Consider the following 70,588-nt stretch of genomic DNA (forward strand, 5'->3'; position numbering starts at 1 on the left):
TTAATGCATACATATTATTAAAATCTGGGCTATAATTGTTGTATTGATGTATAGCAACTTGAAATGCTCCCAAAAATGGCACTACAGCATGTAAAAATATAATATAAGCTCTGGCGGACTTGGTTCTATGGTAGGTCTTAAAGGGTTAATATATACGGTGGCCCTTAGAGACAAAGCACCTACAAACTCCAAAACACATACAAAACACAACAGAAGTGCTCCAGGATGCTAGGGGCAGTGTTGAGCTTTTATTACCTAGTGGCTACACAAGCCAGGAAGTACCAACGACCGGATTTGGTGTGTGGTAGTAACAGGTAAATGAACATTTTTTTTTAATTATTTGAATATATATGAGTGCTTGTGTATAAATACACAAACAATACACATATGCTTTCAATTGTGTAATTTAAGTGATCTAGGTAGCTCTGTTTTGGAAGTTCAGTTAACGCTAGAAATGTGCTTTGGAGTTTGTACGTGCTTTTTATCTAGGGGCCACCGTATATATTTATATATAAACATATATAAATAAAACCACAGCTGTTGTTTTTTTTACATTAGTAATTCCTTTTGTCCATAATTTTATATTGTTGTTAATAATAAATTAATTAAAGCAACAAAACAACCTGAAGAGCCGGTTGGGAGCCAAAAGAGCCGGCTCTTTTTAGTGAGGCGAGCCGAAATAGCCAGTTCTCTAAAAACAGCCAGAAATCCCATCACTATTAGGGACATTTATTGTGTTTAAAGGCTATAGTTAGTGTTGTGTAGTCATTGTTTTGTTTTGTGTGTCAGTTAACTGCTGAATGTCACAGTTGATCCAAAAAAGCCACCAAAGGCCGATTCCAGTGTAAACGCTGTGCCCACAGGGAAAACAGGAGTGGTACACCACCTGTTGTCAGACCTGCAGGGTTTAGGCCTGTGGCATTCTCCTATGTCTTATAGTGGACAGAAACTATTTTTTTGGAGTGACACAAATAATTTGTGTGCCGTCTTATTTGATGCAGCACACCTGATTGTTTTGTAAATAGTTTTAAATTGTTATATAAAAAAACGCCTGAGACCTTGGCTGCATTTTTAGGTAAATAGTACCATATAACTTTGTTGTTTGCTAAACTTGTGCATAATTTTTAGAAATGTGCAATTTCTATTTGCATTTCCAGTTATGAAAATGATTCGTTAAACAAAATGAAAAAATTACTCCAATTTTATATTTTTTAGGGTGTGCTGAAAATAATGATACCAAGCAAGGCAAGATAAACAGTTTTTCAAGGTGAAATATAGAGGTAAAATCAAAAGTAGTCAAAAACTGCCAATTATACCTTGGACCCCAGAGGTTTAAGAGTTGGATGCAGAGCTTGAGAGGAAAAGGGGATACCCCTGCTGTGATCCCAGCCACTAAGAAACTGGTGAAGAAATCAGAGGAAGATCTGGAGTGAGGGAGTCGGGAAAAAATATCATAAGGGGATCACTCGGCCGGTGGAGCGTAAAATGAAAACAAATGATCAAGAGTGGGATGGTGATTCGTGGGGTGGTTGGGTGACGGCTGAATTGGAGGAGGACTGTTATTTGTCTCTCAGAAACAGTTCATAACTTCCCTTCAACTCATTCATGTCACCTAAAAGGTGAACCTGTTTCATGATTGAAGTAGAAACAGGGAAGGGAGGGGGGAGAATGAGAGAAGAAGAGGCAGCTGTGCAGCAAAGACACAGAATAACTCCACCTTTGTGTCTTTTTCATTGTAGCTGAAGTCCGGGACAAACTGTGTTCCTTTTCACCTCAATACGAAACGCGCAATATTTTCTCTGAATATGAGACCATTCCGTTTTTTACGGGACGGTTGGAAACTCTAATAACTAACCTTATAAATAAAATAAGATAAAACAAGTTCAACATCATTAACATCATAGCACCCGCCCAGCTGTATAGAAACTCCGTCATGCTAGCTAGTACGCAGTACGAGTTATTGTAACTGACTGTAAAAAGTCAGCATAACAAAAATAAACTACACCTAAACTTGGTTTATATCTGACCCAGATAGACTGCAGGTCATAACTTCTTACCTGAAGTTCAGTTCACCGCCTCGGGTCTCTGCTCCTCCTGCCTTTCCGTCATCCACCTGCCAGCGTGTTGCATCTGCTGGCCTCCACCACTTGCTAATGTTACTGAATCTGTGGAAGCTCTGCAATAGCCACCACCAAACAATTGAGTTATTTTTACACATCTCCCAGCATCTGGCCAATCCACCACCTTTCAGTGTTTATACCGTTACGGGAAAAAAACGAAAAAAAACCCCATCGGCCCATAAAAATGAAAAATCACCATCGGCCCACCGGGCAAATGCCCGGTATGCCCGATGGCCAGTCCAGCTATGTCGTAGGGGGTCATATGATTGTTGGGTTTTTCTCTGTATGTATTATTGTACAATCTACTGTGCCATATAAAGCGCCTTGAGGCAACTGCTGTTGTGATTTGGCGCTATAAAAATAAAGTTGAATTGAATTGAGTTGCATCACACTCATCATTTTTCTACTTTCTTTATTTATACTATGTGTGTGTGTGTGTGTGTGTGTGTGTATGTTTTGTTTGTGTGGGATATTGTAATAAAATAAAACTCAGTGTCACAACTTTTCTGTTTGGCAATATACTAGTCAGATATAACCTCCAATCACTGTTTGCACATTGTCCACCAGCCGTTCCTCCCTCTCGCTTTGAACAGTTCCTTATTTGTTGATAGCGTCATATATAGCTTGATAATTACGTCATGCAAGTTTTTCTTGACTCATCTACCTGTTGTTTTTTTTTTTTGTTTTTAATTTAATCATTTTACTGATAATGCACATTGAATTTACATGCTTTTGAATTTCTTAAGCAAGAGTATTTGCATGTATTTAATCTTTTTTATTCATTAACTTAACAATTTGTTTTATTCTGCCTCAAGTAGACAGTCCTTTGTGGAATTTCAATATATGTCATTTTGAGGTTGTTTTTTTTTTAATATGGAAAAAAAAATCATCCATTTGATTGACCTTTATTATAATTATGTATTTATTTTATTTTCATTTTTTAAAGATGAGACAGACATTTCTGGGGGATAGGACAGGGAGAAAGAATGAAAGAAAGAGAGGGAGAGAAAGAAAAACACCTGAATCACCTGTATGGAGATAAAAAAAACCAGAAGAGAAAACAAACAGGCTTTTGGAGCCTTGACCTGACTTTTAAAAAAATAATTGGGAAAACAAAAGCACTATGCTGCTGAAAAATGAAAAATAGATATTTGCAATATTCTGCCTAAATATGTATTTTACCTGGTTAATGTGTGTGGCGGGGCGTGGTCTGCAGCGCCGCTGCAGGGGAGGCAGACACACCTGAGCGGCACCCGCAATCGCGCCTCGCCGCCTTAATGTCTGTGCTATCTATGCTGTTGTGTTGGTGTATGTCGGGCTGTGAGCTGAAAAGCTACAGCCGACTGTATACGTACAGCAACCATGTGTGAAAAGTGGTCAATAAAGAGATACTGAAAAGCATGTTCATGGAAACATCGTCGGGTTTGCCGTGATATGTTTACAATGGGACTTTTGCTCCTGAACCTCTGCGCACAGCATCTGCAAATCGGGGCTGTACGAAGTCACTTTCATCTTTACGCAGGACTGTAAGCTGTCAGTGAGCGGCGTGAGCGGTGTTTGTTTTTAACATAGTTCACGGTGGAGCTGCTGACATAATGTGGATCCGAAGATCCAGAATTGTCTTACCTGGGGTTGAAAGTCTCGATAAATGCATGGCGTTTCAGCGGGTATATCGGCTTCCACAAGTGTGACGCTTATTTTGAGCGATCAAAAAAATAATAGAATATAATTTTATATTTATAAATATAATAATCTTCCAATTTAGAACTACAAGTTAAAAAAGAACTAACATAAATAAAATACACTTCAGCTAATTACTTAAAAAAAAATAATTTATTTTCCCAAACCACGCGGAGCCGCACTAAAAGGACTAAAGAGCCGCATGCGGCTCCGGAGCCGCAGGTTGCCGACCCCTGAGCTAGGGTCACACAAGACCAGATTCCAGATTAAGAATTGCAAGAAAGCCTGGCTCCTTGCATGCAAAATATGAAAAAAAATTGTGTGACTTCAGTTGTGTGTGCACTAGAGTATCCTGTAGTGTAGAACAGAAAGTATAAAACATTCACCATAAAACTATTCCAATGTATTACTGTTGAAAACCAGTCAAGTGATACCAATAGATTACATATATTTGTACTATAATTTGACTTTAAAAATCCCCATCACTAAAGATATTGTTTTATACCTACACTGTTCTAGCTTGATAGCATAAAGCATGATAGTGTAGTATCACATCACAGTCACAGTGACATGCTAGTGGTGTAGTAGAATGTTATGTAGAAAGTTCTGTATGAAAGCAAGATGCCCAAGGGCTTAGCATGGTTTTCTGTTGCGTTTGAGTCTGCGTGCTTACAGCAACACCTCAGAGGAGAGAACTTTTTAAATTAGTTAACTGACTTGCAACTTAACTTGTATCACTAGTGATCATTTTGGTGTCATATTTTGACTGCAGTAAGAGATCATTTAAAGGTTTACGTTCTTCTTTTCAGTGTATTAGCAACTCTTAAAAAAATTAAAATGCAAAGCCTGTTGCTGTGATGTTCCACCCTGATCTTCATCTGCTGACAGTGCTAGTGTTGGTCTCAGGAACACAGCTAGAACACAGTGTTTGTCATGGTCTGGGTGGGTACTTGCAGGTCTCCAACAGCGGCTGCTCCTCCCTGGCTGACCACCTGTGGGCAATTATTCCGGCAGCATATAAGACCTGCGCACTCAACCGTTCATCGCCTGAGTATCTGCTATCCCCATGTTAGTCAAGTGGAGTGTGATTGCTTTGTCCAGAACCCGTGTGACAACTTACCTGTTTTTCTTGTCCTCAGAGGTAGCATCCCCGCCTTCCTGGACCTGGGCCACCTGCTGCTGGTACGATGTTGCCAACTGGCCTGCCACTCACTTGCCTGCCTCCCCACGCCTCGACTGCATCCGGGCCTTCCACCCCACCTGTCCCCTCCACCTGAAACCAAGTAAGGCAACTCAGTTTAACTGTGGAGGATCGCCGATTGTCTGCTGGATCCCGTTGACTGTGCTCTCCTCTCATTACAGTGCCCCGGCCACTTCATAGCCCAGTTTCCACCTCTCCACTGCCTCAGCTGTTCAGCTGCACCCTAGAGTTGTCTAGGTCACCCTTAGTTAACTTAGTTTTTCTGCGCGCCTCTAGTGTGGTGGTGTCGTGTTGTTTTGCTGGTGTTTAACTGTGGGGGGAAATAAACCTTCTGTTCACTTACCGTCTCGCTTCCGGTTTGGTTTCTGCACTTGTGTCCATCTCTGTTACCTCGTACCGCTGGGCCGTGACAGTGTTCTAGTTTGTCAAATGTAATAAGATGAGTAACTATAGTACAAATGCCCATCCGTGCATTTTTCTGGTCTTTGCTGGGGTTTTTTTGTTGTTCTCTCTCTGGTGAGGTAGAAATGCTACCTCACCAGGCTTTCACTATGCCTACAGGTTGTCAAGGTTCTGAGGAGGAACCCTCCATGCTTTGAGGTTATGTGCTACAGAGCTGGTTGAGGTGTTTACAGACGTTTTTAATTTGTCCCTCACCCAGTCAGCTGTACCCACATGCTTCAGGTCCACCACCATAGTGCCCCTCCCAAAGAAAAACAACATAACCGATTTGAATGACTATTACCCCATCACACTCACTCCAACTGTAATGAAGTGTTTTGAGAGCATAGTCATAGTCGTTTTGAGAGCATAGTCATGTCCCATATCAAAAAGCCATCCCGGACACATTCGATCCTCGAATGCTGATTATAGACAGTTCAGCATTCAACAGGCGCCTTGAGGGGACTTTTGTTGTGATTTGGCGCTATATAAATAAAACTGAATTGAATTGAATTGAATTGAACACCGTCATCCCAAACAGACTGGCAGGAAAACTCTTCACTCTCGGACGTAAACAAACATATAGAGAGAAATGAGAGGGAGCGAGAACACAACATCACGGGCAGGCCGACTGGTGAGGACCGTCGGACCTTGACATAATGAATCACTGACTAATTGTTATCCACTGACTATTGTTGAATAACCTGACCTGTACATTTGCAATTATTGAACATTTAAATTAACTTCATACAATATAAGCAATTATCACATTTGGAATATCTGTGACAGTGCTGCATAACTACTTGCCCTTTAAAATTTTAATTACACCCTACTCTTGTGTACATAGCACCCGCTTTATTCTTTTTATGGTTAGAGTTAAGTTTATTCTTTAGTTAGTTGTTTATTTAGTTGTGTGAAGGGAACTCGCAAAGTAAGAATTTCATCGCTCAGCGTAATCATTTGTGTTTTGCAGTGTAGATGACAATTAACTTCTTGAATCTTGAATTACCACACTAATTTAAATCACATTTAAGAAGTGAGAGGTAAGTGACGGAAGTGACGGACAAGGTAAGCGACTCATGTTGTAACTGACGTCAGACGCCGGAGATTTTGGCGGAAAATTAAAGCGAATGGTAGTTTACATTTGAACAAATTCCTTTAAGCTTCAGTATTACCAAATACACTTATCAATTGTCTTATAACTAACAACATTTGTCTAAATCATCTCCAAAACCCTGGAGAACAACGGGGAGAGTTTAGAGGCTCTCCAAGATTACATTGATCAGTGCTTCCAGGATCTCGTGATGAAGAAGGCCCAGAGTGCAGCTTCCCCGGCCAAACCTGAGACGCCGTCGTCGAAAAGACTTCGCCCAGCAGATTCCCCCGGCACAACATCGCCAGCCGGCACAGATATTGTCGACATACTGGAGTCAATCGACCAACGATTGTCCAGTTTTGATGCAAGGCTGTCCTTGGTGGAGATTCTTCACCGGGAATTTAAATCCTTGCGAGAATCCCTGGAGTTCAGCCAGCAGCAGGTGGAAACGCTCGCTGCTGAAAATGCCACGCTAAGGGAGTTGGTGAAATGTCTCACAGACAATGTTACCCAGCTAAATAGAGAAAATAAAAAAATAAAAGAAACAGTTATTGATCTACAAGCTCGTGGCATGTGTGATAATCTCGTATTTTCTGGTATTCCAGAAGCCGCTGGAGAGGACGCGGAGACTACGGTAAATAGCTTCATCAAAACCCACCTGAAGCTGCCGCAGGACATGGTGAAGAACATCGCGTGAACGACCAGTTCCCCAAAGAGATCCTGGAACAACGCAGGGTCCTCTTCCCAATCCGACGCGGCTTCATCCAGAAGGGCTCCCGCGCTGTCATCGCTGTGGACCGGCTGTACGTGTACGGACAGCTTTACCGCGACCCCGACATCACTCCGTGGCTGTATTAACTTCACATCAGATAAGAATCTGCTACACTCTTTCCCTATCCACTCACACTAACTTGCATTAACATCTGTCTAACTTACCAGTATCAAATTGCATCTTAAGTGTGATATCATAGCAGAATTAACACCGTCACTCTCCGTCAATGGTTTGATTGGAATGTTTCAGGGTTTTTTTTCTGTAGCACTCTCGTGTGATGCGACGAGCCAATAATCACTCTCGATGTTAGTCCGCTGTAAAACTTTAATGCGTACTCCAGCACACGACAAAACACACTGACCGCGCCAGAAGGACAAAACTCCCCCCACCATACTATTCCGGTTGGACTCGTCCCCCACAGTTATGGCAGGTCTGCACAAACAAATATTGCTTGGTGATCATTTAACCAATGATCTACATCCTCCCCATTTAGCTGATGTTTTTTGCTCGGAGTAACCCCACACCTTAACATAACAGCAATTATGAATAATGCAAATAGCCAGCAAGCATCATATTTCAACATACTGACAACAAACTGATTACACCTAAGGCATCCTAGTGTTTTCCATTTACATGTATCTTGGGTTGGGTCTGCAGATGCGACCTGCACGTGTAGTGTATGGTGTCTGGTTTACAATGTTCTGGCCGGGCACCTGCACAGCAGGTTGGGGCTGAGGGGAGGATGTGCTTTGTGAATCTTCGTCTGAGCATGTGTGTGATTGCGGTGTGAGTGTGGAACTGTCCGTTGTAGAATGGTTATTGCCCTGGCACTCAGGGTCATAGTCATGGAGTGGTGGCGGCGGCGGTTCTGCCACTGGGAGGATGTGGCAGCAATTCCTCCTGTAGGTTCTTCCATCGACCTGAATGATGTAGGATTGTGGCTCCTTGCTCTTCCTTTCCACAATTCCCAGCTTGTCGTAGCCTTTCTCTGTCTGCACACGGACCACTTGTCCTTCTTGCAACGACTGTAGAGTGCGACTGGACTTATCATAGTGGCGCTTCAGTCTGAGTCTTTTGTCGCAAAGTCGGTCACAGATCTGTCCTGTGTCTTTTGCAATGGGTGCCAACAGCTTGCTGCACACAGGAATGCCCGCGCGTGTCTGACGAGACATGAGGCGTTCAGCAGAGGAGCCTAGTTGTGTGTCACGGGGAATGCTTCTAAGGTTTAGGAGGTCAAGAAACACGTCGGTTCCATCTCGGTGAGATTTTTCCATGAGCTGTTTTGCACTGCGCACCGCTCTCTCAGCAACACCGTTTGACAGTGGAAACTCTAGGCTGCTGGTTGAATGGGTGAAGTCCCACTGTTTTGCGAAATCAATAAACTGTTGACTAGTGTATTGTCTGCCATTGTCAGTGAGGAGCGTGTGCGGTGTGCCATGAACTGAAAAGTGTCTCTTTAGCTTGGAGATGACCGCTGCTGTGGTCAAGTCACGGAGAAGGTCAATCTCAATCCATCCTGAATAGGAATCTACAAGGACCTGGTATTGTTTTCCATGCCAGGTAAAAATGTCAGCAGCCACCGTTGACCATGGGAGGTCTGGAACAGGGTGCAGTTGTAGCGGTTCTCTCTGCTGATGTGTCTTAGTGCTGTTACACACAGTGCAAGAGAGCAGCTCTTCTGCGATGTTTTGACATTGTTTTTGACATTGCTGGCCAAAAGATGACACTCCTAGCTCTGCGCTTGGTTGCTTCGGTACCTGGATGGCCTTTGTGTACGTTGTTGATGTACTCTTTGTGCAGGGACTGGGGAATGAGTTTTGTGGCTTTTCATGATGATCCCATCCTCCATGCTGAGCTCATCTCTATATGGAAAAAACGGAGCTAGAGCGGGCTGTACTTGGCTCCCTCTGCTGGGCCATCCTCGCTGAATGACTGTGCTGAGCGCTTGTAGCACATCATCTTGTGCTGTGTGCTGTCTTAGCTCCTCCAGGCGAGCAGTGGAAATGTAGCTCACTGTCATCACTTCATAATCAGTGTGTTCAACCGGGCAGCGTGAACACCACCACGAGGAGCTCCTTCTCTATCTGAGCATATCGCGTCTCTGTGTCAGCACTTGTCAGGGTTTAGCCTGAGTTTGAGCTCTCGAGCACGTGTCAGCACTTTCTTCAGGTTGGCATCATGTTCGGCCACTCCGTATCCTCCGATGATGATGTCATCCACGATGACAGAGCACGGGTAACCGGCAAACAGCTGTTCTATGGAGCGCTGGAACACCTCACTGGCTGAGTTGATGCCAAAGGGCATCCACAGAAACCTGTATCGCCCAAATGGATTGCTGAATGTGGTCAGCATTGAGGATTTCTCGTCGAGCCGTATTTGCCAGAAGGAGTTTTTTGCATCTAGCACTGAGAACACTGTCGCTCCTGACATCTGTGCTGCCATTTCCTCAACGCTGCGCATTGGGTGATGGGGTCTTTTCAGTGCTGTGTTGAGGTCTTTTGGATTTATGCACAGTCTGATCTCATGCTTGTCTTACTTGTGTGCTGCCACCATTGAGGACACCCAGTCAGTAGGCTCGGTGACTGGTGTTACAACGCCGATGCGTTGCATGCGTTCAAGTTCAGCTTTGACTCTTTCTTGCATTGCTGGACGGACCACAGGCTGTACATCAGGGTCTAGCATCATTGAGTATGTGACTGGAAGTTCCCCCAGTTCATCACTGAACAGGTCATGGTATTGTGTGAATATGTGGGAGCTGAAATCTGTGCTGCTTTCTGTGATGATCTGGTGGACCTCAGGGCTCATTTTCACAATGCCCATTTCCATGCATGCTCGAAATCCTATCAGTGGTTGCACTTCTCTATCCACCAAAAAGAAAGGCAACGTGTGACACTGCTTCTTTAAGCAACAAGGGAGTGTAACAGTTCCAGTGGTCTGAATTCTCGTGCCTCCATAGGCAACAAGGCTCACAGGATTCTCTTGTTTGACAGTCTGTCTTCCACCATTCACTGTTTTGAAAGTCTTGAGTGACATGATATTGCATTTCGCTCCCGTATCTACTTTCATCTCAGTGGGCTCGCCATTTATGTGTATTGTGACAAATCCCTCATCTTTTTTAGTAGCTTTAGCGTGGATGCAGTCAATCTGTCTGTCAAGCTCTACACCATCCATGTAAAACGTTTCATCTTGAAGTGGTGGCTCACTCACTGTTAATTCGTTCACAAGCCGCCTTGCAGTCTGTCTGTTAGGGTGGGCTCTGTGATGGCTGCGTGGTTTAGACTTGCAGCAACTTTTGTAGTGATTCAGTTTTTTACAGTTGTGACACTGTTGTCCAAATGCTGGACACTTGTCTCGCTTGGCCGCATGGCTGCCTCCACAATTGGAGCAATTGGTGACAGTCTGTGGGAATGAAAGGGGCTTAGGCTTGTACTTGCTGTTCAGAATGGGCTTTACTGCGTCGACACTGGTAGCTTGTGTTGCTAGTGTCTTGCTGTTTTTTTCAGTCATTTCGTGTATTCGACACACCGAGAAAGCTTTAGCAAGTGTCAGCTCGCTGTCTCTTAGCAGAGCCTTTCTCAACGTGTCGCTAATGACACCACAGACGATACGATCATTGAGCAGCTCGTCAGTGAGGTCCCCAAAGTGACAACATTTAGCCTTGATCTTTAAATCACTGATGAATGATTCAAGTGTCTCATCTGGCTTCTGATTTCTGGTGTGGAATCTATATCTTTCCATCATCCTGTTGTGTTGAGGATTGCAGATTTCTCGAAAATTTTCCTTCAAACATTCTGGATCCTCTCTGGACTCAGCAGCAGTGAGTATCTCTCCATCTGCACCAGCTGCGCGAACGGCAGGAGCATAAACGAATGAGCGTTCTTGTTCAATGGTGTCTGGTCCAGCAATATTTAGGAGAATGTAAGCACTTGTCTTTGCCGGCTTGTCAGAGTGAGCAGCGGCGATGAAAATATCATACTCCCGTTCAAAAACACGCCATTTCTCGGCAATGTTCTCATCAAAAACCAGAGGGTCAGGTCTGCGAAATCTGTCCGCAGGGGGCGACTTCTTTTTTTTTCTTTTTAGCGGCTAATCCAACACAGCGCACAATAAGCAGTGCGGTACCCCGAGAGGGATATAAACATATGCGCTGGCGTGACGTCCGTACCGTCTTCTGACACCATGTAGCACTCTCGTGTGATGCGACGAGCCAATAATCACTCTCGATGTTAGTCCGCTGTAAAACTTTAATGCGTACTCCAGCACACGACAAAACACACTGACCGCACCGGAAGAACAAAACTCCCCCCACCATACTATTCCGGTTGGACTCGTCCCCCACAGTTATGGCAGGTTTGCACAAACAAATATTGCTTTCCCCCTCTTGTTTTTATGCTGCTCACCCTTGTCCTTGGTTTCTTTCTTTCTTTCTTTTTCTTTCTTTCACTGCTTCGATCACCTGCTTCCACACTCATCCACAAACAACATCCTTTATTTCGACACATACGCACAGCACGATCACGCACAATCATGCGCTCAACGGCAGCACATTTACATCAGTCAGACAGCGCACACAGACCTGTAGGATACACACACTTAAGCCAAGCGTACTCATATTAGTAAATATGCACACACATAGTCAGACTCAGGGAGCATCTCGCCACACATTTTTTCTCTCTCTCCCTCTCTTTATTTACAAACAAGTGACATATTCTCTCCACCTGTCTAAGCGACACACACAGCGTACACCCCTAGTTATACACAGACATCTATGGGTGCACTGAGGTTTGTTACATGGAATATAAATGGAGCTGGCTCCAGAGAAAAGAGGTTAAAAATATTTAACCAGCTCAAAAAACTACAGGCAGATGTTGTCCTTTTACAAGAGACCCACAGACCTCTTAGAGGTTCGAATGAACTTAAAACACCTGAGTTTCCTAATGTGTTCTCAGCTTGTTATAATTCTAGACAAAGGGGAGTAGCAATTTTAATACATAAAAATATTAATTTCACAGTACTCGATACAGTTATAGATCCAGAGGACAGATTCTTAATCATTAAACTATCTATACGTGATAAAAAGCTATGTATTGTAAGTGTATATGGTCCAAATGTTGATGATCATGTGCTATGTGCAGAGGTGTTTTTTTCTGTTCTCAAACTGATCTCCCTGTCGGAGCTCAGTCTGGGGGGAGTTATTTTTTTCTCCTTATCTTTCCTCATGTGGTGCATTTTCCATTGTTATACCTCTCTGACTTGTCTTCCCCATGTGATGTTTTGTGTAATGTATGTATGGTCGGAGGGTAAGATTGTGCCGCCATTGCGTGCAATAGGTCGGCAGCCTTATGAAATTTCCCCTTGTGGGACTAATAAAGGTATATCAAATCAAAGATCCCTCATTCTTTCACATTTTTTTCAGTGCACTCTCTGAACACTTAGATGGCACACTTGTTCTTGGAGGCGACCTCAACCTTGGACTAAATGAAGTAATGGATAGGCTCAATACAGCAGGAACTCAGCGCAATTGGCAGTCCACAAATATAATCAAACAGTATATGAGCGACTTTGGTCTTTGCGATGCATGGCGCTCCCTTCACCCCACCAGTAAGGGATATACTTTTTTCTCACATATTCATCACTCCTACTCTCATCTGGATTATTTTTTGGTCAGCAGCTCACTGCTGAGTGGCATTTCAGACACTGAGATTCACCCTATAGCCATCAGCGATCATCCTCCTGTATCTTTAACACTAATGCACAAGAATAATACTACGCCAAGTAAAAACTGGAGATTTAATACATCACTGCTTAAAGATGAAGACTTTATTAAATATTTTAAAAAAGAGTGGACTTCATATTTAGACTATAATGACAATCCCGGAACTTCAGCATCTGTTCTATGGGAAGCAGGGAAAGCTGTGATGAGAGGTAAAATAATTTCTTTCTCATCACATAAAAAGAAAGAAGAAAACAAAAATATTCAGGAATTAGAAAAAAACATCAAATCACTAGAAGAAGCCTACGGGTCCCACCAAGATCAGGAAACATTAAACAAAATACGCAAAACAAAACTAGAATTTTTTTGTAGTCCCACCAAGATCAGGAAACATTAAACAAAATACGCAAAACAAAACTAGAATTAAATGAGATAATTGATAAAAAAAAAACAAAATTCTTAGTACAAAGACTACGCTTATAAAATTATGAACATGGTAATAAATCCGGTCAATTTCTAGCAAACCACCTAAAAATAAATAAAGAAAAAACAACTATATGTGCTGTTCAAGATTCATCTGGGAACACAGTATATGACCCGAAACAAATAAACAACATTTTCAGGGATTTTTATAAAAGATTGTATGCACCACAAATAAACCCGTCTAAAAAGGAAATTGATCAGTTTTTAGACAACATAACTCTTCCAAAATTATTAGACACTCAAGCAATGGCACTGGATTCACCACTGACATCAGGTGAACTCCAGGAAGCCCTGATAAGTATGCCCAATAATAAGGCTCCAGGTCCAGACGGCTTTCCTGCAGAATTCTACAAAGAATTCTGGACGATTCTAGCACCAGTTTTCTACAGAACGTTGTTGGAAATCAAAGAAAACGGCAGACTTCCATCAAATATGAATTCTGCAAACATTAATCTCCTGCTAAAACCAGGCAAAGAACACGTATATCCCTCAAGCTATCGTCCAATATCCCTTATAAATGTAGACCTTAAAATAATCTGCAAAGCTCTCTCAAAGAGACTAGAGAAAATAACCCCCCTCTTAATTCTTCCCGACCAAACTGGTTTCATAAAAAGTAGGCACTCATCAACAAATACACGTAGATTACTTAATTTGATAGACTACTCATACAGTAAAAACCTTGAAACTACAATATTTTCTTTAGATGCAGAAAAACCATTTGACAGAGTTAACTGGAAATTTCTATTTGCAACTTTACACAAATTTGGTTTTGGATCCTCTTTCATTAACTGGTTAAAAATATTATATAATTCTTTAACAGCTTGTGTCAAAACAAATGACTAGACATCCTCCAGCTTCTGTCTCCTGCCACTATAAAAATGATGGTCTTACCAAAAATAAATTATTTATTCTCAATGATCCCAACTAAACCGCCACAAGATTGATTCAGATCTCTAGATTCATGTATGTCCAAATTCCTTTGGAAAAATAAACCCCCACGTATAAGCTTAAAAACACTATAAAAGACCAAGGATAAAGGAGGATTAGAACTCCCTAACTTTCAGCACTACTTCTTAGCCAACAGGCTTCAGTTTATCTCAGGATGGCTAAAACATACCCTCTTAGATGAACCTTGGCTAGATGTAGAACAAGCACTTTGCAATAATCTAGAGATTTCAGATCTACCATTTATCAGCTCAAACATCCAACGACATGAATGCTTCAAAAACGTCAGCATCAGCTCTTCTCTGACAGCACGGTGGGAGTTTCTAAAATTGACGGAGTCTTCATTAATCCCATGCAAACGTACACCTATCTGGAACAACCCTGACATATTACAAAACAATAATATGATAAACTTTTCAAATTGGAGTGGTAAAGGAATCAAATATTTAGAACATATATTAGAAGGAACAGAATTTATTTCATTTGACGGACTAGTTACACAATATGGGATCAACAAGAAAACATTTTTAGAATATCAACAAATTAAATCCATAGTAAAAAAGAAATTTAAACCGGGTCATGTTGAACTACAAACACCCCCAAGTGTGGCTCAATTTCTTACTCTTAAAACCCCCAAATTACTTTCCAAAATATACAGAATGCTTTCTAAAACAGATGAATCAATATCACTTCCTATTGCAAAATGGGAAGCGGATTTATCAGTTAACTTAGACCAAAACGTCTGGTCTCAGATTTGCTGAAAAACTTTCATCTAATTAGAAATCCCAGTCTTCAATTAATTCAATACAAAATACTACATAGAGTGCACTATACAGGTCATCGGATATTCAAGATGGGCTTTACGTCTACCAACAACTGCTCACACTTCCAAACCAATTCACCAGACAATTATATCCACGCTCTTTGGTTCTGTCCACCAGTTCAGAAGTTTTGGCGCGAGATATGTGAAGACCTATCAAAGTGTCTGAAATGTAACATTCCAACTTTCCCTTTAGTGTGTTTGTTGGGCAGCTTAGATAATGTCACTACAGAAAAGAATATAGCCCATATGGTTTTCACTGCCCTATGCATAGCCAAGAAAACAGTCCTCATGAACTGGAAAAATAAAAATAATCTTAATTCTAACCAATATAGAAATTATCTATTAGATTACATTAGTCTTGATACAGCCTCTGCCACCACATCAGATCAATTGCTCTGGGCACCTTTGATCAACTCCATCACCTAGTGGGGGTGGGGGGGTCATAGTTGGGTCCCACCTTCGCTGTTGTGATTGGTGTGGGGGTAGGGACAGGCTTAGGGCATTGGGGGGTTCCCCAGGAGCATCTTCCTTGGAGGGCTCAACCCGGGGTAGCGGTCATGGCCTATTAAGGGCTCTGTTGGCTCTTAGGTGACGGTTTCCTCATGGCTGCGTGCAGCGGGGCTAGGGGAGGGTCTGTGCTGACGGACGTGGGTTACTGACCTGGTAGCCTGGCTGCCCCTGGGTGGGTCCGGGACGGGCGTGAGGTTCTGGGGGCGCTCCGTCTCTGGGCTGGGGCCCTGGCTGGGCCTCGGGGGCTTGGGTCCTGGTTGGTGTGTTGCCAGGGTTGTGGGCGGGTGGGTGTATGGGGGCCCAGTCCTGGCGCAGGGTGCCGCTGGTGCATCGAGCCACCTGGGGGGCTCTTCAACTGGTGGGGGAGGTTGTTACATCTTGCAGGAGCTCTCCTCTCTTCAGGAACTCACTCTGCAGGAGGGGGAGATACAGGAGAGGTGGAGGAAGATCTCAGCCTGGGCGTCTATTGTCTTGTGTAGTCTGGAAGATGAGTGGATGACGGGGTGGGTGCAGTTCTCTCTGTGGTGGGGTCGGGTGGGCTGTCCCGGGCTCTGTGGGGCCGGGCGGCGCTGCTGTACTGGGCCCCAGTCCGGATGGGCCTTGGCCACCTTTCCCTGGCGGGTTGCAGAGTATGGGGGTGCCTACTGGGATCAGGGGGGGAGCTGGCCTTCCCTCCCCATCTCCAGCTGCCTCCCTCTTCCCGCTCCACCACAATCACCCACACATGCAGGGCCTTGGGGTAAAGGTGTGTCGCCAGGGTGCAGGGGAGCCATCTTCCCCTCTGTCCCCTTCTGGCTGTCTGTGCCTCAATTTTTTCTCGCAACTTAGACATTCACATTACTCACACTCTCATAACACGTACATATAGGACCAGATGTTTTAAGTTCATATGTAGCAAACAACGTCTGCCTGTAGTTTTTTAAGCTGGTTAAATGTCTTTAACATCTGATCTCTGGAGCCAGCTTCATGCACATTCCATGTAACCTTAGTGTGCCCATAGTTGTGTGTGTACAGCTAATGTTGCACACTATGGGTGACTCTTGAATGGGTGAGGAAAATGGAACTCCATCACCCGTTTGTAAATAGAAGAAAAATGTGGCTGGATTCATTAGTTTAACATTTTGTAACTAAAAACATTCTTAACCAAATGTGTTTTTTCATCTGTTTTCATGCAGCACTTCCTCATTTCCACTTGTATGTTTGGCCTTTTGATAAACCTCCTCCCTCCAGTGTTACCTACACTGCCTCATGTGTGGTTGTGTGTCTTTAGACTGTCACCGACAGACATTAGCTGATGGATGAATGACATGCAACTTAAAAATACACTTTTTTGGCATTGCTGGGTGAAAAACAAAAGGATCAAAAAGGTAAAGGATTAAACTGGGTAAATTATGAGCTATTCTCACCTGCTTGTCCACAAGAGTCCCTTTCTGGCCATTGCATGAACACTACTTCAAAGATGTAATTGTGAAGCGTTGATTACCTGATCACACTCTTCCTCCTCCTGCCACCCCTTTATTCCACATTAGACATGTGATCCTCAGGTGTCACAGGTGTTCGTAGGCTGTATCCCAATTCAGGGTCTGCAGCCTTGGAGGACGCGGCCTTCGCGGTCTATGTGGGACGTGTCCTTGAAGGCCGAGAAGTGTGAGGCTTGTATAGGCTTGTGAAATGGGGCGGTCTAGCCTCCGCCCGCCCTGGTTGCCTAGCAACCATGACATCGACTGCTGGAAACGTTTCATACAGCATTGACAGAAATAAAGGAGAAAATCTTTTGTTCATTTCTTTTTTTATTTTTACATGAGCTTTATTTGATTTGATAAGTATCTGTGGCTGAGACCACGGGACTGTAAAAACATTGTTGGGCTTCATTTCTGTGCTAAACAGTCATTTTAACATTAGTTACTAAATAACAATTAGCTTATGTTGTTCATGAGACTAAAGTCATCTCACTTTGGTAATGTAATATTACCAATATTAAATATTAAAGTTATTATTATATTAATCATTATTAGTTATTACAGGAGTGAACTTGAACTCTGTGTCAAATACTGAGCGTCAATAAAAATTCAAGTTCCAGTTATTTATATTATCACCTTAAATCTTCACTCAAAGACAAGCATCTTTTACAGTGTATATATAGATGTATTATATATAAGAGACAAATATTTTTTTTTTATTATGTTTGTATTACTATGTTTGGCTCAATACTTACATATATGTGTAAAAAGAAAATGTACGAGCTGTGATAACTGTTTCTGATTCAATTCAATTTCAATTTTATTTATATAGCACCAAATCACAACAAAAGTCGCCTCAAAGCACTCCATAGATACAGAGAAAAACCCAACAATCATATGACCCCCTATGAGCAAGCACTTTGGCAACAGTGGGAAGGAAAAACTCCCTTTTAACAGGAAGAAACCTCCGGCAGAACCAGGCTCAGGGAGGGGCGGCCATCTGCTGCGACCGGTTGGGGTGAGAGAAGGAAGACAGGAAAAAAGACATGCTGTGGAAGAGAGACAGAGGTTAATAACAGATATGATTCAATGCAGAGAGGTCTATTAATACATAGTGAGTGAGAAAGGTGACTGGAAAGGAAAAACTCAATGCATCATGGGAATCCCCCGGCAGCCTACGTCTATTGCAGCATAACTAAGGGAGGATTCAGGGTTACCTGGTCCAGCCCTAACTATATGCTTTAGCAAAAAGGAAAGTTTTAAGCCTAATCTTAAAAGTAGAGATAGTGTCTGTCTCCCGAATCCAAACTGGAAGCTGGTTCCACAGAAGAGGGGCCTGAAAACTGAAGGCTCTGCCTCCCATTCTACTTTTAAATACTCTAGGAACAACAAGTAGGCCTGCAGAGCGAGAGCGAAGTGCTCTAATAGGGTGATATGGTACTACAAGGTCATTAAGATAAGATGGGGCCTGATTATTTAAGACCTTGTATGTGAGGAGCAGGATTTTGAATTCAATTCTGGACTTAACAGGAAGCCAATGAAGGGAAGCCAAAACAGGAGAAATATGCTCTCTCTTTCTAGTCCCTGTCAGTACTCTTGCTGCAGCATTTTGGATTAGCCGAAGGCTTTTCAGTGAGTTTTTTGGACATCCTGATAATAATGAATTACAGTAGTCCAGCCTGGAAGTAATAAATGCATGAACTAGTTTTTCAGCGTCACTCTGAGACAGGATATTTCTAACTTTAGAGATGTTGCGCAAATGGAAGAAAGCAGTCTTACATATTTGTTTAATATGTGCGTTGAAGGACATGTCCTGGTCAAAAATGACTCCAAGGTTCCTCACAGCGTTACTGGAGGCCAAGGTAATACCATCCAGAGTATGAATCTGGTTAGATACCATATTTCTAAGATTTTCAGGGCCGAGTACAATAACCTCAGTTTTATCTGCATTAAGAAGCAGAAAGTTAGCGGCCATCCAGGTCTTTATGTCTTTAAGACATTCCTGCAGTTTAACTAATTGGTGTGTGTTATCTGGCTTCATGGACAGATAGAGCTGGGTGTCATCGGCATAGCAGTGAAAATGTATGCTATGTCTTCTAATGATGCTGCCTAAGGGAAGCATGTATAATGTAAACAGAATTGGTCCTAGCACTGAACCCTGTGGAACTCCATAATTAACCTCAGTGTGTGAAGAGGACTCTCCATTTACATGCACAAATTGGAGTCTATTAGATAGATATGATACGGGCCTTAAACAGGCTGACTTCTGCTAAATGGGTCAAACTGGGCAGAAAGTATACAAACACAGAACATCCTTATAGAATATGATGTAACACTATAGATCAACTTACCTCAAAATATATAAAGCATATAAACAATTACATCAATATGATACAACAAACACAGCAGTACTACTAATCCAAAATACTCAAAGCTTCATAGAACTGAAACAAACATTTATTTTTAGGTCCATTCTGCTGCTGATACATACTTTAGGGTTCTGAACATTATACTTGTTTCTGCCTTTCATAGTGTGTAACTTGAAGGCCCTGAGTACTTTCTCCCACACTGAAAACACTGGAATTATAAAATTATTTTAACATTGCCTAATAAGACTGATTCAGGACAGAAAATTAGTTATTTTAAACTTTTCTAGCAGTCCTTCACAAACAGGGAACAGTCTGTCTATTCTCTCTATCTGTCAGCAGCTGCTGGCTCTTCCTCCTCCTCTTCCTCTCACACTGCTGAGTTTGTCCTGGTGGATCATCAGGGGTGCAAAGCCTCACAGATGATGCGTAGCAGTTGGTCCCTCAGTCTGTCCTCACTCTGGACACTTGCAGTTGTCACACATAGAAATCAAATGTGTGATAAGCTGCAGGATTCAAACACAAGTGTAACTTACGACCCCCTGACCGTGGCCCAGGGGGTTGGGAAGCGTATCTGTAACTGGAAGGTCGCCAGTTCGATTCCCGGGCTCTCTGTCCTGGTCATTGTGTCCTTGGGCAAGACACTTTACCCTACCGCCTACTGGTGTTGGCCAGAGGGGCCGATGGCGCGATATGGCAGCCTCGCTTCTGTCAGTCTGCCCCAGGGCAGCTGTGGCTACAACTGTAGCTGCCTCCACCAGTGTGTGAATGAATAGTGGCATTGTAAAGCGCTTTGGGTGCCTTGAAAAGCGCTATATAAATCCAATCCATTATTATTATTATAAATACATGTTCATACTTTTATTCCACAATCAGAGAGAAAGAAAAAGAGAGAGAGTGCAGGACAGACAGACAGGTGACAGTCTCAGGTGTATACACTGCTACAAAACAGCAGAAGAGAAGGAGGATTTAGTGTTTGTGTTATTACGAGTGCTAAACAAGAAGAGTTCCCAGATGGTACAGTGGACACATGTGTGACTCCTGTGATTAAAGCACAGGAGTCACACAACTTTCAGCTTGTTGTGTTTGTGGATATATTACTGACTTTAATTATCCATAAAATCATCACATTCTCTGTAAGATAAAGGTCGACTATTGAACTGCGTATATTTTAAAGTAAAGGCTAAAGGCTAAAGTAAAATCAAGTTAAAGCTGAAAGTACTAACATCACTAATGTCACATAACTTTGCCAATATGTGGCCAACAGTAATGGTTCTTCTTCTTCATTATTAAACATTTGCACATAAATAAGTGACATAATATTCAGTACTTACTTTTAAGAGTTTACTCTTCGGCCGCCCAGCTTCTGTGGGATTTGGATTTGTTTGGCCACAAAGGAGACACCGACCCATCCTTCAAATTCAGGGAAATGAAGGACGCTTAATAGGGCTCATTCACTCGGTCAGCAAGTGGCGGTATCCTGGTACACTGGGAAGAGAGCTGCCATTAAACAAAACAGAAGAAGAAGAGAACATCTGCACATGCACGGTACGGATCGGGTAGACCCGATTTGTACGGTCCCGACTTTGCACATGCGCAGTAAGGATCGGGGAGTTGATCCGTAACTATCTTGTTTTTTCATTTTTGTCTACATTATATTGAAATGTTGCACTACTTCAAACATTTTAAGAGATACTTATTATTTATAACATCTTAACAGATACTCCCACCCGTAACTATCGTAAAATGCTTTGAGCGGAAGTACTGGCTTTTTGCACATGTGTGGTACGGATCGGGTTTGCGGTACGGATCGGGTAGTGACACTGTGGGGGTGTCCAAATTCATGGGCTGCATCCTCCTGAGGCCGCATTTGTAGGCCCATTACGTCACAGCAATGCGACAAAGGCTGTCGAAATTCGTAGACTCCTCGGAATGCAGCTGACAAATGCGTCCTCCTTTTCCCCGAATTTAAAGAATGGGTCGGATGTATCCTTCGTGGCCCACCATATCCCAGAATTCATAGCGCGGCCTAGCCAATTCCAGTTTCCAACAATGGCGGCCACTTTTAAGTTTTAATATTACTCTTATTATTCTTTCTGGGTCACAAAATAAACTTTTAACATATTTTCAGGCAAGAATGTAGTTGTGCAAACTTCAAATATCTGCTTGGTTTATCAAGACATTGCATATTTGCAAAAGTGCTCCGACGTTTTCGGAGACGTCTGTTATGCACCAGCTCGATAGCTAGCCGGGAGCTCAAGGTCTACCTCACTCCAGTCTACCTGAAGGTCTACCCGACCTTCTGAGGACCCAGCCCACGTAGACCGTGGAGGGCGGGTCCTCAGGAGGATGCAGCCTATGAATTTGGACACTCCTAGCCTTCAAATTGGGACAGCCTTCGTCACGTTACTGGGATGAAACCAGCCTTAAAATGCGGCCTTTAAGGCTGCAGACCCTGAATTGGGATACAGCCATTGTATCTCCATTGCTTGATCCTTTGAGGAATTTCCTCTACTCTACCACACGTTGGAGTCAATATAATGTAACACAAGGACCCGTGCAGACAAAACAAGCAATCCCAGTCATAAACTGCTCATAAAGGAATTGAAAAGGTGAAAAGGAAAATAGCAAAAATGATTGTTTTGGATGCCGGACATCAAGTATAAGGTAATAAATTAAGCTTATGCATAAGTTCAATAAGGAAGATCTATGGCTACACATCTGTCCACTTCCAACTGCTGCTGGCTAAATCTAAGCTTTATCACTCTGTCAAGCTGTTTGTGTCATCACTGGTCCAATCACCTTCTCCCACACCTCTCCAGGCCAGCATTCATGGCAATACTTTAAATCTTACTGCACATTTGTCATTCTCCATTGCAGATGCCCTTGTGTAACCCACGTTCCCATCTCCATCTCTCTTCACTCCAGCTCCATGCAATCCACCTTCATCTCATCGTACACCAACCCACCCAACCAACATTATCGTCAAGTATGCTGATGACACCACCGTGGTTGGGCTCATCTCTGATGGAGATGAGACAGCGTACAGGGTGGAGGTAGAGAACTTGTCCTGATGATGCTCAGAAATAACCTGAAGATGAACGTCCTTAAAAAAAAACATAATGGTCCACTGTCTGGGCCGGGTGGATTCTGTCTCCACCTTCAGTTCTGGGCACCCCCATCTCTGCTGATGTCACCCCAACCCACAACACCAACACCCTGGTAATGAAGGCCTAATAGCAGTTGCACTTCCTCTGTGACCTGAGGAAGAATAATTTGTACCGGAAGCTGCTGCTGGCCTTCTACCACTCCTCAGTGGAGAGCGTGCCCTTCACATTCCCGGGTGTTTGGTAAGCATGGGCAACTGAGAACTGGAAGACTCTACAGAGGGTAATTAACACTGCCCAGAAAAACACTGGCTGCCCTCTGCCACTGCCTCCTGCCTCAGAAAAACCAGGTCCATCCCAGGTGACCCCACCCACCACCTGTTTGACCTGCTGCCCTTTGGTTGGCACCTCATGTTAATCAGGTCCCACACCTCCAGACTCACAACAGCATCTTCCCCTGGGCCACTCAGACTGTTAACAAACACTACCCCTCACACCCCACCCACCTCACCAATCTGAGCCATGGTCTAAATAACCCTAATCCCTCAGGCCACTCACATACGGACTCTATACTCAGACTAAGTCCTTTTACACTGTTTCCAAGCACTTTTCCCTCCATAGTGTGCTTTACTCAGGTTTTGTATATCTTCCTCGACTGTATATATTATAGTTGGCATGGATCACACATAATTTCATTGTACATGCACAATGAAAATAAAGGGCTATTCTGTTCTATTCTACATGGAATTATTCCATATGATATGTATCTTTACATTTAGAGAATCAAATGTCCACAAATTAGATTTTTATTAACATTTAAATTACTAATTAAACTAAAGGCAACAGGCAAGCTGCTTTCACCTTTAAAGAAAGAAAACAAAACAAAACCCTAGGAGTTGGTCACTAAACTGAAAAATAAGTCAAAAGGTTAAATCAACAAACAAACAAAAAAGAGCAAGCCGTCATCACACACACAGCTCACTAGCTGCAAACCAGCAAGGCTCTTTGCCCTTAGGTATTCCATGTTAATTGCTGAGTAGAGTCAGGTGAACAAAAAGTGTGACAATTGAGGCAGGAAAGATGCTGGGACACACCCTCACAAGGTCAAATTCACAGGAGGCCCTGCTACAGCCATAAACAAATGAAATGAATTTTTTTGCAGTACTCAAAGTGGCTGTCGAGTGCTCTCCCAGTGTTATGTTTGAATGTGTTTTGTTGCTTTGTTTTTGTTGTTCTGACCACCTGTTATCCACATAAAGGATAAACCAAACTAGACAGGACCAGTTCTTATGCTGGCTCAGGGGGTTGGGAAGCGCATCTGTAACCAGAAGGTTGCCGGTTCGAGCCCTGGGCTCTCTGTCCTGGTCGTTGTGTCCTTAGGCAAGACAGTTTACCCTACCGCCTACTCAGTGGCGGTCCTAGCCTGTTTGGCGCCCTGGGTGAACACTCCCTCTGCCCCCCCCCCCCACACACACACACACACACACACACATAAAACATATTAAGGATTGTACATTAACATAAAACTGTTGTCGGACAGACACACACACATATGAAGAGAGAGAGAGTATGCAAACGGCTACCAAACAGCCATCATAATATGTCATACAATGAGAACAGGACAAATCAACAACTGACAATGACTAATTAATATTAAAATCTGTAACATAATGTTTGGAGTTTAGTCTGTTACTGTTACTATTTTTACCATTTCTTCTTGGAGCAACTGTAATCCATGTTATTTCCTTAGGGATTAATATTAAAGTATTCTGATTCTGATTGTTTCAGGATACATGCCATTATCCAATGACACATGTGCTTACCTGTATCTTTTGCTCGTTTCTCCTCCTCTTCTTTTCTCTTTTTTCTAAACTGAGCACCTGATGGCTTTCAACTTTTCTTGTCCATCTTCCATTGGTTTTAATTTTGCACTTCAGTATGAACATAAGTCCCCCAACTCGACGATCACCACAATATAACCTAATAGACCTACACCTTAGTTCACAGATTCGCTTTGTCTAAGGTGTATTCCTGGGATTTCACACAGCCCAGGATTCAAATCATGAATCCATAATGGGCTTGGATTTACAACATTATGAATGAAATGTGCTCTATTTGGAAGCAGCAGCCCCCCCCCCCTTCGACGAGTTGTGTGTGAGACTTTAAATCATCAAACTGTAAATTGTAAATTTTAAATTGTTATTGATCCCTTTACCCCTAGTGCTAAAGTGTATATTTATTTTCTTACTCTTCTTATATTTATTGTTTGTTTTCTTGCACTGCTGTAACTGGAGCTTCGTCATCTCGTCTCTCTATATACTGGACTGTATGTAGCGGAGATGACAATAAAGTTTACTTTGACTTCAGCAGCGAGCAGGTGCACCGAGGGCTCTCGCGCTCACTTTTCGCGTAAAGAATTTCGAAAAAACATCGGTGCAAATTATAAGTCTGTATTATAATGTTTATGTTTTAATGTTTTATTATTATCTGTAATATTAATGTTTTTTTTCGCCGATGCCCGTGATGCCGTGAGGCTGGCATGAGGCTGCAGACAGAGTTAGGTTGAGAGTGGATGCAAGGCAAGCTGTAGACACAAGGAGACGAGGTAAGAATGCAACAAGCAATAGCTAAATAACAAGGAATTATGGCCGTGTTGTTACCATAGGTACCTGATGGACTAACGAAGGACAGATGACCACGCCGAGCTTAAATGCAGCCATGCTGATTGTCACTGAATAAGGAAGAGGTGAGTGTCCAGGATCCCACCAAGGAATGGAAAAACACCAGCCGCTCACTCAGCCCTTGACAGTATTTAATCAAAGGTGTGAAATATGTACTTTTTTGAGGGGACCATGGTTCAGGGGGTTGCCGGTTTGATCCCCTGCTCTGTCTGTCTTGGACGTTGTGTCCTTGGGCAAGATACTTCACCTACCACCTACTGTTGTTGGCCATTAGAGGCCGATGGCACGATATGGCAGCTTCTGTCAGTCTTCCCCAGGGCAGCTGTGGCTACAACTGTAGCTTGCCTCCACCAGTGTGTGAATGTGAGAGTGAATGAATAGTGGAATTATAAAGCGCGTTGAGGGTCTCGAAAAGCGCTATATAAATGCAATCCATTATTTTCGACTGATGAATGATCTATTATTTAATAAAATTAACGAAATGGTTATAAAACATAATTTGTGCAATAACATGTGCCATCTGTATATATCTGTAAATATGGGTTTTTGTTAAGCATCTGGTTTAAAGATGGTAACAAATGCCTAACATTTGCTTTTTTTTGTCACATTATTACATTCAACTCAAACTCTGTATTGGCTGGACTATTAATTTTTCATAGGGTCAGGGTTGGATAATTTGTTTTTTGCTTCCTTACCAAATTAAATCATCATACACAAAATTTGCATTTTGCATTTACTTTACTGTCTAATATTGCAATTAGTTTCACAATCTGAAACATATAGCATGTAACAAATGCAAAAAGAAGAAAGATAATCTTTCATGCCACTGTTTATGTACAAGGTTGTTTACTGCAGTCTGACCTTTGACCCTCATTGTAAGCTAGAGTATATGAGTGGCTGGTCACAGGATGAAAAACGTGTCATATCAGACAGAATCTGGAATAACTCTAAACCAGTAAAATATAAGAAACAGATTAACCTGAAATTGGAACTGATTAATTAAATGCCATTAATTTAATGTAAAACACATCTAATACATTATTTATTTCTGATTTTATTTATATTATATATTATAATTATATATGTAATTAATTATAAAATCATGAACAGGATATATGCAGGTAAACTGAGGGTCTGTCGAGCTGTCATTGAATGCCAAAATTAATTAAATAACATGTCATTAAATAATTAATTGTGGTCAAATAATAATAATATATAATTAATTAAAATATGCAAAAATATGGCGATCGTGGCTCAAGAGTTTGCCTTGTAATCGGAAGGTTGCCGGTTCAAGCCCCGGCTAGGACAGTCTCGGTCGTTGTGTCCTTGGGCAAGACACTTCACCCGTTGCCTACTGGTGGTGGTCAGAGGGCCCGGTGGCGCCAGTGTCCGGCAGCCTCGCCTCTGTCAGTGCGCCCCAGGGTGGCTGTGGCTACAATGTAGCTTGGCATGACCAGCGTGTGAATGGGTGGATGACTGAATGTGTAAAGTGCTTTGGGGTCCTTAGGGACTAGTAAAGCGCTATACAAATACAGGCCATTTACCAATAATTAAATAAAATTTGATATGAATAATTTATTAAATGTTTTCAGAGTGGCCATTTATTTAATTATTCAAATATTATTTAGGTGATTTGCATTTTAATTAATTAATAAAACGTTTAATTATTTCATGGTATGTTTATTTAATTAATTTTATCACTCCTGGACCTCCATACCTAAGTGCTGTAAATTTCAGTAATACTGAAGAGTAGGGATGGGTATCGTTTAGGTTTTATCCGATACTGGCGCCAAACCGGTACTTTTGAAACGGTGCCGGTGCTTAAACGGTGCTCAAACCGGTGCTTAAAGAATGGAGAACACCAACTTTGTCCAAAAACCTCTCATGTTCAGCTGTTTTTTTGTAAAAAGATAACAATGTTAGCCTTTTCTGCTGCTATGGGGCATATACGGTATCACTCTTGGCTGGAAGCAGTGCTTAAACAATGGAAAAAACACAAACTTTGTCCAAAAACCTCTCATGTTTAACTGTTTTCCACTTTTTCTTTGGTCATTTTAACCTTTTTGGCCAGGGTGAAGGGAGTATCTGCCATCAAACAAGAAGACAGCCGCATGTAGCTATGATGATATTTGCTAGTTCACCTTACATGCATTAATGTAATAACGTGGTTAGCCTACTCAACGTAAATTACACACGAACAACATTAAGCTACTCACGCAGAGAAGAACGGCTGCTGCTGCCATCATCATCCGTCATCATTTCTGCTACACTGGCAGGGCTAGGGGCCAGGACTCTCCTCTTCGTGTTTTTGGGGGATGTTGCTCCGGGTCCGATAACTGGCACCACACCCACCGTAGATGTGCTCGATGTGAGGTCTCGCAGCAAGCTATCAAATACGGCGCATTTCTCGGCTTTTTAAAAAAACGCTATGCGTCGCCAGGTGTTTCATCAGATTCGAGGTGTTACCTCCTTTGACAGTATCACAGTATCAGCTTAAAGCACTTGTTGCAGGCTGCTGAGTTTGCATATTTTGCTGTGAAGTACAGCCATACATTTGACCTGTCCTCCTTGGGCATTTTTAATCTGTAGTTCTGCTCTAAAAGAACGTACGTACCTGGACCCGCCTACTATCCTCAGAAACGTAAAATGATTGGCTAGAATCTAAAGTGTATCACAGCTCAGGAAAAAAAAGCACCGAAATAAAGCACCAAAATGTGCGCTGTTTTTCGGTCTGGTTACTACCGTTTATGTCAGAACCGGTGCCATCATGGCACCGGATACCGGTACCCATCCCTACTGAAGAGTATATGTTCCTTTTTTCCCCCCTGTAGAAAATCCTAGAAAGCCTGTAGTTAATCGGGCAGGAACTAGATTGCATTACTTTGCAAAGTATTAGAATACATATGACATCCACAGCTCCTTTAACATCCTGAGATCCACTGACACTACTGCTATTATTAACTAATCCTATTAGTTAATGGGCAATCCACCACCAGACCCAGGAGATTGTCCCCTTTCCTCTGGGGTGAAGACAAGTACACCTCCCTGGAGCCAGCTCCCCTGCTGATCCACATTGGCACTACAGAAGCTTACATGCATACCACCCTGAAGAAGCCCGCTGGAACAAAACTATTTATTACTGAGTTGCTGCCTTGCATAAAAACACAGAATGCTAGATAAGCTCAAGATTATGATCTCTATTAACTGATAAAAGTGTGATTAACTTTCTTTATAATCAGTGTTCGTTAGTAAAGTCCTTTGCTGTATTGCAGTCTTAGGATTAATTTTTACTTCAGTAAAGTTCTGCTCAAATAAGTAATGGATGGAGGGTATTTTACTGCAGTCACAAAAATCCTAAACAGGGAGTAGGGAAGGAGTTATACAGAAGCTAAATATAATAAATACAATTTATGAAATGTTATATGCTATTGGACAGACTTACTTAAGTCAAACTCTAATGAATACATAGTGCTATTCACAACTGACAGTCACAAATTGACACTGTGCCTCTCACTAAACCCAGTAGCTTTTAAATGTCCAGCGAAGGCTTTTGGCTCCTGCAGACTTCAGTAAATCTGACCCTTAATGGTCCTTATTGTTTATAATTGCAACCTTTGTATTGAATGTATATGTTTCATAGGCTTTTTCTTCATTAAATGTCCTGCATAAAACAACAGAGCATGGTGTGAAAAGTTAGATGGGTGTTTTGCAGTCCATCTTCTACTCAATGAAAATGTCATTGAGGTCAAGAAAAATAGGTTAGGAATAGGAGATAAGAAGAACTTTTGGCGCTCACCCAACTTCCCACCACTGGCCAATAGGAAGCCAAAAACGTTGTGGTGACAATGACTCTGCAAAAGAAAAGAATATGGATAGAAATGTATAATCCTATGTTGCTGTTCATTTCTTCACTGCTAGCTTTGTGTTAGCATTAATGACTGTGTATAAAATAAATAACCTTTTTCCATACGGATTTATGTTTTTGTTCCCTGATTGATAAGACTTGGAACAATTTATTAACAATCAAACTTGCATATTCTGATTGCCTGGGGCAGTGAATGTCAGCTGGTGGCCTGCAGGACACACACAGTAGCGCACAGTTGTGGTATCAATAACATCAACAGAGCCACCTGGGCCAGAGGCATCACCTTCCTCACATTAGCTTGTAAATGGCTAATTATGCTTGGAGACTGTCCAGGCAGCCTGCAGAGATGTACTTGTTATCCTCTCTTGTTCATTTGAAGTTTGGTTAGTACTATGAGTATTGAGATGTCAGAGCAACAGTTTGGGCCTTTTCAGGGTATGACTATTTGAAGCTTGCATGTTTTTTGTTGTGCTGACACCTCAGAATATTTTATTTCGGGAGAGTGACGGTTTCATAGTAAACAGCATTTCTACAAGTTGGCACTATGAATACATATTTACCAGTCCATTCTTCATTAAAGCTATGGTTTTCTGCATTAACTTTCCACTTGAGTCTCGTTGAGAGTGCCATTTGTTTAGAATATATTCAGAACTCCTTTCTCATGCCAGTGTGCTCCATAAACTACAACACTAGATGTGTCACTGCTGGATAGCTTAACAGCATCACAAATATGAAGCCAAAAATATCCTAATTGCCCCCTAGTTGCTTGCTGCAGTACAGTTAATGTGAGTCTGTTAATGCTGACAAAGGCTAACATGCAATTGGAAAGAAATTTAATTTAATCAAATACTAATACAGTGCCCAAGATAAAATATAAATTTTATTTTACAAGAGCATCTGACCCTCACAGTGTCTGCTGAGAAAACTTTAGCCCATGGACAAATATAGTGGATGACTCCTGACTGAGGGTTTAAGTTGGGGTTAGATATACACACCTATATATTCCATGAAAAAATGCAAAGTTAAAGGATCATTAGAATATATTTACATTATTATTATGCTAATATATTTATAATACATTCGGCTCAAAGGTCACATCACACTGTTCTCCCCTACATGGACATGAATACGCTGCTTTTATAAGTTGAAAGTGTTAGTTGAGTCTGCTCGACTCCAACACTTGTCCTGTCTTTACTTGGTCAGTACTAAGTTAGGCATCACTATACAGTGCTATCAGAGAGTTATGTAAAACTATTTCTGGCTTGACACAAGTGGGTAGCTCTGCATTTTTGATGTGGAAGAGCTTTTTATGTTGGATGCCCTTTCAGGCAACCCCAAAAGGCCATGCGTATCTCCAGCTGGAATCAAACCAGCAACCTTTCAATTGCCAATCCAATGTGTTAACAACTACACAATCAGTGGTGCACTGTCAAGTAATAACAATAAATACATTTTCATAAATTACATTTCATAAATACATTTCTTCCTGACATTGTTGGTTAGTCAGTGTGTCTTGGAGTCTGACTACCATGACTGTGAGTCAGATGCATAATGGACAAATACAAAATGTGTAAGATAAACATACCTCATCACACATCTTTAAACTGAGAACCACAGTAAGAAAGCCAGTAAGCAGCCTTCTTTCTCAGCCAGATGTCATGAACATATTTGATGAAAGCTGGATGAAGGATCGACACCTGTTATGAATCAGACGAATTGTTAAATCCTAGTTTTATTATTAAAACTTCTCTTATCTTTTTTGAAGTGAACGCATAATAAAATACTTTCAATCAGCACCACGGTGGCTAAAGGAAGCCACTATCTATTTTTGGTCGCATGGCTTTGTTCAGTGACCTGCACAACCTTCCAAGCACATAACTGTCAAGTGTGAGCGACTGGGAAAAACCATAACAATACCCGACAACGCCCAAAGTAAAAGTTTTAGGTGCAGGTGGCTTGTGAAACGGCTTGCACATTTGTAGCAACGGTGGATCGGCTAAAGCAGGTTAATAGTAAAACCAACTGTATATGAGATTTGCCAGTTCAATGAGTAAAATCAGCTGACTTTGTGGCCTGCCTGAATTAATGGTAGCTTAAAGTTATTACTGGATTTCTTTGATATCAATATGCCTGTTTGTTAAGGTAAAAGTAAAATACTCACCAAATCCTTGTTAGCTTTCTTTTTTGAGTTGGGAGTACAATAACGTTAACTCAAAGCACAGCGTTATTTGCTGAATGGTAGTGATGGCCCGCTTGTATGGGGTTACAACGTTGCAACCTTAAAACTAAACTGAAAAAAATATTGAAACTGAAAAATAAAGTCCCACCGATCGTCGCACAAGCTGCTCCATCTGGCGATCAGGCAGCTGGTCCTTCTCTCTCATGCCTGGCTTCTACGTGCTCCTTCCTGGAGTCTGGGCCTCTCCCCGTATGGGTGCTGAGCCAGATTTTTTAACAAGTCCTTTCAGCAGGTGATAAGCAGTCACCTCAACAGGTGACTGCTATTACTCATTGTCTAACCAGTCCGCAAACTGGGTGGGATTTGCTTGTCATGCCAGTAATGTTGGAAACTTTATGTCATTCTTGATAGCACATTATCCTTTAATTCACATATCAATAATGTCACACGTGCAGCATATTTCCAACTCCGTAATATCAATCGCCTCCGCCCTTTCCTCACTCCTCATGCCACTGCCATTCTCGTCCATAATCTTGTTATCTCTCGAATTGACTACTGTAACTCACTATTATTTGGCCTTACACAAAAATCCATTAACAAGCTCCAACGTGTCCAGAACTCTGCTGCCCGTATTATTACTAGGACTTCCTCTACCCACCACATCTCCCCAATCCTGAAGCAGCTTCACTGGCTCCCGGTTAAATTTCGCATCCATTTTAAAATAATCCTCTATACATTTAAGGCTATTCATTCTCTCTCTCCACCATACCTCTCCGATTTAGTACAGATGAACTTCCCATCCCGGTGCCTCAGATCTTCATCTTCTCTTTCTCTCTCTGTTCCTTCCGCTCGTCTGATTACAATGGGGGGCAGGACTTTTAGTTGCTCTGCCCCTCAACTTTGGAATTCCTTACCCCCTGACCTCAGAAATATTAGTTCATTCCCTCTTTTTAAGTCCACCCTCAAAACTCATCTGTTTAAAATTGCTTATGTTTAAACCTCTGTATGCTCTTAACTTTTATCTGTTATTCTTATTATTGTGTATATTTCCAGTTTCTGTGTTTTTATCTGTTGTACAGTGTCCTTGGGTGCTTTGAAAGGCGCTATTTTTAAATAAAATGTATTATTATTATTATTATTATTGTTATTCCACCTTTCACTACCCCAAGCTCTCTTGCAAAGTCCAAACAGTTGGTTTTGTGCCGTCTAGGATTGTCCAGTGTCATGACAGACAGCCAATTGGATCCTCTGCCTCAGTGCTGGTGTAATTGGGGTCTTCCACTTGACTTTTTTGTTCCATAACCCCCTGGATCATTTAAAAAATTCCAAATGACTGTCTTATGGCGTCCCTGTATAAGGGCATGATCCATGGGGACGCTGCAGGGACACGCTGGAGCTGCATCAGCAATTGTGCCTCACCTGCTTAAGAAGAATTAACTGGGTTCTGAATTGTCGTTGTTGTTGTTATGTCCAGGACGCCGCTGAAAATCTGCGTCCATTGGTGTCTGTGAAGATGACAACCGGGAATACAGGAAAATGCTGAAAAGTGTTGAAACGTGGTCGGGTCCATCATGCATAGTTTACAGTGGTGCCGAAACTCAGGATTGGGGCATGGCGGAAACACGAGTGAGCCAGCCAGAGGAGGCGCTGGCCCAAATGGTAGCCAAGCTTGCGACCATTTGCTACCATAGTTTAAGCATTGCTTTCAATAAATTGCATTCTCAAAAAAGTGTTTTGTCCCTCTCCCATTTCTTCTTGTTGCATGTTGAAGCTCTACTTGGAACCTTGTTAAGATCCAACCATGCAAAATATGATTTATTTATTTATTTATTTTTACCATTTTTCAAGTAGTCTTACACTTGTACTGTATCAAAGTACTTCAGCTTCCTACCATCGCCACACCATGTTTTCTGCAGATATTTATACATGCAAAGGTTGGACATAGCCACCATGACATAATCCATTCATTATTATAAATCTGATTGTGAAGTGTTGTAGAACATCTCCAAACCTTCTGTTTGGATGGGAGCATCCAGTATGAGTGTAGAATATATTCAATAACTTTTTAGCAACAAACATATATACATAGTTTCTTGATAATGAACAAGTTACAGGAGTTTAATGTGAATGGCATGAATTCATGATTGATACTAAATGGCACTGTACCCATTCATCAAGTCTTCAATGTCTAATCAGGTAATGGAGTGAAAAGTGACAAACTGAAAGCAGCATTGCATTTTGTATTCATTTTATTTTGGAGACAAAATGTAGACATACTACATAGCAGAAATATTCACCAGCAATTTTTTTCAAGTCCAAGTCAAGTCTCAAGAATCTAATGGATGAAACTGATATTCTATTGTTAGATAAAAACCGACTAGTCTCTCTAACACTTAGTAAAATGTTATAAATTATCTTATATGGCCTTTGCTGTAAATGCAACAGCATTTAAAATGATAAGTGCATACTCATTCAGGGTTGTTGCAATAAACAGAATTTTGGGTCCAATCCTACCTGCCCCACACAGCAATTCATGACAAGGTCTCAAGACTCGAATCCCAAAACTTTGGTTTGGTTTTTGTTTTGGTCAGGTCTAACTTGCGATTGCAAGTCGCCATCTCTGCTACATAGTGCTTAATAATTGTCATAGATTAACACAGAGGTTCCCAAAGTGTGGGGCCCAGATGTTAGCTCTTTATAAAGTAAAGTTACAGTGGGATACAAATAATATCAGTCTGAACCACAATTTGTTCCCCCGGTTCAAATCACGGACAAACAGTATCCCACAGCTGTTTATGTTCTTGAACCCATTTTGCACAGAGAGGCATTTTTTGAAAAATGTATTGATGGCAATGCTGAATATTATTACACAGGAAAAAAAAAAAACCAACTACACGTGAAATAATTACACCGTGACGCCTCTGCCTTTCTAAATGGAGGGACAGTAACTCCATTTAGAAAGGGTGTGTATATGTAAGCGTATAAAAACTCAAGATAGTAAGATTAACAGTAACAGTATTTTGTCTATATCTGCCAATAAAAGTTTGGGAACCACTGGATTAACAGATGATTCTATTAACAGATGTTTATCTCCTGAGGTCTGAGTCTTCATTACTAACAATCCCAAACCGTGCATGTCAGTTTCAGTAATTGTGTTTTTTGCTGTTTGGTTTTGCTGGTCACTGATTTTTTTTTTTAGAACTAAATTTATATATTCTTAAGGAGTTATGGTTATCACTGATGATGACTTGAAAATGATGAGGAGACAAATGAAAAAGTAAAGGAAATTACCATCCTTTAAAAAAAACTATTTTCTTCTTCATGTGTAATTTAACAATCATTTTATATTCTTCTTCTCCTGGGTGGCCTCCTGTTTTTAACCGTTTGTTTTTAAGGATTTCAAAGTAATGGCTCCAGTTTCCCTCGCTGTCTGCTCCAAACCCAAAGACATTAACCTAAAGAAACAAAGTTTTTACAGTCATTAAGTCTTTAGTATTGAACTTAAATAAATGTTGCCACAAATTGCACTCTTAGCCCTTTCATGCAGGAATTATGAAAACCTCAGTCATGGAAAAAAAAAACTTTCCAGAGTTTTTTTTTATTCCTCTTTAGGCATTCAAAACCCCCAATGTAATTGAAATTTTCTTTATGAACCATTTTTTTCATGGAGTTACAATTCAAAGAAACATGTAAATATGTATGTCAAAGCACTGACAAAAATGTTGAACCTAGTTCTGGAACAGTAAACTACTATTTTCTACAATTTTTTTTAGAAAAAACAAACAAAACAAAGGCATAATGGAGGCATGGGGCACACGACACAGGAGCTCTAGTTTTCCACTACAACTTTATTCACCTCCACACATCAACTGAGGATATCGCACCCAAACACAACAGAACATCTCCTCCAAGCTTGGGTGGGAGTGAAGCCCTCTAGTGGGTCGCCACACATGCCCCCCCCCACCCCACCCCCACAAAAACCCAAAGAAAATGTCTACTAGTCCAGGACCCAGGGCTTAAACAGTCCAGAACGGCTGAGACGGGGAGTAGGAGAACTGGCTGTGGGCTCACCGGGCCGGGAAAGACAGGCTGAACCCTCTGCTGGCTGGACGAGGTGCGGAGCAATCTCCGAGGAAGGGTCAGAGTCCAACTGTCCGGCAGCAACCCTGGGGCCCGGGCCGGCATCAGTGGAGCTTCCTGTAGAACATGAAATCCCCCGAAATCCAATAAAAAATGCTTGGGACCGTTTCAATAACCCGAAACGGGCCGTCATAAAACGGACGTAAGTGGGGCTGATGGGCATCATGCCAAACAAAAACGAAACTAGAAGAGCCCAACGACAGCGGAACAAAAACGTCTGGTAGGCAGTGGTGCGCGGGGCCAGGCACAGAAAAGGTGCACGATGCACAGCAACCATGGATGACTGTCCCACACTGGCGTGTCTTCCAGCACGAGGCCCGTCTGCGAGGACCGAAGGGCAAGGACGGCCGGGTCGGTGCACTGCTCCGCAGCCATGGCGGCGTAGTCGTCACCGACATAAATTGAAGAGGCCAGCGCGCGGGACAGACAGTCAGCGACCAGGTTGGACTTGCCAGCCACGTGCTGAATGTCCGGAGTAAACTCCGATATGGCCGCCAACTGACACTGCTGGCGCGTGCTCCAAGGATCAGAAACCTTGGACATGGTGAAGGTCAGAGGCTTATGGTCAATGTACGTGGTAAAACTGGGACCCTTGAGGAAAAATCGAAAATGTTGTGTTGCGAGATGGAGAGCCAACAACCTTCTGTCGAAAACACTGTACTTACGCTCAGCATCTCAGAGCGTGTGACTGAAAAAGGCAAGGGGCTGCCAGATGCCGGAGACCTGCTGTTTCAACACGGCGCCCAACGCTACATCCAACGGGTTGATGGCCAATGCGATCTCCGCTGATGGGGACGGGTGGGCCAGCAGAGCAGCATTGGCCAGTGCTGACTTCTCCACAGAAAACACACAGATGCGGTCTGGAGACCAGTCAACAGGGTCTTTAGACGTTTTACCTTTTAAAACAGCATCGAGCGGTTGTAACAGGTGAGCGACCCGGGGAACGAAACGATTATAAAAATTGACCATACCCAGGAACTCCTGCAACACCTTAACTGAGGCGGGACGCGGAACGGCTGTGACAGCCTGAACCTTGTCTGACAATGGGACCACACCGTCAGCGGAGATGCGGTGCCCCAGGAAATCCAGGACCGGCAAACCAAACTGGCACTTGGATGGGTTGATGATCAGGCCATGTGCCGCCAAATGCTGAAAAACCTGGTGCTGGCCCACCGACCTGCTGGCCACCAATATATCATCCAGGTAGACGAAAACGAAAGGCAGCCCCACAAAACAGAGTCAATCAGGCACTGAAACGTCTGAGCAGCACCTTTCAACCCAAATGGCATGCGCAGGAACTCCAACAAGCCAAAGGGAGTGATGATGGCGGTTTTAGGAACATCCTCAGCGCGTACCAGCACTTGGTATTACTGACCCCTGCACCAAATCGATTTTGGAAAAAATCGAGGTCCCAGCGAGATGGGTGGAAAAATCCTGGATGTGGGGAATCGGGTAACGTTATTTAAACGTCGAAAATCCCCGCACGGTCACCACCGCCTGTCCGACTTGGGCACCATGTGAAGGGGAGAGGCCCAGGCACTGTTCGAATGCTACATAATGCCCAGGCACTCCATGGCCGCGAACTCCTCCCGGGCAACAGACAGCTTCGCAGGGTCGAGGCGATGCACGTGCGCAAACACCGGAACCAACCATGGGATATAATGCTCAACCCCTTGTTTCGCTGCCTTGCTGCAGAAATTAGGAGTTGACAGTGACGGAAACACAGCAAACACTGAAACACGTCCCCGGGGGCTACCAAATTGGCCCAGATGAGGGGGTTAGCGGCCCGGGTAAAACAGGGCAGCGAAAAGAACGACAGAGCGTCAATCAAACGTCTGTGAGCAAAATCGACTAACAGCCCATGAGCAAGAAAATCAGCGCCTAAGATAGGCACTGAACTGGCATCAACGACAAAGTTCCACTGGAATTCCCGACCGTGGAAACTAGCAGTCACTAACCTTTCCCCATAAGTTGCAATAGGAGAACCGTTATCCGCAATCAGCTGTGGTCCGTGTCCTGCCTCTAAACTGTCCGCGGTGGTGGGCGGGATTACGTTCTTCTGGGAGTCAGATTCCACCAGAAAACAGCGCCTGGAGCATGAGTCTTCAATGAAGAGCAGCCTTTCAATATCATCAGTGACCGCGGTTGCTATGGCACCGTGGCAGTCCCATTTCCTTGAGCCGTAAAAAGTGCAGGGTGGCAGGCAGCGACACGCTCTCAGAATCAGAATCAGCATCAGAAAGACTTTATTTATCCCCAAGGGGCAATTAACATACAACAGAGAAGCATGACACCAAAAACGCTGACGGTAGAAACAAAGTCTTTTCCCACGGTGCCGCTGTGTAGCGGTTCCTGCCGTCAGTGCCAGCCCATCCGCTCCGGTAGGGCTGTTGCCGGTGGGTACGCAGCCAGGCCGTGTCGCGTGAATACAACAGGATTCTCAGCCAAAAATAAGCACAAAACTTTATATCCCAGTCTGGATTCTACAATAAGGCCTGTTTCTCATGATAACTAATTGCCTGTTCTTGTACTGTCACATGATGCATTGGATTCTGTAGAACGTTACGAGGAACACAGTCATGGTGCATCTGGTTACAATCCAGAGTCATCAGATCTTTATTACGTGCCTGATAACTATTTAGAACCAGAGACTTTTGCACAAGCACAGCTGTACAATCTCGTTCATGATCTAAATCTGTCAAAAGACATAGCAGAACTTCTTGCCTTTGAGGCTTAAGCTGAAGCATTTGCTTGCCAAGGATGTTACTGTAAAGAGGTCAAAGTCATAACTTGACAGCATTCTTCACTGCTGATGACTCACTGTGGTATTGTCATGACGTCAACGGACTCTTCAGCAGTTTGTCACACGAGCATGTTCCAAGACACAAGAGCTGAATGTCATCTCTGCAATGATTCTTCACAAAAAAGCTTGAAGGCAGTCCTACTCCATAATGGAAATGCCAGACCAAGTGTGCCGATTGCCCATTCGGTTCATCTAAAGGAGTCCTATGACAACATGAAGACACTGCTTGAGTCAGTTGCATATAAAACTCACCAGTAGTGATCTGTAGGTGACTGGTATGTTGATGGGAATGCAAGATTTTGGGAATGCGAATCACCAAATACTGCTGTTTTCTGGGCCTGTGTACAGTCAATCTACTGTGTCAAGCGTAACTGGCAGCCACTAGATGCCTATGTCAAGTTTCTGCCTCTGGTTGAACCGCATAAAATATTTTTGCCACCTCTCTATATCAAGAAGCTTAATGAAGAATCTTGTCAAAGCCACGGGCAAAGCGAACTCACTACATTTTCAGTACCTTGCTGAAAAGTTTCCAAACATAAGTGCTGCAAAAATGAAGCAAGGGATATTTGTAAGTGTGCAGATCAAGTCAGTTTTGCAGAATGAAGGCTTCAAAAAAACTCTCAACAGCAGAGTTTGAAGCTTGGGAGGCATTCAAGTGGCTCTGCAAAAACTTTGTGGGCATCCACAAGTCTGCTACATACAAGGAAGGAGTTCAGCATCTGCTTGATTCCTACCAAAAACTGGGCTGTCGCATGTCAATGAAAATACACTTCCTACACTCACACTTCTGAATCCTTTCCAGAAAAAGCGCCTTGAGGCATAGCTGGACTAGCCATCGGGCATACTGGGCATTTGCCTGGTGGGCCGATGGTGATTTTTCGTTTTTATGGGCCAATGATTTTTTTTTTTTGTAACGGTATAAACAATGAAAGGTGGTGGATTGGCCAGATGCTGGACGATGTGTAAAAATAACTCAGTTGTTTTTTGGTGGCTATGGTGGAGTTTCCACAGAGGCCAGCAGGTGGATGAGGGTCCAAGTGTCAAGTGAACTGAACTTCAGGTAAGAAGTTATGACCTGCAGTCTGTCTGGGTCAGATATAAACCAAGTTTAGGTGTAGTTTACTTTAGTTTTGCTGACTTTTTACAGTTAGTTACAATAACTGGTACTGCGTACTAGCTAGCATGACGGAGTTTCTATACTGCTGGGCTGATAGTGAAGTTTATTTTGTTCATAAGGTTAGTTAGTAGAGTTGCCAACCATCCAGTAAAAAACTGAATGGTCTCGTATTCAGAGAAAACGTTTCGCATTGAGCTGAAAAGGAACGCAGTTTGTCCCGGATTTCAGCTAGAATGGAAAAAGACACAAAGCTGGAGTTACTCTGTCTTTACGCTGTCAGCTGCTTCTTCTTCTCTCATTCTCTCCCCCTCCCTCTCCTGTAGCTACTTCAATCATGAAACTGATGAATGATCAGCTGATCGGCTTTTCTGACGCAAGTCCCGTCTCTCTTGTTTGTTTATCTCCCACTTTGCGCCAGAAAGAGGAAACCAGCGATGTCGCGCTAAACAACAGCGTGATAAGCTGTTGTTAGAATTTATTTAATATTACTTAGTATCAGCTGATGTTTGCTGGAGCCACAGCCGTAAAAGCAGCTGGTCATGATATTGGTTTGGATATGTGGTGAGAGGGAAACATGAAGATGAAACCAGGAGAGATCCCTGCTGAATCATCAGACCTGAACAGGTGATGGAGAAACAGGTTAACCTTTAAGGTGGCATGAATGAGTTGATGGGAAGTTATGAACTGTTTCTGAGAGACAAATAACACCAGGATCCTTTTCTAAGTAGCTGACAGCTGGTAACTGTGCCGGGGTGGGTCCAGCAAAGTTTTGCCAGGGGGGCAGGTAGGGCATTAAGAGGGAAAGGGGGGACACAAAGAAATACTTTTCTTTTGTATTCTCATTTAAAATGTCTAGCTTTTATTAAATAATTGATAAATTAATCTTACAACCAAAGTTTTTATCTGATGTAAAATGTATAGAAATCATACATATACCAACAGGACAGTGCATATCACTGTCACAACAGTGTTTGTTTTCATTCAAAGGCTTTATGGCTTTAATACCTGGTGGGCCGGTCTCTAGTTAAAAGCGTTTTTGAAGTACAGTGGTAGCTGACTGACACTGGTCATTATATCTATGACACAGTGTTTGCCTATCTGACTTCGCACTGAAAATTGACTTGATTGGTGCCCGCCGTTTAATAAAAAACTGCATGCAATTCTATTGCAAATGAATATTACTAATAATTCAAAAAGTTCATGTGACTGAAATCAGCATGAAAAACTGGTTTAGAAAAGTGTTTTGTGCTTTCTGATGATTACAAAATTTTTTTTGTTGACCCATGTCTTTAGTCTGACATAAAGAAGAGGAAGGTTACAAATGTTCTTTAACCTCTCTGATTTGCTATCATCCTCTCACATCATCACACCCCTTATCTCCACTTCCAATCTATGTTGCATTAACAACAGAGATGGGCAGTAACGCGTTATCCGACTACTTTTTTCAAGTAATGAGTAACGTAAGGGATTACTATTACAAAAATGTAATTAAATTACTGTTACTTTCCTGTAAGCACACTGCGTTACTGCGTTACTAAACTGTCATGATTTTGTTTGTGAAAGTGTCTCATGACAATGACGTAAGCATGTGTGACACCCGTGGCAGCAATAGACGTGTGTAGATCAACAATAGATCATATGGAGTGTGGGAGAGACTATGACCTTGCAGCGTTTAAAGTGTGGACATACTTACATTACATTACATAAGTTTTATTCTGTAAAAAGTGACAAAAACATTAGTGTCCACTGTACACTCTGCGTGGGAAGAAAACTTCTTTCTTCAGCGAAAAATTAAACCTCGAATCTGAGCAAGCACCTAGCACGCTGCCACAGGAATGTTAAATTCACAGAGAAACCCCCGGATCCTCCCACTGACATGACCACTGCGGCACTGGGCAAACCTCCACCCGCCCCACTCCTGCTAAACAGGTGACAATAGATTTAAGAGCGACAGGACTCAGTGCTGCTGAATCTTTGATTTTATTTATTTTTTGCTGTGTTTTACTTGCATCCATTTGAAAGCATGTAAACACAAAACATTATTTTATTTTATATGCTGTAATATTCAGAAAGTAGGTTTAAATGTTAAACAATTTCTTTAAGTCAAAGACAGTTGTATATAATTTCACTTTTGCTTAATGCAGTGTGCATAAAATTAAAAGATTAAAACTAATAAAACAATTCTTAAAAAGAGGCTTTCCATTTGATTCAATTTTATATGATGGATTATGCATAAAAAATTGAATTGGGCTGAAAGGTCTATTGCTTTATTATGTATTCATGTTGTGTATCATGTTTTCAAAAAGTAAGTAAGTAACTTATTACTTTTGAAAATAAGTAATCAGTAAAGTAATTGGATTACTTTTTTGGAGACATAATCAGTAATTAGTTACTATTTACTTTTTTCAAGTAACTGATTAACAAACATCCAGACACAGGCTGCAGACATATGTTGTTTTTCGTATGCATGCGTGCAGCATCGTGTTATCTGATGGCAAGACTATGCATAGCACCTGTTAGCTAATGAAAAGATCATTTTTGGTTTGTTCCCTAGACATTCTTCCAAAATTCCTTGCAGTCAAATTTAAGTTTTATGAGGGTTTTTTTTTTCTAGCAAGCCCTAAATTAATCAGGCAAAAGCTAGATGCAACATTTTTGCATTGCTTTGAAAAGTATTAGAATATGTTAAAATATTATATAAATGATAACTCATTTTTTACTTATTGGTTTGTTAAATACATATTTCTTAGGTTAACCAGCTGAGTGAACATGTTTGTAACTCCATGAAAAATTAGCTGACATCCACAGCTCCTTTAACATCCCGAGATCCACTGACGAAACTGTTAGTATTAAATAATCCCCATCCTCCTTTTTGTTTTATCACTGCCACTGGCATCATCTCTAATCGACTCAGATTGTAAATGCACCAGTATACTGTGGACAGTATTCCTATCACAAGTTGAACTTGAACTCTACAAAATATAAAGATATTAATACATATGACGGCATGCTTTGTGTTTTGCTGGCACATCAGAATATATTATTTCGTGAAAGTTACAGCTTCATAGCAGTTACAGCAGTATAGAAACAGTATTTCTATAAGTTGGCAATATGAATACATATTTACAAGAGCATTCTTCATTAAAGCTGCATCAACCTTCCACTTAAGGAGCTTCAAGAGTACCATTTTTCATGCTTGAAATATATTCAGAACTCCTTTCTCTTGCAAGTGTACTCCATAAACTACAACACTGCATGTGGCAGTGCTGGATAGTTTAACAGCCTCACAAATATGAAGCCTAAAATACCACAATTGCCCTCTAGTGGCTTGCTGCAGCACAGGTACTGTGAGTCTGTTAACATGAAAACACAGGCAAAGGGATAACATAAAATTGGAAGGAAAGTTATAATCAAATAATAATTGTATTACCTAAGATAAAATATAAATTCTATTCTTAGAATGTGTTCAAATGTAATATGTTTATGATACGTTCTGTTCAAATGGTCACGTCACACTATTCTGCCCTACATGGCCATGAATACACTGCATTTATTCAAATCAATTCAATTCAATTCAATTCAATTTTATTTATATAGCGCCAAATCACAACAAAAGTCGCCTCAAGGCGCTTCATTTATAAGTGCAATGTATTAGTTGAGTCTCCTTGACTCCAGCATTGGTCCTGTCTTTACTTGATATTAGATCAGTTTGAAAGTTTGGCATTTGTATACAGTGCTATATGAGAGTTGCATAAAATTATTTTTGGTTGCCTATTTCACACAAATGGGTAGCTCTGTACGTTTGAATGGGAAGAACTTATGTTGGATACCCTTTCAGACACAACCCCAAACGACAATATGTTTCTCCAGTTGGAATCAAACCAGCAACTTTTCACTTGCCAGTCCAAAGTGTTAAAAACTACACAATCAAAGGTGCACTTAAAGTACTAACCATAAATATACTTTCATAATTTACATTACATGAATATATTAGTTTGTGAAATTGCTTCTTAATCAGTTTTTCTTCGAGTATGTCTACAATAAGTTTCAGTCAGACGCATAATGTAGAAGTAGATTGTGTAAGGTGAACATACCTCATCACACATTAATAAGCTGAGAACCACAGCAAGAAAGCCAGTGGATGGATAAGCAGCCTTCTTTCTCAGCCAGACATCATGAACATATTTCATGAAAGCTGGATGAAGGATCGACACCTGTTATGAATCAGACAAATCTTTAAATCTGAGTTTTATTAATTGTTATTTTATGAAGTATATGCACAATATACTAATATACAAAATACTTTAAATAAGCACCACTGTGGCTAAAAGAAGCCACTATTAGTGGCATGGCTTTGTTCAGTGACATGCATGACCTTCTGAGCACATAATTGTCAAGTATGAGCGACTGTTTAAAACAATACCCGATGCAGAACAGAGTAAACAACAAATACTGCAACAAAGTAAAGGCTGAGGGTGGGAAGAGCCATTGCGGGGGGGGCATTACTGGAAAATGTGATGAATTGGGAGCACCCGCTGGGCTGTCCAAATCGCCAACAAACAGTATCCAACATTCTTGATTTTTAGTGGGAGCATACATAATTCTTATTTTAAAAAATTTCATTTATTCAAAATGACGACGTTGATGGCGGGATTGGTTTGTGAGAGAGCGTCTGACGCCTCTGTCTTTCTAAATGGGGGACAGTGACTGCGTGTGTCTATGTAAGCATGCATGCCTGAATTAATGGTAGCGCAAAGTTATTATTGGACTTCTTGGGTATCAACATTTGCCAGTTTTGTTAAGGTAAACCTAAAATACTCACCAAATCTTTGTTAGCTATCTTGTTAGAGTTTGGAGCACCGTTTTCCCTGTTGAAAAGAAAATATATTGTTGAATTTGTTAAAGAAATTATTGTTTAACAAACAAATGCTAATAATTACCTAAGACTTAAGAATCACAATAAGATGTTCTGTTGTTCATAAAACAATTTATTTAACTTTTTTCCATGTAAAAAAAAAAGTTGCTGCTAGCTATGTGAAAAACCAGAATATATCGCGGGCAAAACGCCGGGGCAACACAGCCTACCAAGCCACTCAAGCACAGCAGCTGGCTATCGCTATGACAGAAGCCCGCGATATGTGGATTACGCCCCAGAAGGGAAGGCGGAGCCGCCAGCTGGAGAAGTCAAGTCACAACAGAACCCTGCCTGGCACTAGGCAGTGACACAGAGCCAGGGAGAGAGACCCACTCGCCGGCTGACGTATCAGACACAGCGGGGTCTGACTGGCGTGTGAGTCGGCGAACCGCGGGCTATACGCCAGAGGAACAAAGACGCAGGGCCAAGGCAGGGAAGCAACCTGTAGGGGCCACCCAACCATGGAGCCGCCCAGCCATCCGCAGACAGGGGGCTGGCGGTCTAGCCCACTGAAAGCCAAGTGGGGACTTAACCCGAAGGTCTGCCCCAGGGCTGAGCGGTCGCTAGCGCTGTCTGCAGACTGGGGAGCAGCAAGAGTGAACTTCGAAAACGAGACACCCATGCACAGCGTCGCAGGCCGGAGAACACCCACTCGCCGGCCGAATAATCAGACACAGCGAGGCCCGGCTGGCGTGTAAACTGGCGAAGCGCAGGCAACATGCCAATGGAACACAGCCAGGAGCTGCAGCAGCTGACATGCCAGAGAGAATCCGGCTAAAATAGGCTGGAGAACGCACACTCGCCGCAGCGAGGTCCAACTGGCGTGCAAGCCGGCGAATGCAGGCAACATGCCAGGGGAAGACTGCCCGGAGCTGCAGTGCAGCCAGGAACGTGACTCACCGGGGGTGTCAGCTCACTGAGCGGGCCCTGCCGGCCACGTAAACCCACAACATTTGGGCAATGTGCCAGACAGAGAGCCAGCTCCGCAGGCCGGAGAACTGTCAACTGCTGGCCGAGCCGTCAGACGCAGCGAGGTCCGACTGGCGTATGAACCGGCGAAGCACGGGCAATAGGCCAGGGGAATACAGCCTGCAGCAGAGCTGGCCACTAGGCCTAACACAAAGGATGTCAGGAGGGAGGAGAGTGGCTGGAGGACAGCTGAGCCTAGGCTCTGAGTCCTCCCCACCTCAACTGAACACGGCCATCTCTGCATGCCTGCAGAGGCCCCTCAGCTTCTTTAAAGCGAGGTGGCCGCAGGCCAGACAGACAGTTCCATCAGGCAACCCTAGTCGTCTGACCGGAGCCAAGCATCATAAACATCAACCTCCTGACAATCAACCTCCACCAGCCCAGGCCTCAAGGAGGCGGGGCCATGGGAGGGAATGCCGTGGGAGGGCCCCAGAACCAGGGAACCCAGACATGGGTTCACCCGTCCGGACCCTACCCCAGTGGCAGCCAGAGGCAATCGAAGCTGCTTCAACATCCACCTCAGCTGTTTTATACGTAAGCTGAGGGGCGTAGCCGGGCGTGCCGGAGTGTCTTAAAGAAATATCCACACGCCACGACCAAGGGGGGTCATACCCCGTACATATGGAATATGTAACGGTGTGAAGAGATAGTCTCGATATGCTAGAGAACACGTTTGTGTTTCCACTCTTTAAAGCAAGTTTCCCCATGAAACAGTTGTGGGAACACCCCAGGAAAGACACAGAACCACATATAGTTTCTTTTTTGTGGGTTCAGTTACCCATACATTAGGCTGGGAAATGAGATATAGGCCTGATATTGATATCTCCTAATAGCTGCAGCATTGCTCATAAACTTAAGTCATCTGTGTTGGAGTAAACAAAGGATTTGTGTAGGGGATGATTTCACTGTGACCAGTGTGTTTACCACCTTCAAATGCCTTCTCCAGCGTACATTTGTTTTCAAGCCTACAAATTACAGTGGCACTATGATCTAGAACTGGATCCACTGACACCGTAAAATCACCACCAGGGCAATATTGTGGTTTAAAGCACTTAAAAGTCATCAGCATTAGGTGGATAGATACTACCCCAAATAATTTTTTGCCCCTTTATGTCAGCCAACAAAACAATGACATTTTTTTAACATTTAGTTAAGTTTCATCTCAGCAAAAATGTTATTATTTATTTTGTACTGCTTTCTATTTCTGTGCGCACAGCGCAATCATACACTCGGTATGACAGACAAACGCTTCTGGAGCTACGTTCGTCAGCCAGTTCGGACTTTACAGCGGGTTTCGACTCCGTGGACGCTCTGCTGCCTGGGATCCTTTGTTTACTTGCGCGACGTCGAGGGAAAACAAAGAGGGGGAAACGCGCCGGAGTTTTGTGCCGAACGCGACAGAGAAACAGCAAGATACCTCTCGCCAGCATCCTGCTCGCGAATCTCCAGTCTCTGGACAACAAACTTGACGCGCTGCGTGCACGGATTAAACACCAACAAGACATCAGGAACTGCTGCGTTCTGGCCTTCACAGAGACATGGCTGGAGCCCAGCGTCCCCGACTGCGCCATCACGCCGGATGGATTCACTGTTTACCGGGGAGACCGAACGAAGGACTCAGGCAAGAAAAGGGGAGGAGGGGTGTGCTTTATGGTTAACTCTTTGTGGGCTAGAGATGTGTGTATCTTAAAAACTTACTGCTCTCAGAGCCTCGAGCTACTGACCATTAAAGTCAGGCCTTTTTACCTCCCGAGGGAGTTCAGCTCAGTTCTCCTTTCAGCTGTTTACATTCCCCCACACGCTGACGAGCTGCATTACAGTTTGGTACGGAAGCTGCTCTGCCAGCATCCGTAAATCACTACAGAGGGTGGTGAAGGCAGCAGAGCACATAACTGGGACGAGGCTTCCTGCCATTCAGGACATTTATCTCCAGCGATGTCTCCGTAAAGCACACAGCATCATCAAGGACCACAGCCACTCAGCACATCAGCTGTTCTCCTTGTTACCATCTGGCAGACGTTACAGGAGTCTGTCTGCTCAGACTACAAGACTTAAAAACAGTTTTTACCACCAAGCCATACGACACCTCAACCACAACACTTAAACACACACAACACAGTCCACAGGACGCACTCAGAAGCTACCTTGCAGCTTCACAAGTACTCTGTTTAATCTGCACTGGTCACTCCACTTTATTGTTATTGATATTTATATTTAAAAAGTGCAATACTGTAATTTTCTGCTGCTCATTCCTGGACAATATCCCATCTGCGCCCCCCCGTGTTATATTTATATATAGTGTGAATATATATATATTCATAGATACATATATATTTAGTCATCTTTTCTCTTTTACCACGTCTCTCTAATATTTTGCTCTTTACTATTTTTCTATTTATTTTTTTATTATTTTATTTTATTTTATTTTATTTTATTATATTTTCTTCTACTGTACCATGCTGCTGAGTGACTGCTGCTCGTCAAACACATTTCATTGCAATGTTGACCCTGTGCTAACTTGCATATGACAAATAAAACTGAAACTGAAACTGAACTTAAGGAAACACCAGGAATAAAAACGCTGCAAAAGCATACAGAACACAACGGAAATAGGAAAAACAAAACAGAAATAGGAAATACAACAACAGAAATAGGGAAAAAAGAAAGCACAAATAGGAAAAACAAAAACAGAAATAGGAAAAAACTGATTTCCAAAAGCACAAGGGAAGTGTTTCTGGGAAGACAATAGCAAGACGGACCAGTTGCAGGAACCCGAAACAAGCTAGGCTAACACACTTGCCTTTCATCTTTTCTTTCCTCACAAAACAGATAGATCCTCCACTTCTTTTAAGTGTCTCCCAGCGCAATACTTAGCATATTTTGGTTACTGCAAATTGTCTCCCCAGAAACATTTCCCTGGTGCTTTTGGAAATCTGTTTTTTCCTATTTCTGTTTTTGTTTTTTCTATTTCCGTTGTGTTTTGTTTGCTTTTGCAGCGTTTTTCTCATTGCTGGTGTTTTCTTAAGTTGCAGTCCGTTTGGCTTGTCGGGGCCACTGTGTAAATGAGTTTAAGGGCCAGGAAAGAAAATTAAAATATATAATTTCAATGCCAAACAAAATATACACCATCAATCTGAGCCCTTTAAGGTTTAACTAAATTTTGAACCTTCTTTAATTTGCTTGTTCAAACAGACGAACCTGGATTGCACCTTTACTTATAGTTAGCTAAGACTGTGTTGCAAAGCTATTAAAATCTGAAATTTCATAATGCCATTCCAGTACAGTTGCAGTACAGTTTCTAGCAACATAAGTTTTAAAAGAAATTGAAATATAATTAAAGTGAAGACAGAAGCCATGTTTGGCCTACCCTGGATTTAATGACTTCAGAAGCCACAAAAAGTCAGGTGTTTTGAATGGAAAAAACAAAAGATGAGTGGTGTTGTCCAATCTAGTAGAACTTTCTGGATACATGACATGATGAGTTGTTTTAGTTCCAACATCTCTTTCAAAACCTTTGGTCCTCCCACGGTTGACTCTAAATAGTACAGAAGGATATATAAGTTTACATATTTAGCATTTTAGACACATTGTAATTTACATCACATTATATGCATAACAAAACATAACAAAACTTAGATTTTTTTGTGACATGACTCTAGGCTTTTCAGGTTTTGTCAGTGAACAGTGCTGTTGAAATTAGCTTTTGTGTTTTGTTTTTGTGTAATGATGGTTATAATGTGTGGGGATTATTCTTTTCTATCTTTTATTAAGCTTTGAGCAATGGCATTTGATTAAACATTTATTCCATTTATTAAACATACAGTTTCAATCATGTTATTAACACACATTGCATTTGTGCTCATGATAGAGTTAAGCATACAGTCTAATGAAGGTTAAAAATGTCGTTCAGCGTTATGTCTGAACTGATATATTGATGAAATGACTTGAATGCTGTGAATGAATTCCTAACATGCTTACATACACATAGACATGAAGTATAATTTCTAGGGTAAAAGTGAAAGACATCTTGCTTTGTCACTGCTTGGCAACTAGTGATCCGGGGTCTACAGGAAGCATCTGGAGGAGCCAGACAACCATATAGGGAAAAATGCTGTTAAACACGGAAACTTGTTGAACTGTCGTTAATGATAACCTATACATGTGATGTTTTGTCTAACGCGAGAAGGGGCATTAACCCTGACATAATAAAACCATGCTGAAAGTATGTTTTGACGGGAGATCTGGGTTGACAATATCGAGCTGTGTATCTTTCCACACATGTGTTTAATAAAATCATTGTTTTGACGCACTTGGACCAGTAGTCGTTTGTCTCACACCTCAATCACGAATCGGGACAAATGCCGTTAAATTATTATTACCTTATCACAATATCATGGAAATCAATCAGGGGTCCATACTGAGATCCTCTCAAATTTCCAGAATTCCCCACCACTGCACATCTCCTGCAGCGATCAGGGCGAGGTTCTTCAACATCTGCAATGGGTGTTATTGTCTGAAACACACGTTCTAGTGTTTTATTGTAGACAGTGAAGTTTTGTTTTTCCCCCTGTAAGGGCTGAGAAAAAAGAATAAAGTTTTGCAACCTCAGATCACATCTCTTGTTCAAAACACATTTAGTCTTTAACATTACCCCTGCTAATGACAAAATATCTGCATTGTCTTGGAGCAACTGTGCGCAATAGTGTAATTCCCTTAGGGATTAATAAAGTGTTCTGATTCTAAGTATTCCAATCATACAATATACAAACTTTCTGACTTTTGTCACAGAAACACAATATTCTAAAAATCATGAAATCAATTCAATTTGATTCAATTTCAGTTATTTGATAGATAGCACCAGCATCTATTTCTAAGTGTCTTCAAGGATCAAATGTATGCACATTTGTGTTATTAATTATTGAGATATGTCTGTGAAGGTTCTCAATCATCCAGGTCATCGTAGTCTAAGGAGCTTGGGGGGGAAAAGCGTCTTCGATTTCTTTGAGTTGCTTGAAAACATTTCACTTCTCATCCGAGAAGCTTCTTCATTTCTAGGGTTAAATGGTGGAGAGTCCCAGATTTAAGCCCCGTGGGAGTGTCCCCCAAGAGGGACATGGACCCCCTATTGATCCTCTACCTAATCACATGAGCCAAGGTGTGAAAACGGGTGTAGGTCACAATCAGCCAAGGTTTTGGGTGAGCTCATTGTGAAACCTAACCCCACCCTATCATGTGATTTCCTGAGTGGGCGTTAAGGTGTCTGGGAAGGGATCTCAAAACTGGATTATAGATGGTAGACAGTTGGTGTCGTGAGCCACCGCCTCTGTTCAAAGATGGTCGCTCATAGTAGACATAGTTTTCCTGTGTGGTTTTCTCAAGTCTCCCTGCATCTCCCCTTTATATGGCCTGTATTTGTATAGCGCTTTACTAGTCCCTAAGGACCCCAAAGCGCTTTACACATCCAGTCATCCACCCATTCACACACACATTCACACACTTTAGGTACCACCTTTAGGTCTGTTGTTATTAGTTGTCTCCAGTTTAGGTTATCCTCAGGTTCTGTTTCATACCCACTGTATTTCTGTTTATTTCACTTCACTAATGAAACTCCCTTGCATCTGAAAGCTGTCTGCATCTTGGGTCCTTCATTAAAATCCACATGGCTTGCCCCATGAGCCGTGACAGTACGAACCAGCCACTGTGGACCCCGCTGCATTTAATCCATCCGAGGAGCTCCAGAGGGACGTCACCTACTCTGTGGAGCGGCTAATCAATGTGTCCCCGCAGCATAAGGGGACAGCTATAGCTAATCGGCTACAGCAATTAGTTTCCGGTCTCCCCTGATTGCTCAGCTCACTTCATCCACTCGCACAGGATTTTATTCTGAACGAGCTTCACCTTCGCTCCCCGGGCACTACCACTCACCCAGCCACTACCGCTTCGCTGCTCGGCCCGTCGGTCCAGCCTTCAAATGGGAAGTGGTGCTCACGCCGTTGACGCCCCTCACCACAGTCGGACCCCGGGATTTGAGAGCAGCCGGCTTTGGTGAGTAAAAAGGACAATTTTTCAGTTTCAGACTTTGGACTATTTATTCGGGGGCTGTGTTTTGTGTGACAGAGAACAATAATAACTGTGGATTTCCTGGTTTCCCTGCGGCTGAGATTACTGAGACTGCCTTTTGGGGGCTACATTAAATTCTAATGACTGTTTTTGCTCTGCTCCCTTTGAGCCTGGAGCTATACTAACTAGCACTGCTAATTAGGGATGGGTATCATTTAGGTTTTATCCGATACCAGTACAAAACCGGGACTTTTGAAATGGTGCCGGTGCTTAAACGGTGCTCGAACCAGTGCTTAAAGAATGAAGAACACCAACTTTGTCCAAAAACCTCTCATGTTTAGCTGTTTTTTTGTAAAAAGACAACAATGTTAGCCTTTTCTGCAGCTATAGGGGATTTATGGTATCACTCTTGGCTGGAAGCAGTGCTTAATCAATGGGGAAAAAAACACAAACTTTGTCCAAAAACCTCTCATGTTTAGCTGTTTCCCACTTTTCTTTGGTCATTTTAGCTTTTTTGGCCAGGGTGAAGGGAGTATCTGCCATCAAACAACAAGATGTAACTACGACGGTGTTTGCTAGTTCACCTTACGTGCATTAATTTAATAACGTGGTTAGCCTACTCAACGTAAATTACACACGAGCAACATTAAGCTACTGACCCAGAGAAGAACGGCTGCTGCTGCCATCATCATCCGTCATCATTTCTGCTACACTGGCAGGGCTAGGGGCCAGGACTCTCCTCTTCGGGTTTTTGGGGGATGTTGCTAACTCCGGGACCGATAACAGGCACCTCACGCGCAGTGGATGTGCTTGATGTGAGGTCTCGCAGCAAGCTATCAAATACGGTGCATTTCTCTGATTTTAAAAAAACGCTATGCGTCGCCAGGTGTTTCATCAGATTCGAGGTGTTACCTCCTTTGCATAGTATCACCTTAAAGCACTTGTTGCCGGCTGCTGAGTTTGCATCTTTTGCTGTGAAGTACAGCCAGACTTTTGACTGCTTCGCCTTGGGCATTTTTAATCTGTAGCTCTGCTCTAAAAGAACGTACGTACCTGGGTCCGCCTACTACGCTTGCAAAGGTAAAATGATTGGCTGGAATCCAAAGTGTATGACATCTCAGAAAAAAAAGCACTGAAATAAAGCACCGGAATGTGCGCTGTTTTTCAGTCTGGTTACTACCGTTTATGTCAGAACCGGTGCCATCATGGCACCGGATACCGGTACCCATCCCTACTGCTAATGTAAAGACTGACAATTCTGAGAACTGTTTATCACCTGCTCAAGGTGTAGCTCAGTCAGCTGCCCAACAGCCTTCAGTTCAGGCAGCTGACCTACAGCCTACTGTTCAATCAGCTGCTCAGCTGCCCTCAGCTCAGTCCCCAGTGTCCCCACTAGCTCAGCCACCCATTCGGGCACCATTCTCGCCAATTCATTCCATGCAGGGAGAAAATTTCATATTAACCTGTTGTGTTTCTCATGAACTGGCTACTTTTGAGACAGTTACTTTCTCCAGGGCCTCCCCAGAGGCTAGCTCTCTGCCCTTAGCTGATTCTAGATCCCTGGAGGCTAAGAAGCCAATTGAGAACTGCACCTTGTTAGTGCTGCCTTTCGTGGCACTTCGAGGGTCCAAGGGACCCGTCCAGCCTTCGTTCATCTCCACTGGAGGGTCCGAGGGGCCACTTAAGCCTTCGCCTGTCTCTGCTGGAGGGTCCGAGGGACAGCTCTGCTGGAGGCAGAAGGCTGAGTAAGGGCGCCCTCCGTTTGAGAGGTGTGCCTGCTACTTGCGGCACAGCTACTTGCTGGCTTGAGCGGCACCTAATAACCAACTCGCGAAATAAAACAAAAAAAAACAAACCAACAAACATGAAAACACCAGACATTATTATTTGCACTGATGTTTTTTCGAAATTCTATACGCAAAAAGTGAGTGTGAGAGCCCTCGGTGCGCCTGCTCGCTGCTGAAGTCAAAGTAAATTTTATTTTCATCTCCGCTACATACAGTACAGTATATAGAGAGACGAGACGATGAGGCTCCAGTAAACAAACAATAAATATAAGAAGAGTAAGAAAATAAATATACACTTTAGGACTATGGGTACAGGATCAATAACAATTTAAAATTTATATTTTAAATTGTTATTGATTTGATGATTTAAAGTCTCACACACAACCCGTCGAAAGGGGAGAGAGCCCTGCTGCTTCCAAATAGAGCACATTTCATTCATAATGTTGTAAATCCAAGCCCATGATGTATTCATGATTTGAATCCTGGGTTGTGCGAAATCCCAGAAATTAACCCTATACAAAGTGAATCTGTGAACTAAGGTGTAGGTTTATTACAGGGGTGTCCAAACTTTTTGCAAAGAGGGCCAAATTTTATAAAGTGAAGATGCCTGGGGGCCAATGGTTCCTTTTGACTTTTTTTTCCATAACAAAGTTACATGAAAATATAATGAAGAACAGTTTTAATAGTCACAATTACCTTTATTTTTAAAATAGAAATGTACCTAAATAAAAGACACTCAGGCAAGCATTTACAACTCTAAAGACACAATTCCGCCTTTCATTTATATCTGGAGAGTCAGACAACATTGAACAAACTGTATAGAATACCCTAAATTTCCATGAGTTTGCAATATCTTTGCCTAATGAACATTTAAACAGGAGTTATAAGTAATGAAAAGTGTTCTGTTATCAATAAAGTTTTTTTTTTAAGTGAATTTTGCCCTTGACATTTACAAGACCTTTCAGGAAGCCAAAGTTTTTCACATCTACTGGAAGATTGCACAACTGGAAGTTCACTTGCCGCAAGAAATAAACACATTTGTAAATTTACACAATATGTACACAACACACTCAACTATGAATTAAGAGCATAACATCAACAGTTAAAACCAAATCTTAAGAGTTTAACAAAATACGTTTCCTTTTGTGGATTGCATTAGCGTGCTTTATGCTTTTTACTGTTCAGGAACACATGAGTAATGCAGGGATGTCTCTCCTGGAGGGCTGCTCTTCATTTGATTCAACTGTGCTAAACCAGAAAGAACTAAAACATGCATAGCAGCTCTCCAGTACAGAATTTGGACATCCCTGGACTAATGAGAGGGGTGATACTGAGATCTAGATTTTAGTAAAGCAATCAGGTCTGGTTTGAGGGCAGTGGTTGAGATGCGTAAAATATCACGCAAGTGGGAGTCACTCATCCTTGATCTCAATCGGTTCTTGTTTAAGTTCATAACAGAGAATGTTTGCTCACACAAATATGTGGAACCAAATAAGCTCAGCATTTTCTTAGCAAGAGATCACACTTCAGGAAACCTGTCTTTGTCTAGCTGCCGATAAAAGTCAACAAGAGAACACTGCCGGTGTTTTCCGCGGCACTCATCGTCACACTGCAGCTCAATGAGCTCCAGCTGAAGCTGCGGAGGAGCATCATCAGGGTCCACGGAGAAGGGAGATGAGAAAAGCAGCATGTCTTTTTCAATAGCTGCAAAGTCCTGAAAGTGTTTGCTAAATTCTCCAGAAAGAGATGCGATAGCTGTTGCGTAACTCTTCATTTGGACATTAATGTCCACTGGGAAACTGTCAATAACCTCTTTCAAAACTGGGAAGTGTGCGGTACAGGGCTCTGTTAGGGACAAGTGTCTTTGGAAAAGTTGCAGTTTGGTTCCAAAGGCCTTGATGTGAGCGTATAGTTGGCTCACCACTACGTCTTTTCCTTGAAGATTAACATTCAGCGCATTCAGATACTTCGTGATGTCAACCAAAAAAGCCAGATTTGCTAGCCATACAGGATCAGACAGTTCTTCCATTGGTTGTCCCTTCTCATCTAAAAACTGTCTGATTTCCTCTCTGAGAGAGAAAAATCGCTGTATTGCAGACCCCCGACTTAGCCACCTCACATCATTGTAATAAATTACGTCACCATATTCAGCCTGGATGTCATGCAGAAACTGCTGAAACTGTCGGTGGTACAGAGCTTTAGAGCGAATACAGTGTTGCGTGCCAAGCAAACACTCAGAAATTCTTGCTTCTTCTGTCATGAAAATGTTCTCCACCATTTTCATGACACAGTGTAAGTGTCACAGAAATGGCTTATGTATAAAGAAGTTTAATAGATGGTTCCAGCAGTTAAAATGTTCTTGCTTGTACATTTCTGTGGACAATATTGTAAAGGTGTGTTTATCTTGTATAGGAGACATGTTTATCTTGTCACAAAGAACAAGTTTTGTTACACCGCTATTATCGCAAGGTTTTGGGTGTGATAATATAGGCTGTGAGCCCACGTTTAATAATCACGCTAAGGAGTTCAGCGAGCTATCTGCAAAGGCCTGATTAGTCTACTAGCTGTACAAGGTATTTGTCATTTGCTATAACTGTATTGTAATATTGTGAAAATTTGTAATGTATGGTGTTCTAATTATTTTATGTTTTAATTTAGAATGCACAGGACTGTAAGGTTATTGTTCTAGGACCTCCGAAGTGGCAGGCGGCCACGAGGTAATTTTTTGTTGTTAAAGCAAAAGTGTTACTTTTGATAGACTGAAGCGCTTAAAGCCTTTGTGTTTTATGTTTGTAGTTTTTTCACAGCGTTCAATAAATGCAGCGAAGCGAAGCGAAGTGCCCGTCTTGAAGAAGCCGTGCCTGTGTTGTCATTTCGGAGTTACTCAGTCTTTGACAAAACTTTCAGTGAAAGTTTTGCCATGTTTAGCTATTAACATAGCCACTTTGTAGCTGGCTTTCATGATATTTTTATGTGTCTCACAGGCCCGCATGAAAAATTGCTGTTGCGAAGCCAGAGCAGCTTGGAGTTGCTTCACTTTTTCAGTGCGCTCACTCCCTGTTACCTTGTTATATGTTGCAGCATGTTTAGTCTCGCAGTGTCTCCTAATGTTAAAATCCTTAAACAAGGCAACAGTCTCTTTACAAATCAGGCAAACACAATTGCCTAGTATTTCAGTAAAAAAAAAACTGCAATTCCCACCGCTCCTGAAAGCGGCAGCTCTCACCATCAACCTTTCTCTTTTTTTGTACAGTCGCCACGGCAGAAAAGAGCAGAGAAGGGCGGGCTCGCAGCACAGGTGCAAGTAGCGGGGGGGAGGTGCTGCCGCCATGTGGTGAAAAAAGGAATTACACCTTTAAATTCATGATTTATTTATTCACACTTAGAAAGTGAGCCATAAATTATACATAATTAGACTGAAGCTGTGGGCCACTTGAAATCTGACGGACTTTGGACATGCCTGGTTTATTAGGTGGTATTGTGGTGATTCTCTGGTTGGGAAATGGGTGTTCAATAGTGGTGCAACGGATCACGGTTGATCCGTAATCCGAACCGATCCCACTCCACGGTTCGGTGCGCACGTGATCCGAAGATTCGAAAAAGAAGAAAAAAAAGTATGTGTATGGTGCGCGTGGTGGGTCTGTCAAGCAATAGTTATGGCCAGCGCTAGCAGAGGAGTTTGCGGTATTTAAGCAGCCCTTTGCTCCCTAGTCCGACCGGGCTAAAGCTATTACAGAAGCTATTGGGGTGTTTAGCTGCAGACGTTGTACAAAACAAGGGGTTTAAACTATGATGAATGTGCTTGAGCTACGCAGTGATATCCCGTTGCACGTCCACTTTAGTGGCAAGATCGTTCCAAGCATGTATGAGCAGGAAAAGATTTAAGTTATGGCTGAACTGTCCCAGGCATCTTTTGTTGCTCTAACTACTACAAATGGGTGGACCTCCAGGGCAACGGAAAGCTACGTGACCGTGACAGCTCATTATATCACAGCGCAGTGCGATATAATGAGCAGTGTGTATTATTGTAGGGTCTACCTTACAATATAAAGCGCCTTGAGGCGACTGTTGTTGTGATTTGGCTCTTTATAAATAAAATTGAATTGAATTGAGTGGTAGATACAAAGCCCTATACTGCCCTATACTGTATTATAATTTTTTTTAAATAATTGCGTAGAATGAGTCTTGAATTGAATGTTTTTAACAGACAAAAAATACTTCTGACATAAACGGTAGTAACCAGACCGAAAAGCAGTGCACATTTTGGGGCTTTATTTCGGTGCTTTTTTTTTACTGAGATGTCATACACTTTGGATTCTAGCAATCATTTTACCTTTGCAAGCATAGTAGGCGGGCCCAGGTACGTACGTTCTTTTAGAGCAGAGCTACAGATTAAAAACGCCCAAGGCGAAGCGGTCAAAAGTCTGGCTGTACTTCACAGCAAAAGATACAAACTCAGCAGCCTGCAACAGTGCTTTAAGGTACTGTTCCAAGGAGGTAACTCCTTGAATCTGATGAAACACTTGGCGACGCATAGCGTTTTTTTAAAATCAGAGAAATGCACCGTATTTGATAGCTTGCTGCGAGACCTCACACCGTGCACATCTACTGCGGGTGAGGTGCCTGTTATCGGACCCGGAGTTTGCAACATCCCCCAAGAACCCGAAGAGGTGAGTCCTGGCCCCTAGCCCTGCCAGTGTAGCAGAAATGATGACGGATGGTGATGGCAGCAACAGTGTTCTTCTCTGCGTGAGTAGCTTAATGTTGCTCGTGTGTAATTTACGTTGAGTAGGCTAACCACGTTATTACATTAATGCATGTAAGGTGAACTAGCAAACACTGTCGTAGTTACATGCAGCTGTCTTCTTGTTTGATGGCAGATACTCCCTTCACCCTGGCCAAAAAGGCTAAAATGACCAAAGAAAAAGTGGAAAACAGCTAAACATGAGAGGTTTTTGGACAAAGTTTGTGTTTTCCCATTGTTTAAGCACTGCTTCCTGCCAAGAGTGATACCATATATGCCCTATAGCTGCAGAAAAGGCTAACATTATTATCTTTTTACAAAAAAACAGCTAAACATGAGAGGTTTTTGGACAAAGTGTGTGTTCTTCATTCTTTAAGCACCGGTTTAAGCACCGGCACCGTTTCAAAAGTACAACAACCAGGACATCAGGGGCCAGATCAGAGCCATCACTGTTCATTATTTTCAATCTTAAACTCAGTTGTGTGTCAATTAAATCCAGGTAATGCAAGCCATTTCCAGGCATGGACTCTTCAGTTATGACTGAAACATGGAGCATCTCCAATTGAAAACTGGGTGAGGGGGCTGTGAAGAGATCCTTTTAACACGTTTTTACACACACAAACGCACGCACACACACACACACACACACGCACGGGTCCCCAAAAACAGTTGTCTAAAAAGGATGTAATTTTTTTGTCAAAAAAGTAAACCTTTTGGCTTTAACATCCAAACATCCTATTCATCATCCTATTACATCACCATACTTCCATGATGATATATTTTTGGTCATATGATTATTTATATTGTTTATTATATAATTTTATGATATTCATAAAAATTATAACTGTCGTAAACCTTTATTACTTCCTTTATTACTTCTTCTGTCATACATCATTTGACGGCGGGTCATAAATCACTGGTTTGATACAAAGTACCTATTATCCCTCCAATTGGATACTTCCAATAGGGTTAAAATCTGGGACTCTCCACCAGTTGCTCTTAGAACTGAAGAAGCTTCTCAGATGAGTGGTGAAACTTCTTTTTTTTTTCTTTTGTCATTTTAAAGATATCAATATAAGTAATTGTATTTTACAATTCTTCAGCCAGTTAGAAATACGGGTTGCAAGGATAAAGAGTTGAGTATACATAAAAGAAAAAAAGATAAGTATAAAACAAGGTTTTTTAAACTTATCTAATCCGTAGCTAAACTACGGAGGAATATTTGTGTTGGTTTTTTGGGTGGAGGTAGCACAGACTTGAATATACTGCTCTTGCTGTACCAGTAAACACAGGTGTCATAAAATAAACAAGGGATGGGCAGTTAAAATAAATTTAACATGGCCACAATGGGACAAAGGTTTATTGTAATATGTTTTCATTATTTACCTTCCACCAGTTGAAATCTTCCTCCGAGGGTTTATGTTTCTGTGACATTAAAGGTTTAGGAGATTCACTAATGATGTCATTAAACCAAGGATCACTGTCTGTTAGACATTTGTGACAGGCACAAAGTCTTGACTCCTGATGACAGAAGGTATATCCAGATAAATTCCATAAAAGGATGGAGACCAAAACAATTGCTGTGATACTCAGTAGTGGAGAAATATGCACTCTGAATTTTCCCCTTTTGAAATACATCTTGATGGAGTTCCAATCTGTGAACAAATACAATGTGAGTGAATGTGAAAATTAGCACTAAGCCTTTAAGAAAACAGTAACAGAAATGATAACTCTTTAATTAAAATTATTTATAGTTTGCAATATATTAAGAGCACTGCACTGGAAGGCAGAGAAATCAGATAAACATAGAAGGTTTAATGTCCTCTTTTATTTATGGTATTTGCACAGATAGCATTTACCAGCATAAACCAGCTGCTACATTATGAGCACATCACGGTGTGTTGCCTAAAGTTGAATCAAATAGCATGACAGCCAACAGAAAGGAAAACACAGAACTTAAAATACTTTCAGAGTCTGTCGGTTGGTGTATTTGCATGAATTACTTATGCCATTGTTGTATTAGCCTATCTCTATTGCTGATGAATAACCTAAAATATCATGTCTAATATATCATGTCTAATGTATATATATATATATATATATATATATATATATATATATATATATATGTATACACACACACACACACACACACACACAAACACACACATATAGTGAGAGAAAAATACATTTGGGAAACTTAATGACTGGAGGTTCAGTACAAGATTAGTGTGAGATGAGACAGAGTGTAAATTTAAGGTGTCTTACCAGCAAAGAGATGAAATTACAAAAGCAGGAAAATGAGTCAAGAAGAACCTGTATGATACATCTATCAAGCTATCTATGTAGCTATCAACAAAAGAGGAACTTTTCAAAAGGAGAGGGAGGGAGGGGTTATGGACTATGTGCAAACAGTTATTGGGGTTGTGTCTGACTTGTGAATTGCCACACAACTGTTGCACACAATTTAAATGTTTTATGTAAACCCACAAAACATACACACACACAAATATACATACATACGTATAAATATATAATCTATTAGCCTGTTACTCAGCAGTAATTAGCTGAAATTTGTGTCCACGCTTTGCACCATAACATTTTATGAATAATTCTTACTAGAGGATCTTTCTCATTAGCTGAAAATAATTCCACCCTCATATATGGTCATATCTCTAAAAAACTCTAACTAAAAAAAACCCTATACAACATTGTGGGTTAAAAATATGCAAAAAGAACTGAAAATTCAATGAGGCTAAAAGAACGCATATGACCAAGTCAAAAAGTAAGAGAAGCTGTATAAATAAAGCTACCACTTTCTGCCAAAACAGCTAAAAGTAAGTAGAGAATGTTATAAACAAACCATAGTCTTTAATCTAGAGCATAACAGATAAATATTCAATTACACTACTCGTAAAAAAGAAAAGAAAGACAAAGTTAGTACAAGAATAGTGATCCTTTGTCGCACCTCAGCCACTGTCTTAAGTTGAAGCTTTTGAGATGAAAATATTTGCATAAAGTACACATTATGATATTTGCTGTTGGCTGATGCTGATCACTAGTGTGATAACTGTGTGAGTTATCTCAGGCTTGCAGAATATACATGACATTTAATGTTAATTTTATAGATATCAGAGGAGCATTTTATTGATATTTGTATATATATTTGACCATTTCAGCCCTTTGGTACTCCTTCCATTATAGCAGTTAGAGTAAATCATTTAAAGTGCCATTGAATTGGCCTTGGATGTGTACATTAATTCCCTCTAAAGAAATTTCAGATTTTTAATTTTAAACTTAGGTGAAAGAGTTTATACATTTTGCAATAGGGTATTATTTTTGTCAATTCTACTTTGTTTACTTGTTGAGTCACTGGATATAAGCTGCTTAGGTGAGGTCTTTATTTTTACAATCATCATCAATCTAATGGCAGCAGCTGTGCTTTGAGGAAAAGAATGTTGACAGAGAAGGTGTGGACGCAACATAAGGTTGTCAGCACATGAACTGTCAGTGGTACAGATAAAAGGTGTGGTATAGAATAGAATAGAATAGAATAGAATTCAACTTTATTGTCATTGCACATGTCACAGGTACAGGGCAACAGAACGCAGTTTGCATCCATCCAGAAGTGCTTTAGCCATGATATAGATACAGGGAGTGCAGAATTATTAGGCAAATGAGTATTTTGTCCACATCATCCTCTTCATGCATGTTGTCTTACTCCAAGCTGTATAGGCTCGAAAGCCTACTACCAATTAAGCATATTAGGTGATGTGCATCTCTGTAATGAGAAGGGGTGTGGTCTAATGACATCAACACCCTATATCAGGTGTGCATAATTATTAGGCAACGTCCTTTCCTTTGGCAAAATGGGTCAAAAGAAGGACTTGACAGGCTCAGAAAAGTCAAAAATAGTGAGATATCTTGCAGGGGGATGCAGCAGTCTCAAAATTGCAAAGCTTCTGAAGCGTGATCATCGAACAATCAAGCGTTTCATTCAAAATAGTCAACAGGGTCGCAAGAAGCGTGTGGAAAAACCAAGGCGCAAAATAACTGCCCATGAACTGAGAAAAGTCAAGCGTGCAGCTGCCAAGATGCCACTTGCCACCAGTTTGGCCATATTTCAGAGCTGCAACATCACTGGAGTGCCCAAAAGCACAAGGTGTGCAATACTCAGAGACATGGCCAAGGTAAGAAAGGCTGAAAGACGACCACCACTGAACAAGACACACAAGCTGAAACGTCAAGACTGGGCCAAGAAATATCTCAAGACTGATTTTTCTAAGGTTTTATGGACTGATGAAATGAGAGTGAGTCTTGATGGGCCAGATGGATGGGCCCGTGGCTGGATTGGTAAAGGGCAGAGAGCTCCAGTCCGACTCAGACGCCAGCAAGGTGGAGGTGGAGTACTGGTTTGGGCTGGTATCATCAAAGATGAGCTTGTGGGGCCTTTTCGGGTTGAGGATGGAGTCAAGCTCAACTCCCAGTCCTACTGCCAGTTTCTGGAAGACACCTTCTTCAAGCAGTGGTACAGGAAGAAGTCTGCATCCTTCAAGAAAAAAATGATTTTCATGCAGGACAATGCTCCATCACACACGTCCAAGTACTCCACAGCGTGGCTGGCAAGAAAGGGTATAAAAGAAGAAAAACTAATGACATGGCCACCTTGTTCACCTGATCTGAACCCCATTGAGAACCTGTGGTCCATCATCAAATGTGAGATTTACAAGGAGGGAAAACGGTACACCTCTCTGAACAGTGTCTGGGAGGCTGTGGTTGCTGCTGCACGCAATGTTGATGGTGAACAAATCAAAACACTGACAGAATCCATGGATGGCAGGCTTTTGAGTGTCCTTGCAAAGAAAGGTGGCTATATTGGTCGCTGATTTGTTTTTGTTTTGTTTTTGAATGTCAGAAATGTATATTTGTGAATGTGGAGATGTTATATTGGTTTCACTGGTAAAAATAAATAATTGAAATGGGTATATATTTGTTTTTTGTTAAGTTGCCTAATAATTATGCACAGTAATAGTCACCTGCACACACAGATATCCCCCTAAAATAGCTAAAACTAAAAACAAACTAAAAACTACTTCCAAAAACATTCAGCTTTGATATTAATGAGTTTTTTGGGTTCATTGAGAACATGGTTGTTGTTCAATAATAAAATTATTCCTCAAAAATACAACTTGCCTAATAATTCTGCACTCCCTGTATATTACAATATATATTAGCAATAATATAGATATGTAAGTATATTACAGAAATGGGTCTATTACGGTATGTAATATGTACACGGTATGAAGTATGTTATGAATATGCTATATAACTATAAGTATGTACAGGCTGTAGTGAGTACAAGCTATGTACAGGCTATGAACAGGATATAAATATGAAAAAAAAAACTATACAGAATATGAAGGAAATTCATATATGAGATATACAGCTATACAGAAATGGGAACTATGCAAGTTGTAAACAGTTATAGAATTAAAAATTATCGTATGATTATTTACACAGAACTATACAGTAGTGCAGTTAAGAGGCTATATAAAGTGCTAGTGGTTGTGAGTGGTGGTTCAGTCCATGTTATTATTGTGTGTTTGAGGGTACAGTTGTCCATTGTGTGTGTGTGTAGGTGGTTGTGGGTGTGTGTATGTCCAGTCCATGTGTTAACGTGGGTCAGATGTCAGGAGCCTGACAGCTGTGGGGAAGAAGCTGTTCCGGTACCTGGTGGTCTTAGTCCGGAGGCTCCTGTAGCGCCTCCCAGAGGGCAGGAGGGTGAAGAGTCCATGTGATGGGTGATTTTCCCAGCCCTTTTCAGACACCGCTTCCTGTAGATGTCCTTTATGGCAGGAAGTGGTGCTCCGGCGATGCGCTGGGCAGTTTTCACGACCCTCTGCAACGCCTTCCGGTCCGAGGCAGAGCAGTTCCCGTACCAGACTGTTATACAGTTGGTCAGGATGCTCTCGGTGGTGCAGCGATAGAAGTTCACCAGAATGTCTGAGGACAGGTGGTTCTTCCTCAGAGTCCTCAAGAAGAAGAGGCGCTGGTGAGCCTCCTTGACCAGCTTGGAGCAGTTGGTCGTCCAGATGAGATCCTCGGAGATGTGGACTCCCAGGAACTTGAAGCTGCTCACACGCTCCACAGCCGTCCCCTTAATGTAGATGGGTGGATGTGGGTCAGCATTCCTCCTGTAGTCCACGATGAGCTCCTTGGCCTTCTCGGTGTTAAGCAGCAGGTTGTTTGTGTCACACCACTCAGCCAGACGATCCACCTCCTCCCTGTAGGCGGCCTCATCGTTGTCACTGATGAGGCCAATCACCACGGTGTCATCTGCAAACTTAATGATGGTGTTAGAACCATCGGCAGGTCTGCAGTCATGGGTGAAGAGGGAGTAGAGGAAAGGGCTCATCACACAGCCTTGTGTGTTCATTGTGATTGTAGATGAGCAGTGGTTATCCAGCCGGACATGTTGGGGGCGGTTGGTCAGGAAGTCCAGTAACCATTTGCACATGAGGGAACTGATGCCCAGGTCTGTCAGTTTCCTGAGGAGTTGTGAGGGGTGGATTGTATTGAATGCTGAACTGAAGTCTATAAACAGCATTCTGGCGTAGGTGTTGTTGTTGTCCAGGTGTGAGAGGACAGACTGCAGTGCGATGGAGACTGCATCCTCTGTGCTCCTGTTCTGGCGGTATGCGAAATGGTGGGGGTCCAGGGTGGGGGGGAGACAGGATTTGTGTGCTAGGACCAGCTGCTCTAAGCACTTAGTGATGATGGGGGTGAGTGCTACTGGGCGGTAGTTATTGAGGCTAGATGGGTTGGAGTTTTTGGGTATCGGGACAATGGAGGTGGATTTGAAGCAGGCCGGTACCACAGCGTGGGCCAAAGACAGATTGAATATGTCTGTGAGCACTCCTGCAAGCTCCCCAGAACACGCTCTGAGAACACGCCCGGGGATGCCATCAGGGCCTGCAGCCTTGTGGACATTGATCCTGCTCAGCACCGCTCCTACATCGGTGGGGGAGAGAGTCAGAGGTTGGTGGTCTGGCGTCACGTCTGCTTTGGTTGTGGTTGTGGGGTTCCCTCGCTCAAAACGAGCATAAAAGTTGTTGAGCTCGTTGAGAAAGGAGACATCAGAGGATGCGGGGGAGGGTTTGGTGGTCCTGTAGTCTGTAATTGTCACGACCTGCGGGATCGGCAAGGCGCTGATCAGCATCTCTCCACTCCTAGCCCCCCTTCTCTTCTCTTTTTCCTCTCCCTCTCCCCTGTTTTGCCGGGGCGGAACTCATGGCGGGTTCACGCCCTCGGTCCACGCCTTCCCGGATCGTGCACACCTGGGCCTCATCAGACCAGCTGGTATATTAGAAGGAGGAGATCAGCTGTTCAACGCTGGATTGTTGTGAAGGCTCTTGTCAGTACAAACCTAGCTCAAGTTTCCCGTGCCTCTGTCTCAGAGACTTAACGTGTTCATTTGTTCCTAGATTCCCCGGACCCGTCCCTGTGTTTCCCCGTGTGGAGTGTGGAAGGAGTGACAGGTCGCTAGCGGAGTGGAGAGAGGCTGTTCTGAGCGCATGTGTGATTTCCCCGTTTTCCCTGGAGCCCTGGAGCCCTGCCCCTCACGTATTGTATATAGCACTAACCTCGCACTGTCTGTACATACACTTGGTGAAGATCTGTAATAAACAATCTCTGTTTGAACGCTACCCAGGAGTCCTGCGAGTGGATCCTCTAAGCAACCCGTGACAGTAATGGTCTGGAGTCCTTGCCACATGCGTCGGGGGTTGGAGTTGGAGAAGTGTTCTTCTACCTTCTTTTTGTAGTGGTGTTTGGCTTTTTTGATACCCTTCTTTAGATTAGCCCTGGCTGTACTGTAGGCGTGTGCATCTCCTGACCTAAAGGCGGTGTTGCGGGCCTTCAGGAGGAGACGAACATCCCGGTTCATCCAAGGCTTCTGGTTGGGGTACATAGTGATCCGTTTCTGGGTGGTGACACTGTCTGTGGTTTTGGAGATGTAATCCAGTACAGATGAGGCGTACTGGTCCAGGTCTGTGTGGGTGAACATATTCCAGTCTGTGTTTTTAAATCTGTCCTGGAGAACTGCGTCTGTCCCCTCTGGCCACACTTTAATTGTCCTCAGTTTCACACGTTGGATGAGTGGTGAATACCGAGGTGTGAGGAACAGGGAGAGATGATTGTCCAATGTGGGGGAGGGGTGTTGCTTTGTAAGCTCCAGCCAAGTTGGAATAAACATGGTCTAAAGTCTTGTCTCCTCTGGTGTGGCAGGAGACATGTTGGTGGAATCTGGGGAGGACTGTCTTTAAGTTGGTGTGGTTGAAGTCGCCAGCAACAATAAAAGCAGCCTCGGGGTGTTTATTCTGGTGTTTGTTAATGGCTGCAGAAAGTTTTTTCATGGCCAACCTAGCATTAGTGTCAGGGGGGATATACACTGCAGTGAGTATGATAGAAGTGAGTTCTCTGGGGAGATAATAAGGTCTGCATTTGACCATTAAAAACTCCGCATTAGGTGAGCAGTGACTCTCAGTAGTAGTGGAGTTCATGCACCAAGCGTTGTTAATATAAATGCACAAACCTCCACCTCTGGTCTTGCCGGAGTCATCTGCTAGCCTGTCGGCTCGGTGTGTGTAGCGTCCTGCTAACTCGATAGCATTGTCCGGGCAGCTGTTGTTCAACCATGTTTCGGTGAAAAACATGACATTTGAGTCCATAATGTTGTTAGGGATGGAGAGCCGTATCTCATCCATTTTGTTTGCCAGAGAACGGACATTGGCGAGGAAAATACTGGGTGTGGTGTTAGCTTTAGCTTAGCCCGTAGCCCTCCGCGCCTACCTCGCCTTTGTTTACGTTCTCGGCGCCGTCTGCGTGCACTTCCGCCCGGCCGGGGAGAGTGGGCAGCCTCTGGTGTTCTGGAGATTTCTGAGATGAGTCGGAGATCGGCGATAAAACTGTTGGAGTTATGAGTCCAGATGTCCAGAAGCTCTTGTCTGCTGTAGGTCAGCAACGCACAGCAATTCTGGATGAATAATCTGGTTAAAAGTAGATAAAAAACCGCTAAATAGCAGATTCTGGAGAGACACTGAGCCTCGCGTTGTTCACGCGCCGCTATCTTGGTTAATTATTTATTTATTTATTATCAGTTTAGTGGTAACAAGTTATATATTTTTACATCACTTTGTGACCAGATGGACTGAAAACCAAGCTGAAAAACTACATGTATTGAGTTTCATTTGAATCTACTGTAAAAAAAACAAAAACAAAACTGTATAGATTTAACATTGTCCATGAATGACTGTTTAATGTTCCGTTTTAGAGCATGTCCAGTGGTGTCTTCTGCCAGTAGAGAAAGTAATGCCACTAGGTTGGTTGGTTGGTTGCTGGTTATAGACATTAATTTATGTAAGCTTATTAGTGACATAACTGATAACTCAGCGGAAAACAAAGAAGTAAAAATAAAAAGAAGTTTATGGTGGTCAATTCGGTACTGCCCCTGGCTGCACCAATGGGTTTTATGTGACAAACCCAATGAGATGGTGTAATATTTCACACTAGGTGGTTCTTCAATGTTAGCTAGCTGAAGTGAAACAGAAAAATCTATCCGGAGGTCGCCAGTTCACTAATTCATTACAAAGCCATCTCAAAGGTCAGCTGCGTGGAAGACGGCAGCGACGTGGGCAGAACAAATCCACCCGTCCCTGTGTTTCCCCGTGTGGAGTGTGGAAGGAGTGACAGGTCGCTAGCGGAGTGGAGAGAGGCTGTTCTGAGCGCGTGTGTGATTTCCCCGTTTTCCCTGGAGCCCTGGATCCCTGCCCCTCACGTATTGTATATAGCACTAACCTCGCACTGTCTGTACATACACTTGGTGAAGATCTGTAATAAACAATCTCTGTTTGAACGCTACCCAGGAGTCCTGCGAGTGGATCCTCTAAGCAACCCGTGACAGTAATGGTCTGGAGTCCTTGCCACATGCGTCGGGGGTTGGAGTTGGAGAAGTGTTCTTCTACCTTCTTTTTGTAGTGGTGTTTGGCTTTTTTGATACCCTTCTTTAGATTAGCCCTGGCTGTACTGTAGGCGTGTGCATCTCCTGACCTAAAGGCGGTGTTGCGGGCCTTCAGGAGGAGACGAACATCCCGGTTCATCCAAGGCTTCTGGTTGGGGTACATAGTGATCCGTTTCTGGGTGGTGACACTGTCTGTGGTTTTGGAGATGTAATCCAGTACAGATGAGGCGTACTGGTCCAGGTCTGTGTGGGTGAACATATTCCAGTCTGTGTTTTTAAATCTGTCCTGGAGAACTGCGTCTGTCCCCTCTGGCCACACTTTAATTGTCCTCAGTTTCACACGTTGGATGAGTGGTGAATACCGAGGTGTGAGGAACAGGGAGAGATGATTGTCCAATGTGGGGGAGGGGTGTTGCTTTGTAAGCTCCAGCCAAGTTGGAATAAACATGGTCTAAAGTCTTGTCTCCTCTGGTGTGGCAGGAGACATGTTGGTGGAATCTGGGGAGGACTGTCTTTAAGTTGGTGTGGTTGAAGTCGCCAGCAACAATAAAAGCAGCCTCGGGGTGTTTATTCTGGTGTTTGTTAATGGCTGCAGAAAGTTTTTTCATGGCCAACCTAGCATTAGTGTCAGGGGGGATATACACTGCAGTGAGTATGATAGAAGTGAGTTCTCTGGGGAGATAATAAGGTCTGCATTTGACCATTAAAAACTCCGCATTAGGTGAGCAGTGACTCTCAGTAGTAGTGGAGTTCATGCACCAAGCGTTGTTAATATAAATGCACAAACCTCCACCTCTGGTCTTGCCGGAGTCATCTGCTAGCCTGTCGGCTCGGTGTGTGTAGCGTCCTGCTAACTCGATAGCATTGTCCGGGCAGCTGTTGTTCAACCATGTTTCGGTGAAAAACATGACATTTGAGTCCATAATGTTGTTAGGGATGGAGAGCCGTATCTCATCCATTTTGTTTGCCAGAGAACGGACATTGGCGAGGAAAATACTGGGTGTGGTGTTAGCTTTAGCTTAGCCCGTAGCCCTCCGCGCCTACCTCGCCTTTGTTTACGTTCTCGGCGCCGTCTGCGTGCACTTCCGCCCGGCCGGGGAGAGTGGGCAGCCTCTGGTGTTCTGGAGATTTCTGAGATGAGTCGGAGATCGGCGATAAAACTGTTGGAGTTATGAGTCCAGATGTCCAGAAGCTCTTGTCTGCTGTAGGTCAGCAACGCACAGCAATTCTGGATGAATAATCTGGTTAAAAGTAGATAAAAAACCGCTAAATAGCAGATTCTGGAGAGACACTGAGCCTCGCGTTGTTCACGCGCCGCTATCTTGGTTAATTATTTATTTATTTATTATCAGTTTAGTGGTAACAAGTTATATATTTTTACATCACTTTGTGACCAGATGGACTGAAAACCAAGCTGAAAAACTACATGTATTGAGTTTCATTTGAATCTACTGTAAAAAAAAAAAAAAAAAAAAACTGTATAGATTTAACATTGTCCATGAATGACTGTTTAATGTTCCGTTTTAGAGCATGTCCAGTGGTGTCTTCTGCCAGTAGAGAAAGTAATGCCACTAGGTTGGTTGGTTGGTTGCTGGTTATAGACATTAATTTATGTAAGCTTATTAGTGACATAACTGATAACTCAGCGGAAAACAAAGAAGTAAAAATAAAAAGAAGTTTATGGTGGTCAATTCGGTACTGCCCCTGGCTGCACCAATGGGTTTTATGTGACAAACCCAATGAGATGGTGTAATATTTCACACTAGGTGGTTCTTCAATGTTAGCTAGCTGAAGTGAAACAGAAAAATCTATCCGGAGGTCGCCAGTTCACTAATTCATTACAAAGCCATCTCAAAGGTCAGCTGCGTGGAAGACGGCAGCGACGTGGGCAGAACAAATCCAGAGGCCGGCCAGGCGGAAGGCCGTGGCAGCGACACCTTTCAGGAGGCCGTTCAGGAGTGGTCCATGGCGGCGATGAAGTCCCACCAGCGGCCTGGAAGGTGGCCGGTGATGTTGAGGTGCTGACCGCGGAAAAGGCAGCGGCATGTCAACCGCAGGGCTAGGCGAGGCTGAAGCTGCAGGCGAGGATGATACTGCAGGCGATGGCATGGAAGCCACAGGTGGTGGCACTGCAGGCGACGGCGTGGAAGCCGCAGGTGACGGTGATGGCCAGACAGGCTCCTTGGACCCCCCACCGGAAGCAGGAGGCTGGAGCAGATCTTCGGAACCTCCAGCGAAGACCGAAGGCTGGAGCGGTTCCTCAGACACCCAAGCGAGAACAGTCACAGAACCAGCAGACACAGGGGCCTCTGGCAAACACAAAACAAAACCAGCAGCACGGGGTCCTCTAGCACACATGAGAGAGACAGCAGCTGCGCAGAGCACTGACCCTGCTCAGGCAGCGACAGCCGGGTGCAGTCCTCAGCTGGTTTGAATCAAGTCCTGCTCTCACCTCCTGAGTCACACGATGTTTACCAGAACTTCCTTGAAACTCACTGAAAGTTCATTGTCCATTGCCTGCTTAAACTGTTCTTGCCCCAGACTTTGATACTGAACTACAAAGTTGCTTTATTTCTATTGGCCCCTGTGTGCT

The 70,588-nt window shown here is 42.6% G+C and overlaps 1 protein-coding gene across 1 annotated transcript; it reads right to left on the reverse strand.

Moving 5' to 3' along the window:
- Positions 1-33,682: 33,682 nt before the first annotated feature.
- Positions 33,683-60,315, reverse strand: LOC146362502 (CMP-N-acetylneuraminate-beta-galactosamide-alpha-2,3-sialyltransferase 1-like). The gene is made up of 7 exons (XM_084920197.1): positions 60,246-60,315; positions 59,364-59,632; positions 49,766-49,962; positions 48,754-48,921; positions 44,325-44,370; positions 43,597-43,716; positions 33,683-34,897 (listed from the first exon to the last, which is right to left on the reverse strand). Exons 2-7 carry the CDS (start codon positions 59,613-59,615, stop codon positions 34,730-34,732), a joined length of 951 nt encoding a protein of 316 aa, XP_084776323.1. The 5' UTR covers positions 59,616-59,632; positions 60,246-60,315; the 3' UTR covers positions 33,683-34,729.
- Between the last annotated feature and the right edge of the window lie 10,273 nt (positions 60,316-70,588).

This window comes from Perissodus microlepis, chromosome 22 (genome assembly GCF_051167445.1).
Source record: "Perissodus microlepis isolate ML-2025 ecotype Zambia chromosome 22, ASM5116744v1, whole genome shotgun sequence".
Classification (NCBI taxonomy): domain Eukaryota; kingdom Metazoa; phylum Chordata; class Actinopteri; order Cichliformes; family Cichlidae; genus Perissodus; species Perissodus microlepis.

What these genes read in the sequence shown, in the direction of transcription:
- LOC146362502 (XM_084920197.1), bottom strand. Translation starts at nt 59,615, where the DNA reads ATGTATTTCAAAAGGGGAAAATTCAGAGTGCATATTTCTCCACTACTG. An exon ending in TTCCATGATATTGTGATAAG is followed by an intron (nt 48,922 to 49,765) that starts GTAATAATAATT and finishes TGTACTATTTAG; the next exon opens with AGTCAACCGTGGGAGGACCA. An exon ending in CTGAAGTCATTAAATCCAGG is followed by an intron (nt 44,371 to 48,753) that starts GTAGGCCAAACA and finishes TCTTTTCAACAG; the next exon opens with GGAAAACGGTGCTCCAAACT.